Source organism: Gossypium raimondii, chromosome 11 (genome assembly GCF_025698545.1).
Source record: "Gossypium raimondii isolate GPD5lz chromosome 11, ASM2569854v1, whole genome shotgun sequence".
NCBI lineage: Eukaryota > Viridiplantae > Streptophyta > Magnoliopsida > Malvales > Malvaceae > Gossypium > Gossypium raimondii.
The window spans coordinates 30,612,963-30,685,051 of record NC_068575.1 but is presented as its reverse complement, the minus strand read 5'-3'; the positions used below and the strand labels follow the sequence as shown (position 1 = coordinate 30,685,051).

Here is a 72,089-nt window from a genome sequence, read left to right as displayed (position 1 = left end):
AGTTAAGCAATTGATTAAATTGGCTCAAATTTTAATTAGCTTTGTTAGTTAAAAGTTTGTTATCCAGCTTGTATATAGCTAGCTTCTAGATCGTTTTTATTCGGATCTTACATTGGTCAAATACTTGTATATAAGCTATTGTAAATGATTCAAATAATAACAGAAAATCATTTTACCAATATTTCCACATGGTATCAGATGTTCTCTCTTCCGCTTTTCAATTTTTTTTTGATATTTGAGTTTTAATCTCAGATCTCTCCTTTTATTTTTTGCCATTTTCATGGCTACTGTTGATCCAACTCAGGCTTCAAGCCCTTACTATCTCCATCCCAATGAAAATGCATCATTGGTTCTGGTATCTCCACCTCTTTCCAGCTCGAATTACCATCACTGGTCACGAGAAATGCGGATGGCTCTTCTCTCCAAAAACAAACTTCAATTTGTTGATGGCACTATTTCAGCTCCTACTACTACAGATCCTCTGTTTCCAGCTTGGGACCGTTGCAACAATATGGTAAAATCTTGGCTTAATCATTCTATAACACCTTCAATCTGTACTAGTGTTTTATGGATTGATAAAGCCTCTGACATTTGGATTGATCTTCGTGAGCGTTTTTCACAAGGCGATCTTTGTCGAATCTCTGATTTACAAGAAGAGATCTATGCTTTTAAACAAGATGACAAATCTATCACTGACTATTTTACTGAATTGAAAATCTTATGGGATGAGTTGTTGCAATTCCGGCCTCTGCCTTCTTGTTCCTGTACTACACCTTGCTCTTGTGGTGCTGTTACCACTGCTCGTTCTTATCATACGCAAGATTATGTGATTTGGTTTCTCAAAGGATTAAATGATTCTTATTCTGTTGTGCGATCTCAAATTCTTTTGATGGATCCTTTACCAACCATCAACAAGACTTTTTCCAAGGTGCTTCAACAGGAACGCCAATTATCTGTTGTTTCCTCTAAGGTGTTTGCTGGTAACACTATTAAATCTGGTACTTCTTATAAGAAATCACTATCTCCTTCTTCTGCTTCTTCCTCAGTTTCTGGTGATAAATGTTGGTGTACTTTTTGTCAAATGCCAAGGCATACTATTGACACTTGCTACAAGAAGAATGGTTACCCTGATGGCTCTCGTCCTCGCAGATCAGTCTCTCGTGCTCACAATGTTGTCTCAGATGATTGTGATGATTCTTTGGAGGAAACTAAATCTGTCACTGCTGTGCCAAGTGCTACTTTTAATGGTTCTAGTATTAATCTTACTCAGGAATAGTATGATCAGCTGTTTACCTTACTTCATTCAACTACTTCCCTTTCCAAACCACATGACACACCATATTCATCCCACCCACCTCATATTACCAATCATATCATGACCGATCCCTTCCAATCCTATACACTTGCTGCTACTGATGGTAATACTCTTTCCACTTCCTCTCATGCTAAATTTTCTTTTTGGATAGTTGATACTGGAGCTACTGACCACATTACACATTCATTATCCTCATTCACATTTTATAAACAAATTAAACCTATCCTTGTTAGTTTACCTAATGGTTCAAAAGTACCTGCACATTTTTCAGGGACTGTCATTTTCAATGATACTTTATGCTTAACTGATGTCTTATATATACCACAATTCTCTTCCAATCTTTTATCTGTCACTAAACTTACATCTAACCTCCCTTGTTGTTTCACCTTTTATACATCTCATTGTACTATACAGGCTATACCATCTTGGAGGATGATTGGTACAGCTAAAGCACAGCATGGACTTTATACAATGGATAATCCTATTCGCCAGTTCACTTTTCCACAACATAATGCTTTCATCACTCCCACCTCCACCACTGATCTTTGGCACCATCAAATGGGACATATCTCTGATTATAGGATCAAATTACTTGCTGGTTAGATTCCCTTCCTTACCTTTCATGATAATACTGCTTGTAAAACTTGCCATTTTGCTAAACACAAGAAACTTTCTTTTCCTGTAAGCCAATCTCATTCAAATAACATTTTTTATCTTATTCATATTGACATTTGGGGTCCCAATTCAATTATTTATCTTTATGGTCATCGTTATTTTCTCACAATTGTGGATGATTATTCTCGATTTACATGGATTATTTTGCTCAAAAATAAATCTGAAGTTCGTGGTCATTTACAAAATTTTTTTGCCTTGGTCAAAACACAATACTCTTGCTCCATCAAACTTGTAAGATCTGATAATGGCAGAGAATTTGACATGCCTTCTTTTTATGCCTCTCATGGCACAATTCATCAAACTTCTTGTATTGAAACTCCTCAACAAAATGGCTTAGTTGAGCGTAAACATCAACACATTCTTAATGTGGCTCGTGCTTTACTTTTTCAATCTCATTTACCACAAATTTTCTGGAGGCATGCTGTGCTACATTCTGTCTTCCTTATTAATCGAACCCCAACTCCCTTACTTTCTAATCAAACACCATTTGAAAAGTTGTATAATACCAAACCTGATTATTCCATGCTCAAGGATTTTGGATGTTTAAGCTATGCTTCCACTCTATCTTCCCACCGCCACAAATTTGATTCTCGGGCAAGGCAATGCATATTTCTTGGTTATAAACCTCATGTTAAAGGTTATATCCTCCTTGATACAAATTCTCGAGCCATATTTGTATCACGAAATGTTACTTTTCATGAAACCAACTTTCCTTTCTCCCACCAAAACACCTATGATTCCATCTCCCCCCTCAATTACTTGAACCTGACACTACATATGATGACCCTTCTCCACCACACTCACCACAAAGAACCCCACCCCCACCACCACCACCTTCTCCTCCTCCATATTCTCGTCCACAAAGAACCAGGCAGCAATCCACCCGTTTACAGGATTACCATTGTTATAATGTTACAGCTGCTGCCAATCATCCAGGTACACCACATCCTCTTACTTCCTTTATCTCTTATAAACACTTATCACCATCACACTTGCATTATACTCTTGCCATTTCTGCTTCTATTGAACCTAAAACCTATAAGCAAGCCATCCAACGGTCACAATGGATCAAGGCAATGCAAGCTGAGATTAGTGCTCTTGAAGAGAATAATACCTGGATCTTCACTACCTTACCAGAGGGTAAAACACCAATTGGGTGCAAATGGGTGTTTAGAATAAAACATCGAGCTGATGGATCAATTGAACATTACAAGGCTCAATTGGCTGCCAAGGGTTACACACAAACTGAAGGGGTTGATTATTTCGAAACATTTTCACCTGTTGCAAAGATCACAACTGTTAGACTTCTTCTAGCTTTGGTTGCTTGCAACAACTGGTACCTTCACCAACTAGATGTAAACAATGCTTTTCTACATGGTGATCTCCATGAAGAAGTTTACATGCTCCCTCCTCCTGGTTTTGCATCTTCTGCTTCTAATCAAGTTTGCAAATTACAAAAATCACTCTACGGATTGAAGCAAGCAAGCAGACAATGGTTCTCCAAGCTCACAACTGCCTTACTTACCCTTGGATACATTCAATCTTCTGCTGACTATTCTTTTTTTGTGAAACTACAGCAAGATACCTTCACAGTTCTTCTAGTATATGTTGATGATATCATCTTGACTGGTAATTCACTCTCTAAAATTACCAAAGTGAAGGCCTATCTAGATCAACAGTTTTGGATTAAAGATCTTGGAGAACTAAAGTACTTTCTTAGCCTGGAAGTTGCTCGAACTACTACTGGAATTCACCTCTCACAAAGGAAATATGCTTTGGAAATCTTACAGGATTCCGAATTTACGGATTGTACACCTGCCAAGACTCCATTAGCATCTAAATCAAAGCTTACTTCCGATTCTGGTGCCCTCCTTCATGATGTTACTTCATATCGACAACTTGTAGGGCTAATCTATTTGACATCAACACAGCCTGATCTTGCCTTTACCGTGCAACAATTGAGCCAATTCATGGACAAACCTACTGATCAACATTTGCAAGCTGCTCACCGTATTCTTCGATACTTGAAAGCTTGTCCTAGCAATGGTTTGTTTTATCCATCTTCCTCTCCTCTTGATCTTCGAGCATTCAGTGATTCAGATTGGGCTGGATGTCTCGAATCTCGGCGTTCCATCACCGGATTCTGCATCTTCTTGGGAAACTCACTAATCAGTTGGAAATCTAAGAAACAACCAACTGTCTCGCATTCATCATCTGAGGCTGAGTATAGAGATTTAGCTTCCACTGTTTGTGAAGTTCAATGGCTCCATTATCTTCTTCACGATCTTGGTACCACTCTTGGCCGTGCAACACCCTTGTTTTGTGACAACAATTCTACTATTCAGATTGCCAATAACCTCACTTTCCACGAACGCACCAAACACATAGAAATTGACTGTCACATCGTCCGGGAAAAGGTAACCACAGGCATTGTGCACCTGATGCCTTGCAAATCAAGTGATCAACTCGCTGACCTCTTCACCAAGTCACTTACTGCTCAACCATTTCATGACATTGTTAGCAAAATGGGAATGCTTAATATCCATTCTCCAATTTGAGGGGGACTATTAGCAGTTAAGCAATTGGTTAAATTAGCTTAAATTGTAATTAGCTTTGTTAGTTAAAAGTTTGTTATCCAGCCTGTATATAGCTAGCTTCTAGATCCTTTTTATTCGGATCTTAAATTGGTCAAATACTTGTATATAAGCTATTGTAAATGATTCAAATAATAACAGAAAATCATTTTACCAATATTTCCACACCTTTTGCTGCGTTTTACAAAAAACGCCACTACAATTTTGCATCAAAACGTATTTATTAGTTTACTTTAAGTAATATTTATAATAAATTAGATAAAATTAACATTTTTAGTGTTTTAATTTCATTTTTATTTTTCTATTTTTATTTTATTTATTAATTAATAAAATTAACTTATTTATTAATTTTATTTAAGGTAAATAGTCCATAATTTTGAGGGTTACAAAAACGACGGTGTCTTAATTACAACAGATTAAAAATTTGCGGCATTTTTACAGTAGCGCCACTAATGCCCGAAACAAAACGGTGTCGTTTTGCTTAAACCACAGCCCAACCTTGCGGTGTTTTCATCAACACACCGCTAATGCGCACCTTTAGTGGCGTTTTTCTCCTAGCACCGCTAAAGCAATTAAAATCGTAGCGGAAGGCTACGCCATTTTGTCTATAAAATTTGAAATTTTTTGTGGCATTTTTGTTCCAAACGCCGCTAATGTCTCGTTTATTACAGCGTTTTTAATGAAAACGCCACTATCAAATCAAATTTTCTATTGAAACGGTGTCGTTTTGGTATTCCATAGTTTTGTTAAGTAATATTTATAATATATAGTAGTAAAATTATAAATTTTAGAGTTTTAATTGATATTTATAAATTTTAGATAAAATTATAAATTTTAGTGTTTTTATTTCATTTTTCATTTTATTTTAATTTAATTCCATTTGTTAATTTGGTCCTCTCCTAAATTATCAATGTTATATATTAATTTTTAACTTATTTATTAGTTTCCTTTAAGTAATATTTATAATAAATTAAATAAAATTAATGCTTTTAGGGTTTTATTTCATTTTTATTTTCTATTTTCATTTTATTTATTAATTAATAAAATTAATTAATTTATTACTTCTATTTAAGCTAATATTTAAATATATCAAATTGTTTAGATTCAAATTTTTTAAAATATAAAAGCATTAATTAATTGTATAAAATTCCAATTCTCAATTAAACCTTAATCTTATTAAACCCGCCTAAATTAACCATTGAAGGGATATAAATATTTAAGTACTCTATCTATTATATATATCTCTCAAGGCATAATTTAAATCCTAAATTATACATCTTTTACAATTACATAAGAACATATTTAAAATATAAATAAAAAAATTAATCTAAACCCAAAACCTTAACCCGACCCTTGAAACCTTAAACCCTAAATACCTAACTCTTAACCACTAACATTTAACCCCTAAACACCTAACCCCTAAACCTTAAATCCCGACCAACCCTTAATTAAACCATAATCCCTAATCTATAATCCCTAAATCCATACTCCCTAAATCTTAAAATATGAACTCCTAAACCGGCCTTAAATCTTAAATTAATCATATACCCTAAACTAAAAACCCTAAACAAATTTATTATTATCTCTTTTACAATTATATAAGAACATATTTAAAATATAAATTAATAAATAATTAATCTAAACCCAAAACCCTAACTCGACCCTTGAATCCTTAACTTTAAACCCCTAAGACGTCTAACCCCTAAACCCCTAACCCTCTAACCCCTAAACCTTAAATCCCAACCCCTAATCCATAATCCCTAAACCCATACTCCCTAAACCTTAAAATATGAACTCCTAAACCGGCCTTAAATCTTGAATAAATCATATACCCTAAACCAAAAACCCTAAACAAATTTATTATTATCTATTTTACAATTATTTTAAATAATAGTATTTTAATTTTTTCATGTCTTTTATTTCAAATTATTTCTACGTGTCACTATTTTTTTCTGAAGATTTTAAATATTCAATTAGAAATAAATTGAATTTTATTTAATATGAATAAACCAATTCAGATAAAATATTTTTAGCGGCGCTTTTCAAAAAACGCCACAAAATCCCCCAGCATTAGCGGCGCTTTTTCAAAAACGCCGCCAAAGCCCCCAGCATTTTTGGCCGCTAAATCCCCGAAAGCTCACAAAATGGCGTCGTTGGGCTTATGTTTTTTTTGCGGCGCTTTGTCAAAAACGCCGCTAAAACCCTGAGCATTAGCGGCGCTTCCTTAAAAACGCCGCTAAATCCCCGAAATCTCACAAAACGGTGTCGTTGGGCTTATGTTTTTTTGGGGCGCTTTCCCAAAAACGCCGCTAAAGCCCTGAGCATTAGCGGCGCTTTCTTAAAAACGTTGCTAAATCCCCGAAAGCTCACAAAACGGCGTCGTTGGGCTTATGTTTTTTTTTGCGACACTTTCTCAAAAACGCCGCTAAAACCCTGAGCATTAGCAACGCTTCCTTAAAAACGCCGCTAAATCCCCGAAAGCTCACAAAACGACATCGTTGGGCTTATGTTTTTTTGCGGCGCTTTGCCAAAAACACCGCTAAATCCCTGAAAGCTCATAAAATGGCGTCATTGGGCTTATGTTTTTTGCGGCGATTTCTCAAAAAACGCCGCTAAAGCCCTGAGCATTAGTGTCGCTTTCTTAAAAACACCGTTAAATCCCCGAAATCTCAGAAAACGGCATCGTTGTGCTTAGGTTTTTTTGCGGCACTTTCTCAAAAACGTCGCTAAAACCCTAAGCATTAGCGGCGCTTTCTTAAAAACCCCGCTAAATCCCCGAAAGCTCACAAAACGGCGTCGTTGGGCTTATGTTTTTTTGCAGCGCTTTGCCAAAAACGCCGCTAAAGCCCTGAGCATTAGCGGCGCTTTCTTAAAAAAGCCGCAAAATCCCCGGAAGCTCACAAAACGGCGTCGTTGGGCTTATGTTTTTTTGCGGCGCTTTCTCAAAAACGCCGCCAAATCCCCGAAAGCTCGGAAAATGGTGTCGTTGTGCTTAGGTTTTTTGCGGTGCTTTCTGGAAACGCCGCTAATGCTTATTTTCAACGGCGTTTTCCATAAAGCGCCGCTAATGATCGATCTTTAGTGGCGTTTTTTGTCCAAACGCCGCTAAAAATGCCGCTAAAAGCTTGTTTTGGTGTAGTGGTGGCATGGCCTACACAAATTAGAGGTTGGCCACCGGAAGCTAATGACGAGTTGGGCTGGATGATAACATGCTCAGTAGAGGAGGTTAAAGTTTCAAAAATGAATGCTTACAATGTTCAGTTTCAAAAAATTTGATTTTGGGTTGGATTTATTAAATTGAGCTATTCCGGTAGTCAAATTGAGAGGATAGTGAATTTGAGGTTTATTAGCTACTAATTAGGCATTAATTAGAATTATTAAGAGGTTAATTTTGAAAACTTAGTACTGAAGACTTGTAAGATTAGTAAAATTAGAGGGGTCAATATGAGAAGATTAGAAAATATGATTTAGCATAGTAGAAGACCTTATATTGTAAATATCCCAAGCCCAGATTAGAAAATGGCCATTTTTCAAAATTGGTTGGAGAGAACGGTTAACCATCCTCATTTGCACGAATTGTTCTCCAAAAAAATTAGCAAAATTTCTCTTTAGCATTTTCCCCCCAAATTCCCGTCAATCTTGATTTTTCTTAAGATTTCAAATTTTGTAGGTTGATTTTCATTAAAACCCTTCATTTTGACAAGATTTCACGATCAAGATTTCAACATTTTTTCTTCTTACCAATCCACGTCAAAAATTTTGAAAGAGTAGAGGAGTTGAGTTTTCTTTGATTTCTTTGCTCAATCCATATTTGTCCAGTAAGGTAAAATTTTTTCTCACCTTAATTTATGATTTTAAACTATTGAAACATGACTTTTGATTTTATCTCTATTTTCTCCCATTTTGAGCATTTTTCAAGGGAGTGAGTGCTTTGATTCTTTATATATTTTTTTAACTTTGAATATGGTTGAAAATGAGTTTAGAATGGGGTGGGATGTAACACCGCTGTCAACCCATTTGACCAATGAACGACGATGTTACCACAAAACAGACAACATTTCGAATTGACAAAAACATTGGTTTTTGTAATTAAAACAATCAATACGATTTTGATAAATTAATCTTAAAATGATGTTTGGCGAAGTAGTATTTTTAAAAGAAAATCAAAAGTATACATTCCAAAATTTCACTCAACGGATTTAAAATAATTAAGGCATAGATCGGGAAAATAAGAATAAGTCGTAATTTGCATAATAAAGAACTTAGTAATTTGGCGAATAGTCATCATTCATTATGTACAGATAATTTTATAACATACGTTCAAATTTACTTTTATATAATTCAACACAAGAGACTGAAACCACAGGCCACCCTGATTCAATATAGATATTACGACAGAACAAAGATTGGCTCACAAAAGAGTCTTTTAGCTGGCCGAGTCCCTTCAAAAGTTTACTATTTCAACAGATCCTAAAATGATAAGGAAAAACTAGGTACGTTTATAATGTAATTAGTGAATTCCAAAGATAAACAATAAACATTCGAATAAGGTTTTCGAGAAGAGAAAATTTAGCTAGGCTTTTATCCCGCTTAGTAATAACAATTGACACATGGATACAAAAATATAATTGTTTACGATCTGTTGGCGGATTCATAACACCAAACATTTAAAGTTTGTTGGCGAACACTATCCACCGCTAAATGCAATCACCAATAACTTAAATTTTTATGCAAGTATTAGTTAAACCTAATCACAATACATACAATTTCACTACAATCGATGTTAGTTCACATGCGGACTGTAACACCTCGTCTGATGTAATCCCAGTTAGTGGTTTATGTGGGCAGATTGTTGGCTAAAGTATAAGCCAAGGAAGGCTGATTTACGCCTTATCCACCAGGTTAAGTTAGTGCTGGTTGTCACGCTATGATTGGCGGATTGTTTGGCCAATCAGGTAAGTCTGTAAAAACTTGGTTGAAGGTTCATCTTTTGGCGAAGTATAAGTTGCTGATCTATATGTCTTGACATGGTCATTGTGGAGAATCTACCAATAAGCGAATTCTCTTAGCAAGCCTTGTGTTGGGGGACCTTTCTGTTAGTATCCGCCAGTGGCGGATTGTTAGGTCATGGACTCAATAGTTTTCTTTATGAGCACGTGGGTATACTGTTTAGATTTAGTTGGTTTCTTGTTAAGATCTAGTTGGAAATTAACGAGAGTGTAAGGATGTTTAAGGTAGGATGTGTTTAGAAATTATCATGTTGGCTGTAACACCCTCAACCCGACTCGAATCACTGGGTCTAGATCTCAAGTATTACTTCACATATCACTTAGCAAAATTTCAAACAGTTGACGGTTACTCTTTACTTAAACATTTTTCTTATCAATTTATTTAAAAGTTCAATCTTAAAGAATTAATGAAAGGTATTTAAAGATAAATAATATAATACATCAGACTAATTATAACTTATGTAACACCTCTAACCCGTATCCGTCGCCGAAACAGGGTTACAGAGCATTACCAAAATTTACAGAAACAAAGAAACAAATATTTCATATCATATAGCATTCATATCAGAAACCAATCAAAATCAAGCATAATGTCCATTATATGAGCCCTCGAGGCCCAAAATACACATTAGATACAAGTCTGGACTAATTCGGGTACTCAATTTTTTTCGAAAAACATTAAAATTTTTGAAAGGTGTAGGGGACACACGTCCGTGTGGCCAGGCTGTGTGTCTCACACGGTCAAGAGACACGCCCGTGCCTCAGGCAGTGTGGGCATTCAAAATAGGGACACACGGTTGTGTCCCAACCCGTGTCCATACCTATGTAACTCTCTGACTTGGGTCACACGGCCAAGTCATATGCATGTGTGCTAGGTTGTGTTGAGCATACTGACTTGCGCAATTTAAAAGATACATGGGACATACGGTCGTAATACCTAGTCGTGTATCACACACGACTAAGACACACGCCCATGTCTTTGCCCGTGTGGAGAAAAATATGCCATTTCCGATCCACATTTCTCACCCCATTTATCATCAACCTAACACAACACTTTAGCACAATATCAAGCCATAACAAGGCATTCAAATCAAGCCAAAAACAAGTTTTATACATAACATATCACCACATATATCCAAGTATTCATACTTACCAAATTGACCAAATACACATATATGCATATTTTACCAAATATACTATCTCATACCAATCATCAATATGCTTATAAATTATCCCTCATTCAACCACCTCAAGCACACATCAAACATGATAAGGCCACAAGTATATATACATCAAAATATACCAAATACAAGCTATACAAATGGCTAATCTCAATGAAATATTTGTATGCCATCATTGGTCAAATTAACCTGTACATGCCATTACAACTAAAAATTAGTTTACTATATATGCCGAAAAGGCCGAAGGATAGTGTGAAGTAGCTCCGACCAACTTCCAACCAAATCGAGCTTTTGAATTACTATGAAACATGGTAAGCATTTAAGCTTAGTAAGTTTGTATAACATGTAATTTAACTTACCATTTATTCACATTTAAGGTAAGCATTCATAACATATCCAAACCAATTTGTCCAAAAGCCTATACACATAATCCTCAACATGTTAGCCATGTGAATTTCATGTAATATTCCATAAACATGGGTGAACATAATCACCAAGCAAGTTCCATATATATGTATCATCCTTCTCATATTTCAATATATCATGAAATATCATTTTCATGTAATTCAAGTATATACCCGTAATTGTTCATTTCGAACTCATATTGTTTTATATCAGAACTTTACTCATTGAACCATTTAAAATATCATTGGATACACGGGAAGTACATACAAAGTGTACAAAACTATAATCCATCAATTCATATTTAGGAATGCTCATATGAGCATGTAAACGAGAAGCTCTTTCGAGCCATATAACGGGAAGCTCATTTGATCTAAGTAACGGGAAGCTCTTGCGAGCCATTATCAGGAAGCTCAAGAGAGCCAATATCGAAAAACTCGTGAGAGCCAAATATCTGGATTCTCATAAGAGCTAAGTAACGGGAAGCTTGTGAGACCTGTGGTGTATCCGCAACACATGCAGGACAACAACCAATTGGGAACCCTTAATGACATGTCATTTGTATCCATCGAATTTCTAAGGTTCAAACGAGACTCGGTACTTGTCGGATATGTGATCAGTATTTTACATGGCAATTACACATTTAGTTACACGAACTTACCTCGACAAGTGTACGTAGATTTGTAAGCTACTAATCCGATACTTTTTCTTTTCCTCGATCCAATTCTATACTAGGTCTATCAGGATCTATACGAATGAATTTAACTCAATTTAATACAATTCATATTCAATTAAATCCAATACACATCTTTGGCAAAATTACTATTTTTCCTCTATACTTTTAATTAATTACGATTTAGTCCCTAGGCTCGGAAAATAAAATTCATACAATTTAATCCTTATTTCAAGACTAACCGATTTTCATACATATCAATAGCAGCCCATATTTTTCACAAAATTAAGAATTTTTCCACAAATTTTTCATCTTTTCAATTTAGTCCCTAAATCATAATTTCATCAAAATTCTCTTTACAAAAGTTGTGTATCTAACAACAACCTTTCATTTTCTACCATAAAACTTCAAAATTCAACTATACTCATTCATGACAAAACCCTAATACTTTAGCAGCTTTGCAAATTAATCCCCGAAATAGCTAGATTAAGCTGTTACGACATCGGAAACATAAAAATAATTAAAAACAAGACAAGAATACTCACCTAATTAAGCAAAATAAGCTTGCTTGACCTTAAGTTTCCATGGCTAGGGTTTCATATTTTATTTTAGGGTTTAACTGTCTGGAAGCATAAGCTATTACTTTACCTTCTTGCATCAAAACATAGCTTAAACAATTCAATGATGCATTACTGAAAATCACAAATTTTTTACCCAATTCAGGCTGAACTAGAACTGGTGCTTCGGTCAACAGGACTTTCAACGAGTCAAAACTTCGCTGACATTTATCAGGCCATTCAAATGTCACATCTTCTGTAATAGCTGTGTCATCGATAAAGCTATCATCGAAAACCCTATTACAAATCTCCGATAATAACCAGCTAATCCTAGAAAACTTCAGACTTCAAATACATTTTTCGGTGGTTTCCAGTTAACAATTGCTGAAATTTTATTCGGATCAATTCTGATGCCTTCAGCCGATACTATATGTCCCAGAAAACTAACTTCTCGAAGCCAAAATTCACATTTGCTAAATTTAGCATATAGTTGTTTATCTCACAAAGTTTGCAAAACATTTCTCAAATGCTCAGCATGTTCAGTCTCATCTCAGGAATATACCAAAATATCATTAATAAATACCACAACAAATCTATCCAGGTATGGTCTAAAAATTCTATTCATCAAATCCATAAACACTGTAGGTGCATTAGTTAAACCAAACGGCATCACAAGGAATTCATAATGTTTGTACCTAGTTCTCAATGCTATTTTCAGCACATCTGAGTCTTTCACATGTAACTGATAATAACTAGAATGAAGATCGATATTTGAAAATGCTGGGGCACCTTTCATTTGATTAAACAAATCATCTATATAGGGCAATGGATATTTATTCTTGATTGTAACTTTGTTAAGCTATCGGTAATCAATGCATAATCTCAATGATCCGTCTTTTTTCTTAACAAATAGAACCGGTGCACCCCAAGGTGAAAAACTAGGTCGAGCAAAACCCCTATCAGTCAAATCTTGCAACTGTGCTTTCAATTCTTTTAACTCTGTAGGAGTCATTCTTTATGGTGCTATCAATATCGGTGTTATTCTCGGTACAAGATTTATGGCAAATTTGACTTCTCTGACCTGCGGCAATCGAGGTAACTCCTTTGGAAACACATCAGGATATTCACAAACCACTGGCACTGATTTAATCTTCAACTCAGATTCTTTAGTATCCAACATATAAGCAAGATAAGCATTAGAACCTTTTCTCACATATTTCTGTGCTGATCTAGCTGATATTACATTTCTCGGTACAAGATTTATGGCAAATTTGACTTCTCTGACCTGCGGCAATCGAGGTAACTCCTTTGGAAACACATCAGGATATTCACAAACCACTGGCACTGATTTAATCTTCGACTCAGACACTTTAGTATCCAACATATAAGCAAGATAAGCATTACAACCTTTTCTCACATCTTTCTGTGCTGATCTAGCTGATATTACATTAGACAGCTCATTCAATTTAAACGATTCAATATGAAGCATTTCACCATTCTAACATTTCAATACAATATGCTTTTGTTTACAACTTACCACGACATCATGCAAAGTTAACCAATCCATACCCAATATCACATCAAATTCATTGAATGGTAATATCATTAAATCAGTCAGGAAACAATAACCCCGTATCATTAACGGACAATTCTTGTAAATTTTATCAACCATCACATACTGGCCTAGAAGGCTCGATAGTTTAACCATGAATTCAGTGGACTCGACAAGGAAATTTTTACTAGACACTAAATTCATGCAAATATATGAATGAGTTGAACCAGGATCAATTAAAGCAATTACATCAGTATCAATAAGAGAGAAAGTACCAGTAATAACATCTGGCGCAAAAGCATCTTCACGTGCACAAATAGCATTAGTTCTGGCTGGTGCTAGTGCTTCGGATCTTATAGTGGAGTCTTTTGTGACATCTCAGCTCCCACTCACATTTTTGGGATTACGAGATGGTCTACCTCTCGTAGCTATACTGCTCAGCCTTGAAGTTTGAATATTATCTTTTTTAGGTTTCTCTAGGCAATCTCTAAGATAGTGGTCAACAGAACCACATAAAAAACAAGCTCCACTCTTTATTTTACACTCACCAAAATGTAGCTTATTACAGTGCTTGCACTTGGATTTGGTGTTTCTAACACTACCCGCACTCGCTACTGATGTAGCCTGAGATCTAGGACTGGAGCGTCTAGCACCTCTATCTCTACCAGAGTATCCCCCAGAAGTAGTAGAACAGTCATGATATTTCTTTGATTTCTTTGATGTTGACTGGTATGACCTTCCTGTCAATCTTTTACTTGAAATTCTAGCTTCAATCTCAGATTGTCTTTTCTCTTTGCTCAGTTCTTCAGCTTTATATGCCCAATCAACAAGTACAACAAATTCTTTCAACTCAATAATCCTGACTAATAAATTTATGTCTTCTTTTAAACCATCTTCAAACTGCTTCCACATTGCAGTTTTAGTCTGAATACATTCTCGAGCATATTTACTCAATCAGACAAATTCCTGATCATATTCAGACATTGCCATATGACCCTGTTTAAGCTCTAAGAATTCTTTATGTTTCTGATCAAGAAACCTCTAACTGATGTATTTCTTTCGGAACTCAGTTTGAAAGAATTCCCAAGTAACCTTTTCTTTTGACACAACAAAAATTAATGTATTCCACCACTGATAAGTTGAATCTTTTAATAAAGGTAATGCACATTTAAGACATCCAGCCGGGGAACAAGATAATTTATCAAGAACTCTGATAGTATTTTTTAGCCAAAAATCAGCTCCTTCAGGATTATCCTCAACTGTAGCTCGAAATTCTTCAGCACCGTATTTACGGATTTTATCAACAGGAGGTTTACCAGCTTTGATAAGTTCTGTACTTTGAGGAATATCGGGAACCGATTAAGGATCAGAAGGGGGTGAAGGTTGTTGTGCAGTTAGATTTGTTCGTACAAATTTAGTAAACCATTCATTCATCATTTCGAATAAGGCTTCTTTTGCCTCTCCTTTCGGCCCTCGGATACGAGCCTTCTACTACTTGAGGCTGCTCTTTTCATTGAGGCTTGAGCATTACTTTCAGCTTCTTCGAAATCAGCTCGGTTGGATGACATTGCTATATAAAAACATATTTTAAAATGGTCAGGAGATATCACACCATCACAGGTTATATAATGGCATGTATAGCTAGACTCATATATGCTATGTTAGTCCGAGAATCGACTAAACCGTAACTCTAATACCAATAAATATAAAACCCCTAACCCGTATATGTCGCTGAAACAAGGTTACAGAGCATTACCAAAATTTATAGAAACAAATAAATAGATATTACATATCATATAGGACTCATATAAGAAACCAATCGAAATCAAGCATAATGTCCCTTATATGAGCCCTCAAGGCCCAAAATACACATTAGAAACAAGTTTGGACTAATTCGGGTACTCAAATTTTTTTCTAAAAAACATAAAAATTTTTGGAAGGTGCAAGGGACACACGCCTGTGTGGCTAGGCCGTGTGTCTCACACGGTCAAGAGACATGCTCGTGTCTCAACCCGTGTGGGAATTCAAAATAGGGACACACATCCGTGTCCCAGACCGTCTCCATACCCGTGTAACTCTCTGACTTGGGTCACACGACTAAGTCATATGCCAGTGTGCTAGGCCATGTTGAGCATACTGACTTGTGCAATTTAAAAGATACAGGGAACACACGACTGTGTCACCTAACCGTGTGTGACACACGACTGAGACACACGCCCGTGTCTCTACCCGTGTAGAGAAAGATAGGTCATTTCCAGGCTACATTTCTCAACCCATTTATCATCAACCTAACACAACACTTTAGCACAATATCAATCCATAACAAGGCAATTAAATCAAGCTAAAAACAAGTTTTATACATAACATATCACCACATATATCCAAGTATTCAAACTTACCAAATTGACCATATACTATCTCATACTAATCATCAATATTCTTATAAATTATCCCTCATTCAACCACCTCAAGCACACAACAAACATGATAAGACCACAAGTATATATACATCAAAATATACCAAATATAAGCTATACAAATGGCTAATCTAAATAAAATATTTGTATGCCATCATTGGTCAAATTAACCTATACATGTCATTACAACAAAAATTTAGTTTACTATATATACAAAAAAGGCTGATGGATAGTGTGAAGTACCTCCGACCAACTTCCAACCAAATCGAGCTTCTGAATTACTATAAAACATGGAAAATAAAATAGAGTAAGCATTTAAGCTTAGTAAGTTTGTATAACATGGAATTTAACTTACCATTTATTCACATTTAAAGTAAGCATTCATAACATATTCTAACCAATTTGGCCAAAAGCCGTAATATCCTCAACATGTTACCCATGTGAATTTCATGTAATATTCCATAAACATGGGTAAACATAATCACCAAGCAAGTTCCATATATATGTATCATCCTTCTCATATTTCAATATATCATGTAATATCATTTTCATGTAATTCAAGTAAATACCCGTAATTGTTCATTTCGAACTCATATTGTTTCATATCAAAACTTTGCCCGTTGAACCATTTAAAATATTGTTGGATACACAGGAAGTACATACAAAGTGTACAAAACTGTAATCTTTCAATTCATATTCTGGAATGCTTATACGAGCATGTAAACAGGAATCTCTTTCGAGCCATATAACGGGAAGCTCATGTGAGCGAAGTAACGGGAAGCTCTTGCTAGCCATTTATCAGGAAGCTCAATAGAGCCAAATATCGAGAAACGCATGAGAGCCAAATATCGGGATGTTCATAAGATCTAAATAATGGGAAGCTCGTAGGAGCTGTGGTGTATCTGCAACACATGCAGGACAACAACTGATTGGGAACCCTTAATGACATGTCATTTGTATCCATCAAATTTCTAAGGTTCAAAAGGGACTCGGTACTTGTCAGATATGTGATCAACATTTTTCATGGAAATTACACATTTCACACATAACAATATTCAATTCAAAACATACAAATATGCGATTTAGTTACACGAACTTACCTCGACAAGAATATGTAGATTTGTAAGCTACTAATCCGATACTTTTTCTTTTCCTCGATCCAATTCCGTACTAGGCCTATTTGGATCTATACGAATGAATTTAACTCAATTTAATACAATTCATATTCAATTCAATCCAATACACATCTTTGGAAAAATTACTATTTTTCCTCTATACTTTTAAGTAATTACGGTTTAGTCCCTAGGCTCAGAAAATGAAATTCATACAATTTAATCCTTATTTCAAGCCTAACCAATTTTCATAAATATCAATAGCAACCCATATTTTTCACAAAATTAGGAATTTTTCCACAAATTTTTCATCTTTTCAATTTAGTCCCTAGATCATAATTTCATCAAAATTCTCTTTACAAAAGTTGTGTATCTAACAACAACCTTTCATTTTCTACCATAAAACTTCAAAATTCAACTATACTCAACCATGACAAAACCCTAATACTTTAGCGACTTTGTAATTAATCCCCGAGATAGCTAGATTAAGCTATTACGATCTCGGAAACATAAAAATCATTAAAAACGAGACAAGAATACTCACCTAATTAAGCAAAATAAGCTTGCTTGAACTTAAGTTTCCATGGCTAGGGTTTCCATATTTTATTTTAGGAAAGATGATGAAAATGATGAAAATTTGTTTTATTTTATTTATTTATCATCATTTTATCATTTACTTTCCAAAATCAACCTTAATAATTTACTAAATTCCAATGATGAATATTCATCCTTATCTACGAACTCCTCTAAATGGTTTATTTTCCATATAAGGACCTCTAATTTTAAATTTCATAGCTATTTGATACATTTAGCTACTAGAATTCAACTTTTGCACTTTAAGCAATTTGGTCCTTTTTATCAAGCTAGGCATGTAAATGGTAAAATTTCTTAACGAAACTTTCATACGATATTTCTATCATACTATAGACCATAAAATAATCTTAAAATAAATTTTCTTCTTGCCTCAAATTTATGGTCCCGAAACCACTGTTTCGATTTCACTGAAAACGAGCTGTTACAACTTATAATAACACAAAAAGTTTGCTAAGGCCAGACTTTTAGAATATAATCCTACATTATGCCACTATATAAAGATTTCCACTGTATGCATAATATCCTAGATCGGCTCTTCCATGTAGTACTCTTGACGAACTCATTCATACAACATAATCTGAAACATAAACATAACACTTATAAGTTACACGAACTTAGTGAGTTTGAAATACAATTTACCTTTAAATCTTTCATGTTAAATTCTTCCTCTTGATTATTTAGATTTCCAAATCTATCTTTAGTTGATACCTTTAAATCATCAAACACATATATATACATATATATACCTATATGCCACTTACCATACATAATAAATCATCATTAACTTAATTCATTGGCTGACTTCAAATCTTACTAGACAATACTACCTATTCTTCTCTATTCAGACAACTTGTATCGTTTATCCTAGAACAATTGTTCACAAACACTGTTCACTGGCGGATGCTTACACTTTTGGCTGATACCTATGCTGAGTTGAATACCATCAGTGTACCAGTCAAACCATTTTCTATTTCAATACCCAACACAACTCATATGGACAATGAACTAACAGATTATTTAGAATTATTCCTCACAACTCTTGTTACAAAGCACAACAATACCCAAATTGATAGATGACACAAATAACAAATAATTCCATAGTCGAAACATGATGCTATTCAGATGTGGTGGATACCAGCAACTCAGATTTTCCAACCCTACATATCATAGATGAAATCAGACCGATGAACACTTATATATCTCTTATTACCGAGGATATAACTATATTCTAAACTAACATATGATCATGGTGGATAACCTTTTTGAACACACAGGTTCATTCAATTACATCACAAAAATATTCAAACCATAAAAACACCAAACATTTCATATCCTTATTAGAGTCTAATCGATTAGAGAATTTCTCAAAATTTATCCAGAACTTATCACAAGGGTGATACATAATTCACCACATAAGCTTAGCAGATTACGCCACAAAGGCAAACATAATGCACCACAAAGGCCAAACAGACTATGCCATATAGGCTTAGCAAATTATGCCACAAAGGCCAAACAGAATACGCCATATAGGCTTAGCAAATTATGCCATAAAGCCCAAACAGAATGCCACCCAGGCATTCCATGAACTACCATGTTTGCGATATAGATTTGCCTAAACTAACCTCGTATAAGGTTTTCCCATCATCGCATTGGGACACGCAGAAAAACCTAGTAGATAAAAGTGGCTCAAATGTGACATGGCCATGGACTTTCTTCAGAATTGTCATACCAAAATTTATCCATATAGATCCAGTTAGACCTCGTACGGAGTTAGATCGGGGAAAAGAGAAAGTCTCAGATTAATCACCTCCGTATCTCCGTATACTTATCGAGGTAAGTTCGTGTGATTAAATTGTGTTTATATGTTTTATATTGAATTATTTATGAATTGTAAATTGTTATAAATTTACATGGTTGCATATCCAATGAAGTTCGACGAATCCCAAGTCCCATTTGAACCTTAGAAATCTGTAGGATACAAATGACATGTCATTAGGGTTACATGATTCGGTTGAGGTCCTGAATATGTTGCAGATACTCCACAGTTAGTAAGAGCATACCGATTTATAGCTTGTGAGAGTATATCGATTTATAGCTCGTGAGAGCATACCGATTCATAGCTTGTATGAGCATACATGTACGTAAATTGACGGATTACAATTATATGAGCTAGCACACTATGTGTAAGCTATCTCAGGTATCCAACGGTATTCTAAATGGTTCAATGGGCAATGTTCTGTTACGAATGATAAGAGTTCGATACAAATTATTATAGGTATACATGTGAAATACATGAAAATGTGGTTATACGATATACGAAAAAATGAAATGGATGATACATGTATATAAAAATTGATCAATGGTTATATTCATCTATGGTTATTAGCTTATATATGTATTTACATGGCTAACATGGTTGATGTATATGCGCTTAGTCATTTGGCCAAATTGTGTTGGAATATGCTTATTTACTTACCTATTATATGACTAAATGGTAAGTTATATTCTATGTTACATGAACATACTAAGCTTAAATGCTTATTCTGTGTTATTTTCTATGTTTTATAGTGAATCGGATGATCGTTCAGGTGAGAATCTTGTCAGGGCTATATCACACTATCCACTGGCTCTTTTGGTACATTCGGTTGTTAAATTTTGGTTATAATGAAATGTATAGGTATTGTGGCTAATGTTGGCCTATATGTTTTGTTGTGAAAATGGCCAAGTGATTTGGCTTGTGTTTTGACATATTTTGGTATGTATATAAGTAGCCTTAAAATGGTTGATGAGTAACTTAATATGGTTGGATGATGGAAGATGAAATGATAGATGAATATGCATTATATATATGGCTTGTGACTTGTTGAGAATTGATACTTTGTTTGGATGGCTTATATGGTTATTGATATTATTTGTTAAGTGGTATATTTGGTACCATTTGGTATGCTTTGGTAAGGTAATTAAATAACATGTATTGATGCTAATCTGCCTATAAGTTAGTTGAGTATTTTGGACAAATAGAGTGCATGATTGAACATATTTACATGTTGTCATTTGAGGTGCCTAAGGGCATATTGGTTGTATGAAACTATACCATATGTATATATCTTGTTTATGCTTGATTTGGATGTCTTATTTTGGCTTGGTTATATATGCAAAGCTAGTTATACGTACATAACAAATTGGGTAAGAAAAATGACTTGTAAAATGGCCTATTTTCGTCCACACGGGTAGAGACACGGGCATTTTTCTCAGTCGTGTATGACACACAGCCAGGTGACACGGTCGTGTGTCCCTTGTAGCTTTCAAAGGGTTGCAAGTTAGGCTGTTAAATGGCCTAGCACACGGCCTGGCACACGGGCATGTGGGGTTACTTCGAATGGTACATGGCTTGGCACACGAGCGTGTGACTTGGCCATGTGACCCAAGTTAGAGAGTTACATGGGCGCGGACACGGGCTGGGACATGGCCTTGTGTCCCTATTTCGAATGTCCATATGGTCTGAGACATGGGTGTGTCACGGCTTAGCCACATGGCTGTGTGACCCCTGCAGTGTTAAAAATTCTCTAAGTTTCTGATTTAATCTCGACTTGTTTCTAGAACGTATTTAGGGCGTCGAAGGTTAGTATAAGGGAAAATATGTATGATTTGACTTGTTTTTAACATGCTTATTGATATGTTATGAAATGTTTGAATTTTTCTGTCCGTTTGTATTGTAAATTCCGGTAATGCTCTGTAACCCTATTCTGGTGCAGGATACGGGTTAAGAGTGCTGCAGTAACAAACTAAGGTTGTGTTTAACCAAAACCTTTTAAATCTTAAAGAGCACACGACCATGTCACTTGCCCATGTGTGGCAAACGACTGTGTGTGGCACATGACCGTGTGAGCAAATATGAACCTTAACAATCAAGCTACTTAAATCAATCTTTTAGTTAAACTATGTATATGCAATCACCAATTCATAAACCTATTTCAAATACACAAAATCATACCAAAGACATAATCAGATTCTAATTCTAACCAATATACCTCAAGGCACCTCAATCACACATCATAAACCAAGTCTAAAATGCATTACCATTAAATCCAAATTAGAAATGACCATACACATGCTTTTTACGCAATCAAAATACCAAAATTTCATTCATCCATTTGACCACAACTTACAAGATTGGTACCAAACATTTACACTTAATCAAATAATAACACAACCAATTCAATTATCAAATGTTAAACCTTAAACAAACATACCATACATTCAAGGTTACCATTTCAAGCCATAATCAATTTAACAACTTGCCAAAACAAACTTATACATATGCTTATATACATACCATCATCTTTCATTTAAACTCATTACTAATTAACCTATCATATAACAACAACAAAGTTAAACATCAACCATTCCTTAAAACATTCAAAACTACTTTCAACATTCATTAACCATCAAAATATTCAAAGTGACAACCCTAGATACATGCCAATTACATAACCAAAATAGAATACAAACTTTAGTGAATCTGGGGCCTTGATTGGATGCTAAAGTGAGTCTCAAAATGTAGCTACGAACTTAACCTGCACACAAAGAGTAAAACTTCACGATAAGTATGCAATGCCATGTATCTCTATATAATAAAATGTTATAGAATAGTCCATTCAATTATAAGCCTTTATAATAGAAATGTTTCCATTCAATTAGGTTTCAATAATCACAAACATCATCTTGCATTCTACTTCCAAACTGTCAGTCTAATAATAATTAATTAAATAATGAAAAATGTATCAAAATCACTAAAAAATTTAAAATAATAAAACTGGTTTAACCGTTAATTTTTTTTGTCTTGATTTCTTATTTTTATTGGTTCGAATAGTTTGCTATACAACCGCTATATTTAATTAGATATATTAAATAATTTTTTATCTAGCTTAATTTGATGACTAATCTGATCTTATTCGAATAATCATGGATAAAAACCTTTGACATTTATATTGTTACTAAAATAACTAATAATCAGGGACGGCGTCAAGGGGACAGACAAGAACCCAACTCCCCTTAAAATAGTAAATTATCATTTTAATCCCTTAAATTTTTAAATTATAAATTAGTTTAATGGTAAAAGATATACTTTGGACTTTAAGATGAAAACAAATCAGTTTAATCCTCTAAAATTTTAAAATGTTAAATATATACAAAAGTAAAATTATATTTTAATTCTATTAAAATTTTATACTCTAATTTTATTCAAATATAAACTTCTGAATTCATCCCTCCTAATCATGAGCAATTATATAAACTTGGATTGCCAAAAAAATTCCAACAATAAATCTTTATTTTCAAAAGTAATTAAAGGCATATTTGTTTGCCAACGTATGTCTGCTAGGACAGATATTGCAGAAGGCAAATTACATTTCTCTAATTAAATAATAAACCAGAAAAAGAAGAAGAAGAAGTAATAAACAAAATAAAGAGAGCTTTAGAATTTTCTCAGCCAAATCCAATCTTATTTGTGACAACAATTTTGTTCTTAATTTATTGCTATATATTTTTATGTTTTAGTGGCTGAGATTATGACTACAATAAATTTAATAATGCACTCCAAAAAAGAAAAAAGAAAAAAAAACCAAGGGATTAGTTAATTAATTATTCTTCCCCTCTTCACCGCCTTCTTCCAAGTAGGCTTTCTTTCTCCCATCATTTCTTGCACACAAACAAATCACAAGGAAACTCGTGGCATAAATCCCATGGACCTTCCAGTTAGTCTTGGGCGGTTGTCGCAAAACCACCCTATGGAACACCGCCACGTAATAATGCAGCCCGACGGTGAAGCCGACGAAGGTCTGGCCCAACCCCAACATCCTGGAACCCAGCCCGGACACGGTGGAGAAAACAAGCACAAGATGCATCAAAAGAAGCAACAAGTAAACCACGTATCCAAGTGTCTGAACCACCTGTAACCACACGTAGGTAGAGGGAGAAGTAGCGTAGAAAAACTTGAGCGGCTCGAGCCCAGTAACGAGGGAAGTGAGGCAAAGGATGGAGAAGTAAATGGAGAGGTAAACTTGGATAGAAATGAGGATTTTTTGGAGTGAAAAGTAGGCTTTGACACGGTTGAAAATGAGTGAAACTAAGAGCAATGGGATTAAAAGGACAGCGCAAGAGTATATAGTGGCAATGGTAGGGGCACATTTGTTGCCGACATATGGTTTGAATTGTTTGGTGATTTGTTTGTTGTATTTGGTGATGTAAGCTTTGGATGTTGTTGTGATTTTTTCAAGGTCTGGGAGAAGGGTTCCCTGGATCTTGGTTGGCAGATCTTTGAACTCGGCTACTAAATCAGGATCATATTCTTGGTGAATCGAGCTTGGTTGTTTTGGTTTCTGGCTTGTGGGGTTTTTTACATTGCTTAAGTTGTTTATGGGCTTCGATGGTTCATGGGCGTCAGTCATTTTTTTGCCTTGTAGAGTTTTAGTGGTAACATTGTTCTTGGGTGGACTTAGTTTAGACTTGGAAAGGGTACTAGAGAGTGTTGTTGCCTTTGTTGACTTGATTGGCTTGGAAAGCTTGGTTTGGTTCTTGGTGGACAATTTTGAAGTGATAAGTTTGGTTTGGTTCTTGGTCGATAGGGTGGATGATTTGATGAGCTTGGTTTGGTTGTTCTTAGTGGACAAACTTGGGGTTTTCTTCACCGACAAGTGCTGATCGTCTTGTTCTTTGAGCTCTAGCAATCTTCTTCTAGCACCAACCCCATTGGTTTGAAGCTCATGGTTCTCAATGGAGGCGCAAAGGAGCATAGAAATCAACATAAATAGAGCAAGACAAAACACATGTATCTTACCTAGACTGAAGTATATTGGTGGAGCCATTGGTGGAACTCTCAAGGATAATGCCCTGAGGATCTAATATTCGTGATCCAATGACCTTTTTTTGGCCAATAGGTGATCCAATGTCTTAAGATTCTTATTGGATCTAAAGTTCAAGTAATAAAAAAGAGGTGGAGAAGAGGTGGAAGAGAGAGGATTGGAAGCAAGTAAAAGAACAGTGTTATATAAATCATTTAAATGAAAGGCTGATGAATTTAATGGAAAAGTGGTGAAGAAGATGAGGCAAGTCACGTGGGGAATTTGGTTCATTTCGTGGGGATACTTTTCAATATATGATTTTGTTTATATATTTGAATGATGGTAATTAATAGATTTTCTTTTGGTTGGTAAATAATACAATGAATGTATAATACATCCTCAAATTATGATATTTATTTTAATTTATTCTTTAAACTTTAAAATGTTTTAATTACATATCAAAATTATTGATATTATATCAATCATATACTTTTATTTTAAAACCATTAATTTAATTATTAAATGATATGTTTAATCTCAAATAGCTAATTTTAAAATGAAAAATTAAAGAACAATAGAAAGAAATCGATTTATTAGTGGGAAACATTAAGGCTTCACTTGGTAGAGTAGAAAGAATATCGAAAAATGATTTTTTTTCCATAGGTGTTCTTAGTAGGAAAGAGGGAAAAGTTGAAAGAAAAAACAATTTTCTCTCGATCCATTGTTTGGTAAAGTTGAAAATAAAAGGAAAGAAAATAAAACATTAACAAAATGAATAATTTTGAACTAATGTACATATCTCTCTCATTTTCTCTCTTCTCATTATACCTGTAGTGGACAAACTTTATGTGAAAAAATGCCTCAAAAGAGGATAAAAAACCACGGGTGAAAGGAGATTTCGCTATAATAAAGAAGAGTACAAAAGATTGAGAAACTCTACTTTATAGGCTGAAATTCGTAGCATATATGACTACAATAACGCTACTTTAATTAGAGTTTAAGTGAGAAACTAAAAATAGAGTTTAATTAGGAGAAGAAAAACCAAAAATAAACTTTAGTCAAAATAAAAGGCATTCTCCCACAAATCTCCACATTGACTCGTATTTGGACTAATTGTATCAGCCTGCTTTCAGTGGTGTCGGAAATAGTGGTTTCGAGACCATGACTCCAATGAGTGAGTTAATATTTTAATGTTTATTTAATGTTTATAGAGTTATTTTAAGGTTGTATTAAATTTTCGATAAGAAATTTTAAAGTTTAAATGATTAAAAAGGACCAAATTGTGAAAGATGCAAAAGTTGGTTTCTCATAATTAAATGGATTAAACGGCTATGTGATAAATGATAAAACTAACATATTTCAATCCCGTTCTTAATGCATTTTTGGATGATTATTTATGTAAATTGGCGAATTTGATGCTCCTAATCCTTTGAATTTATGTTTGTATACTTGGTGAGCATTTGCGAGCTAAAAGAGCGAAAAATGAGCGAAAATCAAACAAAAATAGTAGATTTCAGGAGCCACATGGGCTGGGCTTTCCCACACGAGCTAGATACACGACCGTGTGAGCCACACGGCCTGGACACATTACCATGGGCCAGACTGTGTCAATTTCGCAACTTGCTTCCCAAACACATGAGAAAAACATAATTTTTAGGCTTTCTAAGCATTCTAAAGTTTATAAATACCAAATAGAAGAAGAGATATGGGAGCCATTAGAGAATATTGAAGAAAACAACTCGAAGAACACCATTGGAGCCAACTCTGAAGCAGATTTCCATCAAGATCGAAGATCTCCTTTTAATTTCTTTTGATGTTTTTATGAATTTCTTTATTTCTTATGGTTATTCTGAATTTGAGATGTTTTTATTTAGAATTATGAACTAATTCCCTAGATACCTAGGGAAGATGAACCCCATGTTGAATTCTATTATTTTATTTCTATTTTATACGATAAATATTTGATTCTTATTCTCAGTTATGTGTGCTTATTCCTTGTTTTAATTTTTTCTAGATATTAATTCATGTTTAATGTGCTTAACTCAGAGGAGGAAAAATCCCTATTTAAGAGTAGGTCTAGCATAATTGAGTGGAGTTGCATGTAATCCTAGAAATATGACGACATAAATCTACTGGATTAGAGTCAAATCTAATAAGGGAATTCATAGATTGGGTTAATGCAATAATAGGGGTTTTAATTAAAAAGAAATTTCAATTAATCAACCTAAAGTCAGTTGCTCTTACTCTTGAAAGAGATATTAACATAATTTAAGGATTTCTACGGATCAAGATACCAAGTGAATAAATCATTTAATTCAAATTCATAATAATAAATGATGTCCAGGTGGACTCTTTCCTGGGTATTGTCTCTCATATTGATTATTTTTTAACTATTTTTCTGATTTATTCTCTGTTGAGTTCTTAGTTAAATTAGTTTAGTAATTTTAGTTTAAAATCCATCACTCCAAATTGTCAGCTAAATAATAGAAAAATGGTAATTACTAATACTTTTAGTCTTTGTGGATACGATATCTCTACTCACCATAGCTATACTCTTTATCGATAGGTGCACTTGCCTTTGTCGTATTTTTAGTTAGTTTCGTGATACATCAAGTTTTTGGTGCCATTGTCAGGGAGTAAAATATTAGGAACACTTTATTTTTATTAATTTAGCCATTTTTATTTTATTTTATTTTTTGTTTTTAATTTAATTTTTACAGTCTAATTTTTCTTTTATTTTCTTCTAGTAGTTTCTTTTAGTTTATGACTAGAGGAAACCTGTCGGGACCATTGCTTCTTGACAGCGAGATTGAAAGTACTGCTCATAGAAATCGCAGAGAAGTAAGGCAGGGTCAACAAATTATAGTAGACAAAAAAGAGGACAACAATATTACTGAGGTGATGAATGATAATCAGAATATTCAACTACCTCCTACAGCAGCTCCTATTCCTCGTACTATGTACAATTATGCCAAGCCCACTCTGACTGGGATTGAATCGAGTATTGTGCGACCTACCATTGCTGCAAATAATTTCGAAACGAAGCCTAACACAATTTAGATGGTACAACAGTATGTTCAGTTCAATGGTTTGCAAGATGAAGACCCAAATACTCATTTGGCTAATTTTCTAGAAATTTATGATACTTTTAAGATTAATGGCGTCACTGATGATGCCATTTGCTTACGGTTGTTCCCATTCTCATTGAGGAACAAATCAAAACAATAGTTAAACTTTTTACCACGAGGTTTCATCATTATATAAGCTCAAATGACCGAGAAATTTCTGCTGAAGTACTTCCCACAGGCTAAAATAGCCAAGTTGAGGAATGATATCTCTTCCTTTGTTCAGATTGATTTAGAGACTTTATATGATGCATGAAAGAGATACAAAGATCTATTGAGATGGCGCCCTCACCATGGGTTACCTTTATGGTTACAAGTTCAAACCTTCTACAATGATTTGTATCCCTCGACTAGGCAGTTAATTGATGTTGCAGCCGGTGGAACACTAAATAATAAATCACCTGAGGAAGCTTATGAATTTATTGAGGAGATGACAATGAATAATTATCAGTGGCAAGTTATGAGGACAAAGCCGATGAAAGCAGCCTATGTTTTAATTCAGATGCAGTCACCATGTTATCAAACCAAGTAGAATTGCTAAATAAGAAAATTGATGGTTTATATCTTTCTATGCAGTAAATCTGGTGATGCAATGTGATACAAATGAAGGTGGAATGAATAATCTAGAATGTTTACCCTTCGACCCTAGCAAAGAGAATGAGGAAATCAATTATATGGGTAACAATTCTAGACTTCAAAATAACCCTTATAGTAATAAATATAATGTAGGTTGGAGGAACCATCATAATTTCTCTTGGGGTGGTCAAGGAAATAAAAAAGCATAACCACCTCTAGGCTTCCAGCAACCTTATCTGCAAGAGAAAAAGCCGATCCTTGATGAGATGTTGACAAATTTATCTTGGTGTCTAAAACGCAGTTTTAAAACACTAAAGCAACACTGAAAAATCAAAAATCATCGATTCAAGGACTCGAAAATCAAATAGGTCAGCTTGCTAAATTAATTTCGAAAAGACTACAAGGTAGCTTGCCTAGCAATACTAAAAATAACCCAGGAGAGCAACTTCACGCAATTACTGTTCGAGACATGGAAGGGTTAGTTGAACTTGGACAAGAACCTAGGCAAGAAGATGTGGTGAACAATGATGAGGTTGAGGAAGACAAGAAAGAACAAAAGCCGATTGTCAAAGAATACAAACCTCGAGTGCCATATCCTAACGTGTCGAAGAGATACCATACGAACGAACAATATGGTAAATTTCTTAAGCTTATTAAAAAATTACACATTAACTTATCATTTGGTGAAGCTCTTTCGCAGATGCCAAATTATGTCAAATTCTTAAAGAGGTTGTTAACAAACAAGAGGAAGATAGACGACTCGTCAACTGTGGAGCTCAACGCAATTTGCTCGGCCATTCTCCAAAATAAACTACTCAACAAACTAACAGATCCAAGGAGTTTTACTATTACTTGCCTTATTGGTAGTTTAAATATTGATAATGCTTTGGCTGATTTAGGGGACAATATTAATGACATGCGCTACAAAATGTTTAAACAAGTTGGTCTTGGGAAACCCAAACACATTAGGACAAGTATTCAACTAGCGGATAGAACCATTAGATATCGTAGGGGTATTATTGATGATGTACTCGTTAAAATCAATAAATTTATATTCCTTGTTGATTTTGTTGTTTTTGACATGGATAAGGATAGTGACGTACCTTTGATATTAGGGCAACCCTTTTTAGCCACTGCTAGGACTATTATCGATGTTAGTACGGGTGAACTTGTGTTTCGTGTAGGTGACGAAAATATTATTCTCCAAGCACGTGATTCTGTGAGAGTCTCTAAGGATCAGGATGATATTAAATATCTTTTGAATGTTAGTAACCATGTGGCTCAACCTTCTTTGCAGGAAATCCCTCCTTAAAATGTGTTGGAGCCATGTTCTAGTCAAGGCGACTGATAACGCTCTAGAATAACATATTTTATGTATTAATTATGTAATTATTCTGAGTATGATCCTGCTAATTTGAGCTATTTATGATCTTTTATCTCATAGAGACTAAATTTGAGGCGAAAGCAAAATTAAGGGCCAAAAGCGTGAGTTTAGAGAAAAAATGGGCCAATGTACGACATGAGAAAAAGTTGGTGCCAAAAGTACAAGCATGGAGGACACAAGGGTTGAAATGCAAAAAGAAGATATTTTATTAAACTCTATTTTAATTATATCATGATAATTAATATTTAGATAATTATTAAGGATTATTTTTAGGATTTTATTTTATCTTTATTTATCCTCAATTAAATGTATTTATCTTTTAGGAATTTAAGTAGGATTAGACTATCTCCCCTAGCACTATAAATAGGGGGTGAAGTAACTCAAAAAGGGATCTCATCTAATATTTTTCTGTAAACACTCTCTCCTCAAAAGTCTAGGCTTTTATTCTTCTCATATTTCTTTTGAATTAAATCTTTATTTTTATTTTATTTATTTTCTTTTCTACCAAAACCATGAGCCACTAAACCCATCTAGCCGAAGGTTGTCAAAAATCCCCAAAAGGGTTTATGAGGCTTAGAATTCGTGATTAGCCTCCTCACGAGTATTCATCGCTTTCTCCACACTACTGGCCGACGCTCATCCATGTCCCTAAAGAAGTAAGCTTTTCAACGTATGCAAAGGCGGCCACTTTGTATGTTTTGGGAAGGTTGCACAGTCGGTTCGTTAGCTTACTGCGTCAGAGGTTGGCGAGCCCAAGAGACAAAATGGCGTGGGATTCGCCATTGAGAAGCGTTGATCTAGCATAAGACAATCCCACAGAAGCGATTATTGGCTAGAGTTAGGTTCCACCACATCGTAAGTCTAAATCATTCGAGCTGGTGGTCATAGGCCTCCTCTTCCACTATAACTGGCTTATTCAGTTTGGGAAGGATCATCTAAAAGCCGAGGATTGAACCCAAGGTGGATCGAGACAACTGGGGGCTGGAATCTCCCATAAGAATTTCCTTTCTCTCAATTCTATTTTTAATTTCTCTAATTTTCGATTGAATATTCTTAAATTTGTTTTTATTTTATTTTTCGTTTTCAAATCAAAGCATTTCATTCTGTTATTTTATTTATTTTATTTTTTTCAGGCACGTAAATTTTCTTGGGAAAGATTCTGCCTAGGATTTCACGGAACAAGATATTTTGCAAGTCCAGTCCCTGAGGATTTGACCCTACTTCGCTTTTACTATTCTTTTTCATTATTTATTAGGGATAGGATATTTTTGGTTCTTTCAACGACCACATCAAATTTTGGCGCCGTTGCCGGGGACTGACAACATACTAATCTTGTTTTTTTGTTTCTTATGACCAAATCTGCTCCAGGTACTCTTGCATTCGATTCAGAAATTGAGAAGACTGCTAGAGCCAATCGCAAGGAGACAAAGTTACGGAAAAAGCAGTCAGCGGTGGTTGGAACTCAAAGTAACCCACTGCCAGAAATAGAAGTCGACGACGAAGCTGAGTCTAGGGTTAACGAAAACCCTACTCGAACACTTGAAAGCGAAAAAGTAGAAGTTGACTCACCAGAAGTGCTTAACGCTAGGGTTAATGAAAACCCAAATCTAGCACACCAACCAATGGCTCAAACGATTTGGCAACTGACTGAAGCTCCGACAGAACAACTGCCATTGTGTATCGCATTTCCTACTATAGATACTGATTTTGAGTTGAAGTCAGGTTTAATCCAATTACTGCCAACTTATCGTGGGTTGCAAAATGAAAATCCCCACAAGCATCTGAAAGAATTTCATATGGTTTTTCTTAGCATGAAACTTTAGGGGGTAACTGAGGATTAGATTAAATTACGTGCTTTCCCTTTCTCCCTAGCAGATTCCGTTAAGGAATGATTATTTTATTTACCCCCTGGATCTATTACAACTTGGGCTGATCTATCTCGTTTATTTCTGAACAGATTTTTTCTAGCGTCTCGAGCAGCTGAGGTAAGAAGAGAGATCGTTAGAATAAGGCAAAAAGAAGCTGAGTCCCTCTACGATTATTGGGAGCGGTTTAAGAAGTTGTGTGCAAGCTGCCCACAACATGGTATGACGGAGCAATCTCTCCTCCAATACTTTTACGAAGGTTTGAAGCCCATGGAGATGAATATGGTAGACGCTGCTAGTGGAGGAGCATTGGTCAACATGACTCCCCAACAAGCGAGAGACTTGATCTCCACGATGGCTGCAAATTCTCAGCAGTTCCAAGCCAATATTGAACCCCCTAGAAGGGTTCACCAGCTAAGTAATTCAACCTTAGAGGATAAATTTGATAAACTTACTAATATGATGAACTCTCTTATTGCAGAAAAAGCGAAGACAACTCGATTATGCGGAATATGTGCTACACCTGATCACGTAACTGATGCATGTCCCAGTTTATATGAGATACCACGGCCCATCTGGATGCTGTGGGAAATTTTCCTGGGCCGCCACAAAGGCAGTATGACCCCTACGCTAATACCTACAACCCAGGGTGGAGGGACCATCCTAACTTAAGTTATGGCGCAAATCTACGAAATAACCAGCCATACCAAAATCGATTTCCGCAACAATCGCAAGGTTCAGGTAATTTTCTAGAAACCATGGTCAATAAGTTAGCAGCTAATGTTCTTGATTTTCAGCAGCAAAATCTTAATTTCCAAAAAGAGATGAAGGATTTCCAACAGAAAACCGAGGCATCCATCAAAGAGTTGACCACATCGATTGAGAAATTAACCTCTCAAGGGAAGCTTCCGTCACAAACAGAACTAAACCCTAGGAAAAATGCAAATGCAGTGACGTTGCGAAGCGGAAAGGTAATGGAACCAATTCCTGACAGGAATCTTGCCCAATAAATCACCCAGGAAAAACCTGAAAAAGACGAACATGTCCGACTGAAGCCTCAATTGCCTAAAATTCAACCTCCATTTCCAGAACAATTCAACCAATGTCGAAGAGGTAAAGAGGACAAGGAAATTCTTGAAACATTTAGGAATGTCGAGATCAATATTCCGCTGTTGGACGCCATCAAGCAAATACCGAGGTATGCCAAATTTCTTAAAGAACTTTGCACCAACAAGCGAAAATTAACAGGTAATGAAAGGGTGAATGTTGGTGAGAATGTATCTGCAGTGTTACAATGAAAAATGCCGACAAAATGTAAGGATAAGGGCATGTTTGCAATACCATGCAAAATAGGCCATCTGGGAATTAAGAAGGCTATGTGTGATCTAGGGGCTTCTATAAATGTAATGCCATATTCTATTTATGAATCACTTAACGCAGGTTTTTTGACAAAAACATGTGTTATAATTCAATTGGCGGACAGGTCTGTTGTGCATCCAGAAGGAGTCCTTGAAGATGTTCTGGTAAAAGTTATCGAGCTTATTTTCCCTGCAGATTTTTATGTGATCAAAATGGAGGAGGATAGCACTCTTGGATCTTCAGATCTCCTGTTGGGTCGACCGTTCCTTAGTACAACTAGTATTAAAATTGATGTTCGAAGTGGAACTCTCACGATGGAGTTTGATGGGGAGATCGTAAAGTTTAATGTCTACAACGCCATTAGCCATCTAAGCGAAATCTTGAGTGTAAATCGTATCGACATAATTGACTCTTTGGTGGAAGAGAATTTTGAGTCAATTTATGGAGATAATTCTGAACTTAATGAATTTGAATTTGTTAGTGAGTTATTATCTTCAAATACTAAACTGCTACCTTCTGTCATACAGGCACCAGAGTTGGAGTTAGAACCCCCAGGAAAGGCTAGGAAATTAGACATCCAAGAGTTAGAAGAAATTCGCCATGATGCCTACGAGAATGAGCACATTTATAAAGACAAAACAGAGTTGTTTCACGATAAGAGAATAGCTCAGAAGCATTTTTCGGTAGGACAAAAAGTTTTACTTTATAACTCCGTGTTAAAGTTATTCCCAGGCAAGCTTCGATCACGATGGCAAGGACCTTTTATTGTTACTATAGTGTTCACACATGGAGGAGTTGAAATAGAGAGTGAAGAATCTGGAAAGCGGTTCGTAGTCAATGGTCAGCAGTTGAAGCCATTTTATGAGAATTTTCAAGCCCACACAGTTAAGAAAATCCGTTTGGAACCACCATTGAACCAATAACGGCGTCGAGCTAACGACGTTAAACAAGCGCTTGTTGGGAGGCAACCCAATTTTTATTTTCATTTTTTTACTTTATTTTATTTTACTTATTTTATTTTATTTTACTTATTTGGATATTAATAATTTTTTCTTCTTTTGCTTAGATAAAATAGAGCGAAAATACGAAGAAAACCGTTGAGCAACGCTTAGAGCACATTAAGGCCTGACTTGAAACCTTTGGCCAGCAACTAACCAAGCTCATTGCCATCATTTGCGATCGACAGTAACAACACAGAGAGTTTTTCTAAACTTTTCTACCTATTTATTTCTTTTCGTCCACATTGAGGACAATGTGGTTTCAGTAGGGGGAGGTAATCTTCGTTATTACTATCATTTTCTGCTGTGATTTTGGTTATTGTTGCTGGTGTTGCTACTTGAGGCTTTATTTTGTCCATATTTATTTTTTTGGAATCTCCTGCCTCTTTTCATGCCCAAGATTTTTACCAAGAATTGTCTACTATTTGACCTACAAGCATGATTCTTGTTTTCTGATAAAATTACGAATTTTCCATAGTTGATGCCATCTCCACTGTTTTATTCTTATTAGACTAAAAATAATTGTGATTCATAAAGTTAACTTTATCTTGCTTTTCGTAAAATTGAATAAGTTTAAATACAAAGTGGACACTTAATATGTTTGCATGCTAAAATATGTTGATGACTATTAAGGTAATTACTGAAACTTATTTTTGACACTTGATTATTATTATTATTATTTATCTAAAGTCCTCATAAAAAAAGTTATTATTAAAATGTTGTTTAATGTTTCCGTGGTTATGAGTGCAGCTTAAAAACGTGACTGACTGGGTAACCAGGGTAGGTTGCTTAGGTTGTCATCCTATTTCATGTCAAAAGGTTGTGTGACGTGTTAGGTAAAACTCCGCTAACCGAAATTAATTTTTAAGAACATGTTAATGAAATAACGGGTGGGGTGCTTATCATCATCTCTCTTTGCGTCAAAAGGTTTGATGTGTTCTTAAGAAAAATTATAATAAATTAGGAGTTTGCTGGGCTGATTAACCGGGGTGGGGTGCTTGGCTGTCATCTCTCTTCGCGTCAAAAGGTTCAGTATATTCCTAAAGCATAATGAAGAAAAAAAGAAAAAATAGATAAATTGGGGACTAAAAAAGGAAACAAATAGGGTGTCTTGGTAGGTTTGGTAATTTACCTAATTTTCATTAAATAATTCAAGTCGATTCTAATTTTTGTGTGTATTAATTGGAAAACTTTTTCGGTTTTACTTAAAGCAAGCTTAGGGTTCTCTTTATTTTTCATATGCATTTTTGACTGATTTTTATAAAACTTTAGAGTTGTATTTTTTATGGCAGAATCTAACTTTCACAGTAGATAGGAACCATACTTGAGGGCAAGCATGGGCTAAGTAGGGGGATTTGATAACACTCTAGAATAACATATTTTTATGTATTAATTATGTATTTATTCTGAGTATGATCCTGCTAATTTGAGCTATTTATGATCTTTTATATCATAGGGACTAAATTTGAGGCAAAAGTAAAATTAAGGGCCAAAAGCGTGAATTTAGAGATAAAATGGGCCAATGTGCGACACAAGGAAAAGTTTGTGCCAAAAGTGCAAGCATGGAAGACACAAGGGTTGAAATGCAAAAAGAAGATATTTTATTAAACTCTATTTTAATTATATTAGGATAATTAATATTGAGATAATTATTAAGGATTATTTTTAGGATTTTATTTTATCTTTATTTATTTTCAATTAAATGTATTTATCTTTTAGGAATTTAAGTAGGATTAGACTATCTCCCCTAGCACTATAAATAGGGGGTGAAGTAACTCAAAAGGGGATCTCATCTGATATTTTTCTGTAAACACTCTCTCCCCAAAAGTGTAGGCTTTTGTTCTTTCATATTTCTTTTCAATAAAATCTTTATTTTTATTTTATTTATTTTCTTTTCTACCACAACCATGAGCCACTAAACCCATCTAGCCGAAGGTTGTCAAAATCCCCAAAAGGGTTTATGAGGCTTAGAATCCGTACTTAGCCTCCTTGCTGAGTATTCATCGTTTCTCCGCACTACAGGGCTGACGCTTCCGTCCATGTCCCTAAAGAAGTAAGCTTTTCAACGTATGCAAAGGCGGCCGCTTTGTATGTTTTGGGAAGGTTGAACAGTCGGTTCGTTAGCTTACTGCATCAGAGGTTGGCGAGCCCAAGAGACAAAATGGCGTGGGATTCGCCATTGAGAAGAGTTGATCTAGCATAAGACGATCCCACAAAAGCGATTGTTGGCTAGAGTCAGGTTCCACCACATCGTAAGTCTAAATCATTGGAGCTGGTGGTCGTAGGCGTCCTCTTTCACTATAACTGGCTTATTCGGTTTGGGAAGGATCATCTAAAAGTCGAGGATTGAACCCATGGCGGAACGAGACAACTGGAGGCTGGAATCTCCCATAAGAATTTCCTTTCTCTCAATTCTATTTTTAATTTCTCTAATTTTGGATTCAATATTCTTAAATTTGTTTTTATTTTATTTTTCATTTTCAAATCCAAACATTTAATTCTTTTATTTTTTTATTTTATTTTTTTCAGGCATGCAAATTTTCTTGGGAAAGATTCTGCCTAGGATTTCATGGAACAAGATATTTTGCAAGTTCAGTCCCTGAGGATTTGACCCTACTTCGCTTTTACTATTCTTTTTCATTATTTATTAGGGATAGGATATTTTTGGTGCTTTCAATGACTGCATCAGCGAAAGAAAACAACATATGAAGAGCGAATGGAGCCACTCGATAAACTAGATGAATGACGAACACATGTCAAACAGGAACTGAAAAAGCACGATGAAGAGCCAAAGTGATTCCAGGATGAGCATGTGAATGGAACGAACTAATTTAAGGCTGGGGACAAAGTATTTCTAGACAAAACGGATCCACAAATCTCCCCTTCGGAGCTCGAATCAAACGGATCAAACCCATTTACGGTACTGAACGTTTTCCCATGTGGTGCAGTCGAGGTAACTCATTTTGAGTTCAGCACATTTAAGGTAAACAGTACTCGAATTATACCTTATCTTGGTAAAATAATTGATAATGAGAAAGATGAGCGTCAACTTCGGAAACCACCATGACCGTACACATACAAGGTAAGTCGAGCTTAGACTCTAAATAAGCGTTTCTCGGGAGGTAACTTGAGTTTTTAATTTTTGTTAACTCTTTTAATTTTATTTCATGGTAATTTAAAATTACTTAAATTAAATCCTTATTTAAAATTTTAAAAAATGTGTTTTTCACCTCACCTAATCCAGAAACCCTTTCCCCATTTCGTTCGTCTTTCCCCTTTTCTTCCCTCCCATCACAGCCTTCCCCTTCTGACGAGACAAACCCAAACCCCAACCACCATCCCCGATTTCTCCCCCTTTTCTCTTCTTCTCATTTTCCACTGCCTCGCGACTCTCCCCTTCTCTCCTTTTCCTTTTCCCTCCAAACTAGTTGACGCTCACACCCCTTTCGCCCCCATGATGAGCCGCGCACTATTGCTCTCTGACTCGGCGATATGGCACATCATATAAGCGTCCTTGAATTTGGAGCTGCTTTAGGACTCTATACCACGGAGTTCATGAGTGTCGAGGGGTTCCTTTTTTTTATTGGCACATCAACTATTCGTCGTCTCTGTGCTGGATAGAGCTTATGGCTAGGACGATGCCCTATGACTCGATTCGATCAAAGGCGACTTCACTTCCTCCAGCCTTGCGATTTATTTATGCCATATTTTTTTGTGGAGCATGGCCACGGGGCACACCTTCGATCTTGCCTACTTCATCGCCCTAGCTTTTCGGCATTGTACAGAATGTAGTAGGAAGGTTCCTATCTGTTTAGGCCCTTACATGACTCAAATCACACGACACTTCGGTCCTCGACACTCTAGAGCAGTCCTCCTCCTTTACACTAGTTGGACAGATGTCCTCACAGGGATTATTGAGCATGAGTCACATGAGGATGATCAAGCAACTGCGTGGAATGGATCCTCCTTGATACTGATTATTTCATTCTGACCCTAAGGATGAGCATGAGGACTTCATTGATGATGTCCCTTTGCACCAAAATGATCCACCTCTGAGTCACCGCACTACTACTTTTGCTGCTACCCTCGCAAACCTCTCCAAGCAATTCACTCATTTCGAGCAGCATTGTTTTGAAAGTATTGATGCGACCTTGCAGCAGATCTGGCAACACCTCCACATATCTTCTTCAACGTCAGCACCTCACGACCCCGATGCCTTTGACGATGAAGATCACTGATTTTATTTATTTTCTCTTTATTTTTATTTTTATTCTTATTTTTTACTTTTTACTTTTAGTTGTTTTCTTTTTATTTTCTTAGACTTCTTTCGTTTATTATCTTTTGAACTATGATTTTATTTTTGTGGTTGTTTTTAATTGAGTTTGTAACCTTTTAATCTTCTTTATTATTTGTGTTTATTTTCTTATTAGTTTGCTGGGAACCATGCACTTCATTTTCATTTGCCACAATTCTGGTTTTCACTATTTTGACGATGTCATCCATATTTAGGGAAGTTTTAGTTTTCTCCCTCTCTTATATTATTATACTTATTCTATGGTTATATCTATTTTTGCATTGAGGATAATGTACATCTTAAGTGTGGGAGGTTATTTATTTAATTATTATAAAATCATTGAATTATTTCTTGTGTTTAAGTAATTTTCTCATAATTCCATTAGAATGAATTTTTATCGATTTGTGATTTTTGTTGATGCTTTTTTTGGATTAATTTGTAGATACTTGTATATTGGTTGATCTAAACTTTAATACATGAAAGAATCAAGGATGATAAGTTATTTTCAAGAATAAAAAATTTAGGTCAAGCTTCCTAATTAAGGTATTATCTTGAATTTTTAAATTTACAAGTTTGACATAAAAATCATGATTTTTTGTGAGATTTTAAGCCTATAGAGCATACAATTTTCATGCACATTCTATTATTGGTTATGAGTGTGTCAACTTGATTTGTTATTCTAGAACTTGCTTCAATTATGCATGTCAAGACCACACCTCTGATTTGATATACTGAGATGATAAAGGCACTTAGGTTTTAACCCACTTAACCTTTAAAAAGCCTGCCTACTAAATTAACTCTCAGTAAACCTCGCTGAGCCTAACATCCTGTTTCTTGATTAACCCGTGAATTTTAACCCGTAACCCGTTTTTTCATTGTGACTCTTTCTTGAGATTTGATTTGGTTAGTTGCCTAACTATGCTCTTTTGTTTGAATTACTGAATTTTCTTTCTTGATTTTTATTATTCTAGATAAAAAAAGATCAAAAAATATTGATTATTAATTATTTATTTGTTGATTGAGCTTGAATAGTTAAATTCATATTTTGAGAAGAAGGTCGTTTTTGTTCTTGAATTGTTTTGATTGATGCACTTTCTTTTGATTTAGCGTTTGCTTTTTTTTTCTAGTTTGGTAATTTATCAAATTGATCTCGATTATAACCAACTTTTTTGGCCTTTTTTTGCACCCTTAACCTAAGCCCCATTACACCCTCTTAAGGACCTTTTGATTGGTGTGTCATATCATTTTATAGCGGTGAAGATTTGATTTTCAAGCAAGCCTATTGTAATGACATTTCTTGTTCGACTGTTGAGTGCATTTTTATTGAACCTTAAACACTTTAAGTGCTTTGAGTGAATCTTTAGTGAGGACGTCAATTCTTGTTGATTTTAAATTAAAGGTAATTACTTAAATAAGGGGAGATACATATGTTTTCGTGTTTTAAAAATTTCGACTTTGATTGTTTGAATTTTTAGTGCCCTTTTAGTTAAATTGCCAATGTATGATTTTTTGCGAATTATTTTGAGACATTATTGATGAGAGTTATAAGTCGTGATATATTAACTCGCATCCCAAACACGCAGAATAACATAATTTTTAGTCTTTCTGGGCATTCCAATCACTATAAATACCAAATAGAAGAAGAGAATAGGGAGCCATCAGAGAATATTGAAGAAAATAACTCGAAGAACACCATTGGAGTGAACTTTAAAGTATATTTCCATCAAGATAGAAGACCTCCTTTTAATTTCTTTTGAAGTTTTTACGAGTATCTTTATTTCTTGTGGTTATTCTGACTTTGAGATATTTTTATTCAGAATTATGAACTAATTCCCTAGATACCTAGGGAAGATAAACCTTATGATGAATTCTATTATTTGATTTCTATTTTATATGATAAATACTTGATTCTTGTTCTCAGTTATGTGTGCTTATTCCTTGTTTTAATATTTTCGAGATATTAATTCATTTTTAATGTGCTTAAATAAGAGGAGGAAAAGTCCCTGTTTAAGAGTAGAATTAGCATAATTGAGTGGAGTTGCATGCAATCCTAGAAATAGGACGACATAAATCTACCTGATTAGATTCAAATTTAATAAGGGAATCAATAGATCGAGTTAATGAGATAATAGGGGTTTTAATTAGAAAGAAATTTTAATTAATCAACCTAAAGTCAGTTGCTCTTACTCTCGAAAGAGATATGTAACACCCATTTTTTATTGGTGTCGGAAACAGTGGTTTTGGGGCCACAAAACCAATGAGTAAGTTTGTAAATGTTATTATTTAATATTTATGAGTTAATTATGATTTTTAAAATGTTTTTGATATGGTAATTTATGCTATTCGAATGATTAATTAAGTTTAAGTAGTAAGACCCTAAAGTTAAGTGGTTTTAAAAAATGAGGTATTGGGACCTCGGTTTTATAAACTGAGCAGTAAATATTTTTATAAATATTTACAGAGTGTTATAAAGGCGTATTTAAATTTTTGTTGAAAAATTTTAATGTTTTGATAGTTAATTAAGCAAAAAGGACTAAATCGTAAAAGTTGAAAAAGTCAATCGCTATTAGTTTAAATGTGTTATTTGGTTAAAGAATTATAATTGGAGTGCCTTAATGGGTAAATTACCCATTCTTAAGTTGGTGGATGGTTAAAGCTTTATTTTCTTTTAATTTTATATGTATTTTATATGTTATAATAATATTATTAAAAGATAAAGATAAAATAATGAATAAAAAGGTTAATAAAATAAAACAAAAGGGCGTCATCTTATTTGATGTGAAATTATTACAAAGGTGGGCTGTATTGGGTGCCATGAACATTTGGCTCAGCTTAAATTTGGGTAAAAATGCTTAAATTGCATGTTCTAGGTTTAGGGACTAAATTGAACAAAAGTAAAATGTTAGGGGAAACTTTATAAAAATGTCAAAAATGACTAAAGACTAAATTGCATAAAATAAATTTTTTTTGCTATCTAAATTAATAAATTGAGTGAAATTATTAATTTAGATCAAGATCGAGTGGAAAATCGAGGAGAATAGAAAATTACCAAAAAACCCATGTTCTTTGATATTTCTGCATTTTAGCCAGGTAAGTTCGTATGAACTATAATTACTTAAATGTTGGTTAAATTGAATATTTGATGTGTTATTCTAATGTAAAAGAATCAATATATATGTTATTATGAAATATATCATGCCATGAGATGATGGAAATCCAACAACGTACGACGACAATCGAGCCCCGTTTGAACCTTAGGAATTCATAGGATACAAATGACATGTTATTAGGGTTTACATGTTTCGGGTGCTGGTCTTGAATGTCCCATTGGTGGCTGAGTTCCGGCATTTGTTGCGGATACTCAACAGCTTGTGGAGCAGCACCGTGTAGCTACATTCTGACCTACAGCTCATGTGAGCAGACCCATTTCACAGCTCGTGTGAGCATACTCATTTCACAGCTCGTGTGAGAAAATATGTAAATGAAAGGAAAGATTACGATTATATGTTTAACACACTTCGAGTGAGCTATCTCACGTATCCAATGATATTCTATACAGTTCAACGGGCATGAGTTTACAAGGAAATGGTAAGTGTTCTATATGAACCAAAACATGTATGTATGAAATACATTAAAACAGTGAGCTACATGGAAAACATGTTATGTTATGATAGGTGATAAATTCAATTGAATTAAGCTCCGGTATAAAGGCTATCCATGTTAAACTCATACAAATTATGTTTAAATGAACTAACATGTGTTGTTGATGTGCTTAGGCTTGTGCGAAGCTTATGAATGGATTATATCATGCTTAGCCTTAATGAAATACATTGAAATGGTAAGTGTTCAATGCATAATATGCTTATGTACATAAAAAGGTGGTATAAATGAAAGTATATAATTTCTCATGAAATGGTTTATCATGTAGTTGATTCCAAAAGAGCTATGTTTAAATGCACTAGCTTGTAGTCATGGTTGATGTTATGCTTATATCTTGTGTGTTATGTATAGGAAACAAGTCAGGAAAGATAATGAAATGTTAAATTCATAGTTGAAATGAAATATGATGAAAAGGGAATAATGTGTTGAAAGATGTACTTATATGTGAGAAACTTTTGTATGCAATGGATGAATATACCTATATCATGGATAAATACACTAAGTTGGGAATTGATAATGTCGTTAAGGCTTATGATAAACATTGGAAATGGAATGGATAGTTAGTAAATTGAAACGTGAATAATTTTATAGAAGAAAGGTTGAAGATTATACAGTACATCCCATAAAATCCTATCATGTTATGAATGATAAATATATGCGACTTTAGTGAATTTACTCATTTGTGATGTAACACCCTTAGCCCGTATCCGTCGCCGGGTTAAGGCTACGGAGCATTACCGAAGCGTAACGTCATAAAATGAACAATTTATTACCATAAACAAATTACAAGTTAAATCATGGAAACATCAATAAAAAAACATTTATATGGTCCCTTATACGAGCCCTTGATGCCCTAAAAAGACATTGGAAATGATTCGAGACTAAATCAGAAACATACGAAATATTTTGAAAATAGACAATTTTTCAAACTGTAGGAGTCACATGGCCGTGTGGGCAGGCAGTGTGACTCACACGGCCAAGAGACACGCCTGTGTCTTAGGCCGTGTGGACATTTGAAATTGGGACACACGGCCGTGTCCAAGCCTGTGTCCATACCCGTGTAACTCACTGGTTTGGGTCACATAGCCAAGCCACAGGCCTGTGTGCCAGGCTGTGTGCTAGGTCGTGTAACAGCCTGACTTGTAACCATTTGAAAGCTACAAGGGATACACGGTCATGTCGTCTGGCCATGTGTCATACAAGGCTAGGACACACGCCCGTGTCTCTGCCCTTGTGGACGAAAAATAGGACATTTCCAAGCCATTTTTCTCACCTAAACTCACACCTCCTGCACAAGCCATTTGAACCTAAAATCAAGCTTTCAAAGCACACTTTACGTATGCATATTCAAGCTTACACAACATAGAAACTATCCATTCAACTACTATGGTACCTTAATTTCAACAACCAAACTTACCTAACACTTAACCATTTCATTCACTAAAATTACCAATTGAACAATTTGTAAGCAACATTTAACCATATGTTCATATACTAAAAATGCATACACACCCAATACTAAATGACCATTTTCACAACTAAAATGTACCATACCAATTTGACCAAAAGATGATCACTTCCAAATTACCAAAGCTTGTCATTTTCAACATCATGCTACATTCATTCCACACCAATTATTCATTATTACCATACCATCATCTTAACCACCACAACATCAAATTAACAACCACACAAAATACCATATAATCTTAATACCATACCAAGTAATTCATCAACCAAAATAACATATATACAAGCCACACATAATGACAAAATTCATTAAACAAAACACCTATACATGCCATTATAACCATGACTCAAAATCATCAAAATCTATCGATTTAGCTGATGGATAGTGTGATGGATCTCTGACAGCCTTCCAACTCGAACGAGCTTCTGATGAACAAGAAACACAAAGAAATTAACATGAAGTAAGCATGTAATGCTTAGTAAGTTTGTAATTCATAAACAAAGCTTACCATTTCAATTGATAAACATAAAAACAATTTGAGATAATCCAATTTGACTTGGCATTAACCTAAGCAACATCAACCTTTCAAGTTAGATAATCTCATAGCTTAGCGAATCATCTCAATAACATCATAGTTTTTATATACACTACTTATAAACATTCATACTTTCAAGCATTTGGCTAAACATAGCTCAAACATCATCAACTCATACCTTCTCATACTTTCATAGAATCATTTATTGAAGCATTTGTTGAACCTTTCCTTTTTCACACCCGTTGAACCAATAGAATAATATTAGATATGCAGGAATCTCGCACACTATGTGCCAACATGTGGTCAAAACCACTACTATCTCATATCTTATATCAATGCTCTCTCTCGAGCCATAAATGGGTCCGCTCACACAAGCTGTCAGTCAGGACGTAGCTAGACGGTGCTGCATGCACAAGCTGTCAAGTAACCGCAGCACATGCTGAAAACTCAGCCACCGGTAGGACGTACAAGACCAGTACCTAAAATAAGATAACCCCTGATGACATGTCATTTGTATCCTATATATTCCTAAGGTTCAAACGGGATCCGAAAGTCGTCGAAACTTCGTTTGATATTTCTGTGGAGTCATAGTATCAAAATATATAACACAAAAGTATCTAATTCGAACACAATTCAATGCTAATTAAATATACGAACTTACCTAAAACACAAATGAAGAATTACGATCGATTAATCCAATACTTTTTCTTTTCTCCGATCTAATTCAGTAAATTTTTTCTTCATCTATATAATCAAATTTAACTCATTTAAACTTCATTCTATTCAATTTAATCCATATTTTGGAAGAAATTACACTTTTTCCCTATAATTTTAAATTCATTTCAATTTAGTCTTTAGGTCATAAAATTAAAATTCATGCAATTTAACCCACACCTATGCTAGTTGAATATTAATTTAGTCCCAAGCATTCTCCATATTTCATTTATTTCACATTTTACCATGAACATTTTTCTAATTTTCAATTAAATACTTAAATGACAAATTCATAAAAATTCATTTACAAAAGTTGCTCAACAATCATCAAATATTCATTTTCATCCTCAAAATAAAAAACAACCAATATACATTCACGAAAAACCTTAAAAATTTAACAATTTTTCTAATTAGTCTCTAGGCTAGCTAGATTAAGCTACAACGACTTCAAAAACATAGAAATCATTTGAAACAGAACCAAAAATCACTTAATGCACAAGGATAAGCTTGTCGAATGCTCAAACCCTAGAAATGGTGTTGTTTTCCCTTTTGAAATCTGACTAGGTGAAGAAGATGGACAGAAACCTTGATTTTGTTTTACTTATTTTAGTTTTTATTTAGTAATTTACTAATATAACCTTTACTAATCACATTAATGGTGTCCATAATTGTCTATTACCTTTATTAATGGTTTAATTACCATTTAAAGCCACTCTCATTCAAGTTTCATAACAATTGAAAACTTTTACTAATAGAACACAAGTTTTGCACTTTATCCAATTTAGTCCTTTTTATCAAATTAAGCATGCAAACGAAAAAATTTCTTCACTAAATTTTTATATGATGCTACTATCATGCTGCAGACACTAAAATAATAATAAAATAAATTTCTGACATCGTATTTGTGGTTCCAAAACCACTATTCCAATTTCACTGAAAATGGGCTGTTACAACCCCTCCCTAAGAAATTTTCGTCCACAAAAATCTTTCTAGAAAATATATTCAAATATTGCTTTATCATAGCTTCCTCAGGCTCCCAGGTGGCTTCCTCTATCTCGTGATGTTGCCAAAGAACCTTTACTAAAGCTATTCTTTTATTTCTTAACTCTTTAACCTCTCGTGCCAAAATTTTGATCGGTTCTTCACTATACGACATATCAGGTTGAATTTCAACATCTGGCAGTGAAATGATATGCGAAGGATCTAATCAGTACCGTCGCAACATGGATGCATGAAATACATTATGAATCTTTTCTAACTCTAACAGTAAAGCTAGCTGATATGCCACTGGCCCTATTCTTTTAATAATCTCATACGACCCGATAAATCGCAGACTAAGCTTCCCTTTGCGACCAAAATGAGGAACTCTCTTCCAAGGTGATACTTTCAAAAATACTCTATCACCGATTTGAATTTCAATATCTTTACGCTTTAAATCTGCATACGACTTCTGCCGATCTAGAGCTGTTTTCAAACTGTTATGGATTACTTTCACTTTTTCTATAGTTTCACGAATCAAATCGACCTAGTGTATCTTTTTCTTATTAAGCTCGGTCCAATACAAAGGAGTTTGATATTTACGACCATACAAAGCTTCGTACGGTGCCATCTTTATACTTGATTGATAACTGTTATTGTATGCGAATTCAACCAACGACAAATATTTCTCCCAGTTGCCTTCAAACTATAATACACAATAACGAAACATATCTTTGAGTATCTGAATTACTCGTTAGGACTGAACGTTTGTCTAGGGATGAAATCCGGTACTAAAATGTAACCGCGAACCTAGAGCTTCCTGCAACTTACTCCAAAATCGTGATGTAAATCGTGGATCTCTATCTGAAATAATAGAATCTGGCACCCCGTGCAATCTGATAATCTCAGAGACGTATAACTCGGTTAATCTCTCAAGGGAGTAATTTGTACGTATCGGAATAAAATGTGCTAACTTCATTAAATGATCAATGACAACCCAAATAACATCTTTCTTTCTCGGAGATAGGCGTAAACCCGATTCAAAATCCGTAGTAACTCACTCCCATTTCCACTACGGTAGCATCACTGGTTGCAGCAAACCAGAAGGTTCTTGATGTTCAGCCTTTACTTGCTGACATACTAAACATCTCGATACGAAACCTGAAATCTCACGCTTCATTCCCGGTCACTAGTACACCTGTTTGAATTCATTATACATTTTAGTGTTACCAGGATGAATGGACAATCTACCACAATGAGCTTCATACAAAATCTTCTGAATTAACTTTGAATCCCTTGGTACACAAAATCTGCCTCTAAAAAGTAAGCAATCATCGGACCCAATCTAAAAATCTGAATCAAGAGTCGACTCACATAATTTCTATTTAGCTATCAACGCATCGTCGCATTTCTAAGCTTTGCAAATCTATTGTAAGAACAACAATTTAGCTTTTAACTTAACTAAAATTGAACCATCAACGAACAATGACAACCGTGTATTCAATGCTCGTAAAGCAAATAGAGATTTTCTACTCAGAGCATCAGCTACTACATTTGCTTTACCCGGATGATAATCAATAACCTTTTAGCAACTCGAGTCATTTGCGTTGTCTTAGATTCAAGTCTTTCTGCGACATTAAATACTTCAAACTCTTATGATCGGTATAAATTTGATATTTATCGCCATATAGATAGTGTAGCTAAATCTTCAATGTAAACACAATTGCCGCCAACTCTAAATCATGTGTTGGATAATTCTTTTTATGCGGCTTTAACTGTCTGGAAGCATAAGCTACCACTTTACCTTCCTGCATCAAAACGCAGCCTAAACCATTCAGAGATGCATCATTAAAAATTACAAATTCTTTACCCGATTCACGTTGAACTAAAACTGGTGCCTTGATCAACAGTGCTTTCAACTGATTGAAACTTTGTTGACATTTCTCGAACCACTCAAAATTCACATCTTTCTATAATAATCGCATCATAGTAGCTATCATTGAGAATCCTTTCACGAATCTTCTGTAATAACCAGCTAATCCTAGAAAACTTCTAACTTTCAATACGTTTCTTGGAGGTTTCTAATCAACAACTACTGAAATTTTACTTGGATCAACTCTGATGCCTTCAGTTGATACTATATGTCCCAGAAAATCGACTTCCTGAAGTCGAAATTCACATTTACAAAATTTGGAAAATAAATGCTTCCCACGTAGGGTCTGCAATACAATTCTCAAATGCTCGGCATGCTCAGACTCATCTCGAGAATAAATCAAAGTATCATCTATAGAAACCATGACGAATCGTTCTAAATACGGTATAAAAATTCTATTCATCAAATCCATAAATACTGCAGGTGCATTAGTTAAACCAAACGGCATCATAAGAAATTCATTGTGTCCGTACTTGGTCCTGAACGCAGTTTTCGGCACATCCGAATCTTTAACCTGCAACTGATATAACTAAAACGTAAATCAATCTTCGAAAATATTGTTACACCTTTCAACTGATCAAACAAATCATCAATTCGCGACAATGGATACTTATTCTTTATCGTAAATTTGTTGAGCTGATGGTAATCAATGCACAATCTCATTGAGTCGTCCTTTTCCATAATGAACTGAACCGATGCACCCTAAGGCGAGAAACTAGGTCGTGCAAAACCGCTATCTATTAATTCTTGCAACTAAGTTTTCAACTCTTTCAACTCTGTAGGAGCCATTCTATACAGAGCTATCGATATCGGTGATATTCCCGGTACTAACTCAATAGGAAATTCAACCTCTCTGATCACTGGTAACACAGGTAACTCTTTTGGAAACACATCTAGATATTCACAAACCATAAGCACTAATTCAAGTTTCAACTTAGACACTTTAGAATCCAGAACATAAGCAAGGTATGCATCGTAACCTTTTCTCACATATTTCTACACTGTCATAGCTGAAATAATAATAGGCAACTCACTCCGCTCCTCTGATTTAATCTAAAGTGTTTCACCATTCTAACATTTCAGTATAATAAGCTTTCATCTACAATTCACTATAACGTCATGCAGAGCCAGCCAGTCCATACCCAGAATCACATCAAACTCATCAAATGGTAATAACATCAACTTGGCTAGAAAGTTGTAACCCCGAGTCATCAAAGGACAGTTTTTGCAGACTTTATCAACTAACACATACTGACCTAAAGGGTTCGATACTTTAACCACAATTTCAATGGACTTAACAAGTAAATTTTTACTTGATACTAGATTCATGCATACATATGAATGAGTTGATCCAGGATCAATCAAAGCAGTAGCTTTAGTGTCAAAGATAGAAAATATACCAGTAATAACATTTGGAGCAGAAGCTTCTTCACGTGCACATATCACATAGGCTCTAGCTGGTGCTCGTGCCTCGAAACTTACAGTTAAGTCCTTAATCGCATTTTGACTATTATTTATATTTCTAGGGTTCCTCGGTGGTCTCCCTCTTGCAACTGTATTGCTCGGTCGAACAATTTAAATCTTGTCTATTTCAGGTTACTGAGGACAATCTCAAATAAAATGCTCCTACAAACCACATCTGAAATAGGCTCAGTCATTCATCCGACATTCACCAAAGTGTCGTCGTCTGCATCATTGACAATCACGTTTGTTGGCTTTAACACTACCAACGCTTGCTACCGATGTAGCTTGAGCTTTAGAACTTGCGTGTTGCTTACGACGATCTCTGTTAGGATATCCTACTGAAGCGGTCGAATGATTATGGTAATCCTTCGATCTCTTAGATGATGAATGATATGATTTCCCAGTTGATCTTTTTCTTGAATCTCTAGCTTCCGAATCAGCTTTTCTTTTATCTTTACTAAGCTCCTCGACTTTGTGTGCTCTATCAACCAAAACAAAAAATTCTTTTAACTCGATAATTCTGACCTTTATATCTTCATTCAACTCGTCTTCAAACCATTTACACAGAGTAACTTCGATTGGAATGCAATCTCGGGTGTACTTACTCAATCTGGTGAACTCTCTTTCATATTCAGATACTATCATGCGACCCTGTTTAAGCTCAAGAAATTCTTTGCGCTTTTGATCGAGGAATCTTTGACTTATATGTTTTTTTCTGAACTCGGTTTGAAAGAATTCCCACGTGATCTGCTCTCTTAGTACTACAGAAATCAACGTGTTCCACCATTGATATGTTGAATCTTTCAATAGAGATGCAACACATTTGACACATTCTGTTAGTGAACATGATAACTCATCAAAGACTCTGATCGTATTCTCTAACCAAAACTCAGCTCTCTCAGGACCATCATCAACTACAGCTTTGAATTCTTCGGCCCCATATTTGTAGATATTATCAACAGCTGGCTTATTCACTTGTAAAGGTTCCAAACCTTGAGGAACAACAGGGAACAACTGGGGAACAGGTGGGGAACAGGTCTTGAGCAGCTGAATTTGTTCGAACGAACTCTATGAACCACTTGTTCAACATTTGGAAGAAGCTTCCTTAGCGTCTCCTCCCCGGCCCTTAGATCCAGGCGACGCTGCTCTGTGAATGGAGGCTTGCGCGTTACTTTCTACATCATCATAGTCTGCTCAGTTGGAATCTATTACTATATGAAAATATAATTCAAAATGTGTCAGAAGTTATCGCACTATCATAGGTTATATAATGACCTGTATATCTAGACTCACATACACTACGTTTAGTCCGAGAATCAAGAATTCTTACAGCATAATTATAAGTACAATCTAGCAGAGGTCCATTGGTTGATGCGTCGACAAGATTCATTGTATATGAATTTAGCCTATTATAAAAATCTCAATTTGTGTTTCTTGTTGAATGTCGTGCATAGGATAATGTTGAAGCAATGATTTATAACGTTCCCATGTGGTGTGAAGATTTTCATCATCCAACTAATGATAAGAAATAATGTCATTTCGAAGACGAGCATTCATTGTCGGTGGGTTGAATCGCAAAACAAACTGTGTTGCTAGTGCATCCCAAGAAGAAATTTATCTGGCAGGCAGTCCAAAAAACCAAGTACAGGCTCTTCCTTATAGGGAATAAGGAAATAATTACATCTTCAAGGCATCATTAGGAAGACCTTGTTTACTAAAGGAAGCACAGATTAATAAAAAGGATTTAAGATGTTCTCTCGTACCTTTATGTGGCAGTCCAACATATTGTCCATTAGAATTCAGCATTTGAAACATTTTTGGCTTGAGTTCAAAATTCCCAGCTTAGATTGTTGGCCTAACAACTCTTGGTTGTAAATCATCGAAGACAGGTACTACAAAATCTTGTATAGTCCTATTTTGTATGCAAGCATCTTAAGGTAACAATGGGTTATTAACATTTTGCTGTTGCATCGGGGGTATGGCTGTATTGTTTCCTGATAAAGCCATATTTCTTTGTTCTCGAAGTCTACTTCAAATAGTCCTTTCAATTTCTGGGTCAAAAGCGACAATAAATTTTGAATTACTTCGGGTTATAAAACACCTAAATTGAAGTTAAAAATTTAGCAACAAAGAAAAACCAGCTAGTGAATACTAAATATTATATAAGGAAAATAAAGTGAAAAAAACACACAAAAACAAAAATAAACATCAAACAAATGCCATCCCCGGCAATGATGCCAAACCTTGAGGAACAACGGGGACCGATTGGGGAACAGGTAAGGGTTGAATGTAACACCCCTAACCCGAATCTGTCATTAGAATAAGGTTACAGAGCATTACCGAAGTTTACAAAATTAATTATCAAACATTTCATTTCATCTAGCATTCATATTAGAAACTAATCAAAATTATACATATTGTCCCTTAACCCTTGAGGCCCAAATTGTGCTTTAAAAAAAAATAGGGACTAAGTCGAAAACTCAAAAAAAAATTCAGAAATATTTAAAATTTTCAACACTGTAGGAGTCACAAAGCTGTGTGGTTAGGCCGTGTGAGCATTCTGTTTTGTGTAGATTCAAGATACAAGGGACACACGGTTGTGTCACCTGGCCATGTGTCACACACGGTTGAGACACATGCCCGTGTCTCTGCCCGTGTGGACGAAATAGGCCATTTTACAAGCCATATTTCTCACCCAATTTGTTACTAACCTAGCCCTACCAATTCGCAAATATACAAAATATAACATGGCATTCAACATAAGCTAAAATAAGTGACTAATCTTAATAATTTACATATAGACCAACATTAAACAAAATACCTACACATGCCATTATGACCAAATTAAAACATTCAAAATTACCGATAGAACCAATGCATAGTGTGGTATATCTCCGACAAGCTTCCAACCTAATCGAGCTTCTAATAATCTGAAAAGTAAAGGAAAACAATTACGTAAGCAATGAATGCTTAGTAGGCTCGTATAAACTTTAATCATATCAATTCATTTTAAATAAGAAGTTTATACATAACCAGAATAATCCAATATTGATACCACAATATTCATAAAGTATATTCAACAACTTTAACTATTCCAAATTTCTAAATTTTCATTTGCATTTCTTTACTTTCCTCACTCATTCCATATGAATAACTCATAAACATACCATACCACCATAACCACAAGCTAATACATTTGAACATAGCCCTTTTTAAAATTACATAACTTAAAACTTACCACTCTTTCATGAGCACAAGTATATTTTCATTTGAGCACTTACCCTTTCAACGCATCATATAAATAAACATATTACCATTTAACCAGTAGCTTGACACTTGTCTAAGCATCACCAGCAACACTTGTTAGCAAACTTGAACATGTTTCATATAAATTCAACATTGATAAACTTGTTTTATCAACATATGAAGCTTGAATTTATTACTCATCACAATTTCAACCGATGAATACACTTATTTTAGATCAACACCAATAATAACATTAAGTTTTCAAACATTAATTTCATATGTCACTTATCAGATCTTACCGAATTGGGGAACGGCTTACGAATATGAGTACATCATATTCAGAAGCTCGAAGGCTGCACAGAAGCACATAAGTGCTAAACAGAAACCCATAAGGGTTGAACAAAAGCTCGTAAGAGTTGAACAAAAACCCATAAGGGTTAAACTGAAGCTCAAAAGAGCTGAACGGAAACCCATAAAGGGTTAAACAAAAACTCATATGAGTTAACAGAAGCTCGTGAGAGCTAAACGGAAAGTAAACACGAAAGTTCGCAACAAATGCTAAACCTCGTTTTACTTGGGTAATTTGCTTTCATTTTCCTCCAATGCCGTCAATTCGCCGAATGTCAAATGTACTCAAATCTCGTGTTCCATTTAATCCGAATATTCAATTCAAAATTATAAATTTAACAATATTTTATTTTCAACAATATAAAAAATACATAATACCATTCATCAATTCAATATAAATATTAAATTTTAACCGTACGAACTTACCTAAATTAAATTGTAATAATTGCAGAAGTTTAGAGATTATTATGCTATTTTTCCTTTTTCATGAGTATCTACGAATCTTGATCTAAAATATAAAATTTCTCATTCATTAGCAAGTATTTCAGTTCCAATTCATTTCACAATTTATACCCTTCAAATTTTCAAATTTACACAATTACCCTAGCTTTTACAACTTTTACAATTTAGTCCCTTAACTAGTTAATCAAATCAACTAATTTTTCTCAATTCATACTTTATCCAAATATTCTAGGCTATTATATAGCCCTTAATAAAACAAAAATTTAATATCAAACCCTAATATTTTAACTATTTTCACAATTTGATACTAACATTAATATTACTTTATAATATCATCATACAACAAAATTAAAGCGCTAAACCCACTTGAAATTAATAATTTCTTTCAATATATTAATTTAGACAATAAAACGATTCATTTCATGTAATTTGGTCTTTTTGACATTTTTACAAAATTGCCCTAAAATTTTACTTTTATTCAATTTAGTCCTTGAGCCCAAAACATGATTTATTCAATTTATTCAATTTAATTTCATAATTTATTCAACCTCTAATTCAATTTCCAAAATTTTGGTGATTTTTCAAAGTTGAACTATTGTTGCTTTAGAAACTATTTTAATGCTAATTTTACTCTTTCATGGTTTTTTGCATTAACTTTCATTTAGACATACATAATCATTATACTTTTAATTATTGTCTAATTTAATCCTTAAAACTCATTTATCACCAACTTTTATTATAACTTCTCTTATTTCAATTATAAATTTAACAAGTTTACAATTTAATTCCTAATATATTGAAAATTCATTATTTACTATAATTTCACTTTAACTTCACTTTGTAACTAATTCATTAACACTTAACATTCCATTTAAAATTCCTAGCACAATAATTTATTTCACACATAAACTTTTGTACACTTTACAATTTAGTCCTTATTATAAAAAATTTAATATAACTTGAAATTTTCCCACACATTCACTTTTTATGTCATCACCCTTCATTTGTATTCTCTTTAAACATTCAAATTCACATAACCTATTTTGTTTACTTTACAATTTATTCTCTTTTATACTACTTCAATATACCATTTTAATTTTCATATACAATATTAGCACATTCATAATCAATTCAACTAATTTAGCATACTCTATACTTGATTAAAATTAAATAAAGTAAATTTCTTGAAGTACTTAATTTCCTCACCTTTTCTACCATTTCCTCCACTTTCACTTCAAATTTCTCTCTTCCAAGATGATATTTTAACTCTCTAATGTCTCTAATTCATTTCTTATTTTGGGTGGTTATGAAAATTTCCAAAGAATTTGAAAGAAAAGTGGAATTCATACTAAAGGACCAAATCAGTAAAGAAAAGAAAATTTATTTTCTTTCTCTTCTTCTCACGTTGTAACATGGAAAGATGAAGAGAATTCTTCATCTTTCTTTGCTTATTTACTAAATATAATAATATAAAAATCAAGTCAAAATATTAATAAACTATTATTTATTGATTTGATTTTAATCTAAAATATCACCAATATCATCATTACTCTTCACAATTATCTTCCTTACTACATGACCATTTTGCCCTTTATGATCTTTTAAAATTTTATCCTTGAGTCATCACTTAATTTGGTAAAATTACAATTTAGTCCCTCATATTTCTTCACCTATTCAATTTGGTCCTAATTCATCCATTTTCCTTAGTTTCTAGATCATTCCACCCTTAAAATATTTACACTATTGGTGCTTCAACTTTTCCATATTTACACTTTAACCCCTCAAATTTTGAGAATTTACTCTTGGGCCACAAAACTTTTCTCACTTTTGTGATTTAGTCCTTTCTTAGAATTAATATATCATAATATACTTTCCAATCTTGTCATAACTCAAAATTTCCCTTTTTGTCACTTTATTTCTTTATTTTACTATTTCAAGGATAATACCTTAATTTCTTACTGTAGTAATTTTTGGGGTAATACATTAAAGTCATTGAGCAGCCGGATTTGTTCAAACAAACTCTGTGAACCACTCGTTCATCATTTGGAAGAAGGATTTGCTACCCTCTCCTCCCCGGCCCTCAGATACGGGCCTAGAACCAGACAACGCTGCTCCGTGAATGGAGGCTTGTGCGTTACTTTCTACATCATTGGAGTCTGCTCAGTTGGAATCCATTACTATATGAAAATATAATTCAATACGTGTTAGGAGTTATCACACTATCACAAGTTATATAATGTCATGTATATCTTGACTCGCATATGCTACGTTCAATCCAAGAATCGACTAAACCGTAGCTCTGATACTGAAAAATGTAACACCCCTAGCCCGTATCCATCGTCAGATTAGGGCTACAGAGCATTACCGAAGCATAACGTCATACAATGAAAAATTTATTACCATAAAAAAATCACAAGTTAAATCATGACAACATCAATCAAAAACATTCATATGGTCCCTTATACAAGCCCTTGAGACCCTAAAAGGACATTGGAAATGATTTGGGACTAATTAAAAAACATATGAAATTTTTCGAAAATAAACAAAATTTTTCAAACTGCAGGGGTCACACGGCCAAGAGACGCGTCCGTGTCTTAGGCCGTGTGGACATTTGAAATAGGGACACACGGCTGTGTCCTAGCCTGTGTCGATATTTGTGTAACTCACTGGCTTGGGTCACACAGCCAAGCCATACGCCTGCGTGCCAGGCCATGTGCTAGGTCGTGTAACAGCCTAAATTGCAGCCCTTTGAAAGCTACATGGGACATACGACCATGTCGCTTGGCTGTGTGCCACACACAGCTCAGACACACGCCCATGTCTCTACCCGTGTGGATGAAAAATAGGCCATTTCCAAGCCATTTTTCTCACCTAAACTCACACCTCCTGCACAAGCCATTTGAACCTAAAATCAAGCTTTCAAAGCACACTTTACATATGCATATTCAAGCTTACACAACATGGAAACTATCCATTCAACCACTATGGCAGCTCAATTTCAACAATCAAACTTACCTAACACTTAACCATTTCATTCACTAAAATTACTAGTTGAACAATTTGTAAGCAACATTTAACCATATGTTCATATACTAAAAATGCATACACACCCAATACTAAATGACCATTTTCACAACTAAAATGTACCATACCAATTTGACCAAACGATGATCACTTCCAAATTACCAAAACTTGTCATTTTCAACATCATGCTACATTCATTCCACACTAACCATTCATTATTACCATACCATCATCTTAACCACCACAACATCAAATTAACAACCACACAAAATACCATATAATCTTAATATCATACCAGGTAATTCATCAACCAAAATAAAATATATACAAGCCACACATAATGACAAAATTCATTAAACAAAGAACCTATACATGCCATTATAACCATGACTCAAAATCATCAAAACCTACCGATTTAGCTGATGGATAGTGTAATGGATCTCTGACAGCCTTCTAACCCGAACGAGCTTTCGATTAACTAGAAGCACAAAGAAATTAACATGAAGTAAGCATGTAATGTTTAGTAAGTTCGTAATTCATAAACAAAGCTTACCATTTCAATTGATAAACATAAAAGCAAATTGAGATAATCCAATATGACTTGGCATTAACCTAAGCAACATTAACCTTTCAAGTTAGATAATCTCATAGCTTAGCGAATCATCTCAATAACATCATAGTTTTTCTATACACTACTTATAAACATTCATACTTACAAGCATTTGGCTAAACATATCTCAAACATCATCAACTCATACTTTTATAGCATCACTTATTGAAGCATTTGTCAAACCTTCCTTTTTTTATACCCGTTAACCACTAGAATAATATCGGATACGCGAGAATCCCACGCACTATGTGCAAACATGTGGTTGAAACCACTACTATCTCATATCTCATATCAATGCTCTCTCTCGAGCCATAAATGGGTTTGCTCACATAAGCTGCCAGTCAGGACATAGCTACATGGTGCCGTTCACACAAGCTGTCAAATAACCACAACACATGCCGAAAACTCAGCCACCGGTGGGACGTACAAGACTAGCACCCAAAACACGATAACCCCTAATGACATGTAATTTGTATCCTATATTGTAACACCCTAAACTCGGCCTAGACGTTATGGCCAAATCTGGCATGTCACATTGAAGTGTCGTTTGCAAATTTGTCTTGTTGGAAAAAAAACATTTCTAAGCTTAAAACCTCTTTAGTATTATTTACCAATCATCTAGTTAAAATGTTTGCCTGATTATCTGCTACTGTTATTATAGTTGTTTTTAAAATGCGAAAGCATTTGAAAACTCCAATCGTTTAAAATTTGTGACTTTGAAAACAATTATTATTTTGAAAATTCGTCTTCCCTAAACTAACAGTTTAAAATAAGTAAGCAAAAGCCCAATTAAAAACTTAAACAAACTTAAAAGTCCCTTATTACATGGACAAACCCAACACAAACTTTAAATTTAAATAAAAAACTAGTAATAAACAGCTGCAGTAGTGTGACCACCTCTGAGTCCCTAATAGCACCAAATCACTTATGGCCGAGGATTTCCTGTAAGTAAATAAAAGAAAGGGTGAGTTTACGAAAACTCGGTCGTAATCCCTATCACCATTTAGTAAACAAAGATGCAAGAATGATGCGGGCCTAAGCCCTATTCAGTGAAAGTAATAGTCTGGTGCAATAATGCAACCCATCCCAATCCAGCCAACACACCACTCCGTACCACCAACACATCATGTGGGGATAAAATCGACCCACCCAGCCAACACACCAATATCGCAGCAGAGCTGCCAGTAATAGCATCGCAACAGAGCTGCCAGTATCAGTATTGCAGCAAAGCTGCCAGTAACGATATATATGGCGAAGCCATCAGTAGGTCCACAGTCGTCTTAGGCGACCCATGCGACCTTAACAGTACAGTACACTTCCTCCGAATATAACAACCCAACCCCATTCAACATGTCGAGACATAATAACATACGTGTATGCAAAATGTCATGCTCAATCATAGTAATACATAACATAAGGCCATAACAGTCATTTTATCTCCTAGGGGTATAATAGTCATTTTACCCTCTAGGGGTATTTTGGTTATTTTACCCTATAAGGGTATTTCAGTTACTCTATCTTATGGGGGTATTCCGGTCATTCTACCCTATGGGGATATTTTTGTCATTTTACCCTAAGGGGGTATTTCAGTCATTTTACCCTATAGGGGTATTTCAGTCATTTTACCCTACGGGGGTATTTTGGTCATTTTACCCTTGGGGGGTATTTCAATCATTTTACCCTACGGGGGTATTTCGGTCATTTTGCCCTACCAGGATATTTCGATCATTTTACCCTACGGGGGTATTTCGATCATTTTACCTTACGGGGTATTTCGATCATTTTACCCTATGAGAGTATTTTGATCATTCTACCCTATGGGGGTATTTCGGTTATTTTACCTTATGGGGGTATTTCGATCATTTTACCGTATGGGGGTATTTCAGAGATATTTTGGTCATTTTACCTATTTTGGGGTCTCGATGCAGATATTGACCTTTCGAAAGGTCTGCAGTTGCCTCGAGCGACTAAGGTAAGCTAAATGGTCATAATAGTGTAAATGGGCCCAAGACCTTTTACTCGGCCCAAGTGGGCCTACACTCTCGTGCGGCCCGTTTAGCCCAGATTTCGCCATGGCTATGAGATCTACATAGCCCAGTCCAGTATTTGCCACAAATCATGGATTTCATCTGTGTGGGGCCAACGAGCCTATTGAGCCCACATGGCCAATCTCGGCCCAACATGGCCCAAGCCCATGATTCGCATGTTTGGCTTTCCACACGAGCGATCGCACATTTGTGTGGTCTCAACGCCGTATTTTGGCTTTTCAGCTTTTGCCGTTCTACAGTTACAGTGGGGTGGTGACACACCTGATGCAATTTGCAGATTCCCTTTGTTCCGAACACTCTTTATTCCGAAAATCAATGATCATCGCACCCTTGGTTCCCAGGCAATGAGCCAATCAACCTCGACCACCACCAGTTACGAATGGAAGCAATGCAGGTTGGAGAAAGCGACAAAAACCTTGAAAACCTCGTCAATCTCCCCATCGAGAACAAGGAACAAATAAGATGATATATAGCTAAAAATATGCTAGTATCCAGATTCATTTAAGAGGAAAACCTAAAAATTCTGCAAAAGCCAAGACTTGAACCCCTGACTTCTCAAACACTCCCAAACACTCATAAATCACTTAACCGCTGAAGCAAACATTCATTTATGTCACTTCTTTGCACAACTAAATATTTATGTGAAGTCTCCTAACTGTTCCCTTGTTCAAAACCTATTTCTTCTAGGCCCAAAATTCAAGGTGTTACATATATATTCATAAGGTTCAAATGGGATCCGAAAGTCACCAAAATTTTGTTGGATATTTCCGTAGAGTCATAATATAAAAGTGTATAACACAAAAGTATTTAATTTGAACATAATTCAATGGTAATTAAATATACGAACTTACCTCAAACACGAACTAAGAATTACAATCAATTAATCCAATACTTTTCTTTTCCTCGATCTAATTTAGTACTTTGTTTTTTTTATCTATATAATCAAATTTAACTCATTTAAGCTTTATTCTATTTAATTTAATCTAAAATCATATTTTGGAAAAATTACACTTTTGCCTTTATAATTTTAAATTCATTTCAATTTAGTCTTTAGGTCATAAAATGAAAATTCATGCAATTTAGCCCACACCCATGCTAGCCGAATATTAATTTAGTCCCTAGCAATCCTAATATTTCATTTATTTCAAATTTTTACCATGAACATTTTTCTATTTTTTAATTAAATACTTAAATGACAAATTCATCAAAGATTCCTTTAAAAAAGTTGTTCAACTATCATCACATATTCATTTTCATCCCTCAAACATAAAAAACAACCAATATATATTCATGGTAAAACCGTAGACTTTTAACAATTTTGCAAATTAGTCCCTGGGCTAGCTAGATTAAGCTACAACGACTTCAAAAACATAGAAATAATTAAAAACGAAACCAAAAATCACTTACATGCAAAAGGATAAGCTTTTCGAATGCTCAAACCCTAAAAATGGTGTTGTTTTCCCCTTTGAAATTCGACTAGGTGAAGAAGATGGACAAAAACCTTGATTTTGTTTTACTTATTTTAGTTTTTATTTACTAATTTACTTATATAACCTTTACTAATCACATTAATTGTGTCCATAATTGTTCATTACCTTTATTATTGGTTTAATTACCATTTAAAGGCACTCACATTCAAGTTTCACAACAATTGACACCTTTTACTAATAGAAAACAAGTTTTGCACTTTATGTAATTTAGTCCTTTTTATCAAATTAAGAATGCAAACGATAAAATTTCTTCACTAAATTTTCATACAAAGCTACTATCATGCTGCAGACTTTAAAATAGTAATAAAAGAAATTTTTTGACGTCAGATTTGTGGTCTCAAAACACTATTCTAATTTCACTAAAAACGGGCGTTACATGTAAGTTTATGATCATATAGATTTATGAATCTTATGGCATTGGCATAGGTCTATGTTTATTCTAAAAATTTTATACGAGCTTACTAAGCATTCATTGCTTACGTAGTTATCTTCCTCTTACTTTACAGATTATCGGAAGCTCGATCGGGTTGGAAGCTAGTTGGAGATCTATCACACTATCCAATGATTATATTGATAGATTTTGATTTCTTAATCAATTTTATAATGGCATGTATAGGGGGACTTGTGTTTTATGTTAGTTGATGAGTTTGACATGTATATGCCATTTTGGTTGATGTAACCTTGGTACCTTTGATGCCTATTTGGTGTGTGTTATTTTGACAAGGTGTTAATGCATGTTTGAATGGTTGAAATGGTAGGTGATGAATTCATCTCAATATGGTCAAGTTATGGTATGCCTTGGAAAGGGTTTGAATAGATGTGCATTATTGAAATATGGTTTGTATATATGTTGGTTGTTGATTCCATTTGGAAATGGCTAGACTTGTGTTATTTAGATTGTTTTGATGCATATAAGAAATGGTCCATATGGTAAGGTTATTTTGATATGGCATGATTCTAATATGGTATGCTTAAATATGCACATGTTTAGGTATGTTTGGAATGACCATATTTGGTATGTTTATATGAGACTAAGTGGAGTTACGCTTTGAGGTAGATATGAACTATTTGTAATGATATAAATGTGGTCAATTTATGATGAGTTTTGAGATGGAAAATGAATTAAGGGTTGATGAATGAAATATGTTAAGTACATGTATATGTTTAGGTAAATTGTATGTTTGCATTTGAGGTGCCTATATGGTATATTTGTTTAATGGAATTTGATCATCTTAAATTGCTCATTTTATGCATGTTTAAACATGTTTTGATGCATTGGTCAAGTGTGCAAATAGCTTGAAGGTGTCTGCTTGAATTGGGTGAAAGAAATGGCTTGAATTTGGCTTATTTCTTGTCCACACGACCTAGGACACAAGCATGTGTCTCAGCAGTGTATGACACATGGCCATGCGACTCGGCCATGTGTCTTTTGTAGGTTTTAAAGGTGGTATTTTGAGAGTTACATGGCCTGGCACACGAGCGTGTGGCTTGGCCGTGTGACCCAAGTTAGAGAGTTACATTGGCATGGACACGGGGCCGTATGTCCCTATTTCGAATGTTACACGGCCTGAGACGCGGGAGTGTGTCTCAGTGGTATGAGTCACATGGCCTGGCCACATGGCTATGTGACCCTTACCGTGTGAATTTTTCTATCTTTTTCCATGAAGTTATAAATGTTTCTGATTTAGTCCAAAATCATTCCTAAAGTGATTCTAAGGCCTCGAGGGATCGAATAAGGGACAATATGCTTGTGTTTGATTGAGCTTTGATATGATTTGTAAAATGTTTGTTATCAAATGATTTAAGTTACGTTTTTACAGTAATGCTCCATAACACTATTCTGTCGACGGATATGGGTTAGGAGTGTTACAGGATATTAGGATAATTTAAGGATTTCTACAGATCAAGATACTAAGTGAATAAATTGTTTAATTCAAATTCATAATAATAGATGAAGTCTAGGTGGATTCTTTCCTGGGTATTGTCTCTCTCATTTGCTATTGTTTAATTATTTTCCTGATTTATTCTTTGTTGAGTTCTTAGTTAAATTAGTTTAGTAATTTTAGTTTAAAACCCATCACTCCAAATTGGCGGCTAAATAATAGAAAAACGGTAATTACTAATACTTTTAGTCCTCGTGGATACAATATCTCTACTCACCATTGCTATATTATTTATTGAGATGTGCACTTGCCTTTGTCATATTTTTAGTTAATCTTGTGAGACATCACTATGAAATTTTAAACTAATGGACTTAAGTGGTAATTATACCATATTACATGTTAGTGGATGTTTATGGATAGGTTTTAGTGTAATTTCAATAGTTTTTAAAGGTTAATTTTGTAATTTGCAAAATTTTTAAAGGTTGAGGGGCTTGCCATGATTGAGTTTGAATGTGTTTGGATGTTAATTGATAGAATATTACATTTGGTTGTTAAATAAATGTGTTTTGTTAAGTGATTTTGATGAATTTAGGGTTAATTGTTAATTTGTTGAAAGTGTAAATTTCCATGTATATTTCGTGAAATGAGGAAAAATGTGGCTTAATATAAGTTTAGGGGAAAACGGTTAATATGAGTTTCAATTTAAAAATGGTGAATTTGCAAGTTAAAAGTTTAGGGACTAAATTGTAAGAAAGTTAAAGTATCGAGGGTAAATTTGTAAATTTATGATGGAATGGTTTAATTGCATAAAATTACTTGTTAGAATGCTAGAATTATAATAATTGGGTTAAAATATTATTTAGATCAAGAAAAGAATCAACCAGAATTGAATTAAGGAAAGGCTAAAGTCTCAGATTAGCTTTCAACTTAGTTGTAACAACCGTGGTGATTGTGGTAAGTTCGTATAGAGAATAAAATTTCCATTTGATGTTTTGAATGAGTTATTATAAATAATTATGTGATTTTCATCTTGATTTCAGTTTATTCGGGAATTGATATTATGGATTAATTTGTAACATTAGTATACTTAAAGTTGGTATTTGAGAAATGTATATTTTATGAAGCATGTGTGGAATGGTACTGTATAATGAAATTAAAGAATTAAGATATATGAAAAGGTCATGTTTGAACCTTAAGAATTCTTAGGATACAAATGACATGTCATTAGGGAATATTTGGTTTCGGGTGCTAGTCCTGGATGTCCTACCGATGGCTGAGGTCCTACATTTGTTGTGGATTTTTCACAGCTCTTGTGAGAAGCATCGTGTAGCTAACATCCCGACCCACAGATCATGTGAGCAGACCCATTTCACAGATCATGTGAGCACCATTGGAAAGGAAATGTTATAGTTACATGAAAAGGCACACTATGTGTGAGCATTCCCAAGTATCTGACGTAATTCTAGATGGTTCAACAGATAAGTAAAGGCTAAAGGAAAGGCATGAATTCAAATTGATTGTTGTTCATGATCTTATGAAAAGGTAAATTTGGTAATTGCAAATGGATGAATAGGTATTAATCAATCATGTAAGCAAGATGAATGGATGTAGTTCAATTCATGATTTATGCCATATTTCTTTGATGTTATATGTTTAAGTTTTCTACTAATGATGTGGATTGTTGGGAATAGGAAAGTCAAGTACTTATATAACTTAATGAGTATTATTAAGTAATTAAATGTTTAGAAACGGTAAGTTTGAGTTTCTCTTATACGAGCATACTAAACATTAGTTGGTTACGTAATTGTTTTCTTCTGTTTTGTAGATCATCGGAAGTTAGATCAGTTGGAATCTTGTCGGAGTGTTATCACACTATCCAGCATTCACTTTAGTAGTTTTTTGTTATTTTCAGTTATGATTATAAATGACATGTATAAGATTTGATGCCAATGAAGTCTTTTGATATGTTTTGATTTCTATTTTAAATGATTTTATGTATATATGGTTTAGTTTGGCTTCTATATGCTATAACTCTTATGACCATGGTCATTTTGGTATGCCTATCTAAAATGGTATGTTGTGATGATAATGGTTGACAATAAGTAGCTCTTTTATATCTATGTTATGTGCTTGAGATATGACATTATAGTTTTGTTCTAGAATGATTTTGAATTGGCATGAATTGAGGTGTCTTTGAATGACATATTGGTTAGAATTCAGAGGTTTATTGATTTGGTATGTTTTGAGTATGTTTAGAGAATGTTTTGGTAAATTGAATGTGTGTGTAAATGGTGTATCTTGTTAGGCAAGGTTTGGTATTGAATTGGCTTGTTTTAAGGGTTAAATTGGAAGAACAAGACCTGAGACACGGGCTGTAACACGGTCGTGTGCCACACACGGCCAGTTCACATGGCCTTGTGTCATTTATATTTTAGGTGCAAGTTTTACACGGTCAACAACATGCCTGTGTGACTTAAAACAGTTTGTTACATGGTCTGGCACATGGCCTGCGACACGGCTATGTGATCCAGCAACGAATATATACACAGTTTGGTACATGATCCGCGGTACGACCATGTAGCCCTAGTTTGAATACCCACACGATTGACAAACGAGCTGGAACACGACCGTGTGTCACTAGTTCGAATCTCCACACGGTCCAGGCTATCTTAAACAGTTGTGTGACCCCTGTTTTCCCAAATTTTTCATATTTTTCCAAAAATTTTCTAATGTATTCAAATTGATCCCTGATTGCTTTTAAATTATTTTTAGGGCCCTGAAAGGTCGATTAAAGGCCCAAACATGTATATTTGCTATGATTGGAATTAATTATTGGAAATTATATTTAAGTTGAATTATTTGTTCTGTTTTGAAATTATGGTTCTATTTTGTGCAGTAACGCATTGTAACCTTAATCCAATGACAGAGACGGGTTAAGGGTGTTAAACCAACTCCCTTGCTGAGCCCTATAATGGGCTTCATTGATTCTTTGTCGGATAATTACCAAGTCCAAGTGTAATGCCACTAACCCGTCTCCGTTGCCATATAAAGGTTACGGGGCATTACACTACAATTCAGGACACTTAACTTTAGTTAGAAATTATTACTTAATTTAAATGTTAACATTGAAATACATATTACAATTATAGCACAAATATACTTATGGGCCTTAAAATCGAGTTCACGAGGCCTTAAAAATAGTTTGGGAGCAATTCAGGATCAATTTGAAACAACCAGATAATTTTGGAAAAACATGAAAATGTTGGAAACAACGGTCACACGGCCGTGTGGCCAGGCCATGTGACATAGACCAGACCATGTGGAATTTCAAAGTCTGAACACATGGTCGTGTCCCATCTCGTGTGTCCACCCGCGTGTATACTCGAAATAGGGCCACACAATTGCATGCCAAACCGTGTGTGTATTCAATGTTGAACCACACGACCATGTCGTAGGCCGTGTTCTAGACTGTGCTTGAAACTGTTTTGAGACACACGGTCGTGTCACGGACCATGCAAAATCTACACTTCAAATAATAATGACACATGACTGTGTGGGGTGGCCATGTGACAGCCTGTGTCCCAAGCTATGTGCACCAAAATATACCTTCAAATTCAAGTTTACCAAAACATGCTTACTTGGACATCAAGCAACCCAATTTCCATCAATTAAACTCACTCAAAATATGATTAAATGAGCTCAAAGCATGTCAAAACATCCATCTTAAGTGCTTCACCAATGTGCCATCATTGACACCACAATTCAATAATCATATCAATATCACATTTCAAACCAAAGTATTTACATTCAAAAAACACAACCATCATTAACAATTCATTCCAAAACACTACTCTTTTCAACCCATAAATCACATTCTAATATTCACACACTTTTATAAGGCTTAATCCACATATACCAAACAAGTTTCATACTTACATATATACCAAACCAAACACATATTCACAAGTACACAAAAACTATTTAAGACAAGTATCATTCAAGTTTTACAACTTCACATATAATCAACATAATTTCAATTCACCTATTACATGCCATAAAACTAAACGTGAACATTAAAAAACTACCAAAAGATTTTCGGATAGTGTGATCTTTTGAGTCAATCCGATCACCTGATCCCTCAAAACACATATCTATAAGGGAATAAGAGGAAACTTACAAGTAAGCATAATTGAGCTTAGTAATTTCAACAGTTAAAACAATAAACTTATTGAAATAAACACATCTCTTAAAGAATTTAGATAATAAACAACATTCCTATCAATCATAATAAAATCCTAGGTGATCTTTATGTTTAAACATAAATGTACAACCTTATCAAATACATTATACCATTGAAAAACATGTTCTATGAACGTTATAACGGATTGGATTCATGGTTAACCATCCTAACACACCAAATCGCTCAAATGAGCTAACCATCCGACAACACACCTGGGCACCAAGTGCCAACTCGTAGGCTAACATCCCTCCGAAACACACCTCGGCACTGAGTGCCAATCCTGAAGGCTTTACATTCACCCTTTGAACACACTTGAATCACTGTAATACAACACAATAGTTCGCAACAAATGCTAAACTTCGGTATATTCAGTAAACAATAATAAATCAGAAATCTTCATCTCAACACCAATCAATCTCGAACAGCGCAAGATATAACATATTGACATGCCAATTGTATCCTATCCTACGTTCATCAGTTCAATAATTTATCGAATAACAACACTTACTATAATTACATTTCTCAAATCAATCCACTTAATACAATTCAACATTTTCAATACACTTAACAATTTCAATTCAAAAATGATATAATATTTAAATTATACAAAATTAAACCATACGAACTTACCAGGGCTAGATTACAGAAACAACAAAAGTTTAAAGATTATTCTGTAACTTTCCCTTTTCATCGGTTATCTACTTGATCTTGATCTATAATATAATTTATTTGAATTATTAGCCTCAATTTCATATACTATTCAATTTAAAACATATAACTTCTTATTTAAAATTTTACACGTTTCCCCCGAACCTTTTCACATTATTCAATGTAGTCCCTAAAATCGAAACAAGCTTATTTCCACAATTAAATTCTATACCCATGTAGCCTAATTTTAAGTCATCTTATTACAACCCTTAAATTTCAAAAGTTCACAATAAAACCAAACTAACTTCAACATTTTACCTATTTAGTCCCTAAACTCAAAATTACTAAAAGTCACTTTACAAATTAATCACATATAACAAACAAGCTTCCAACATAACCAAAAAACATAAAAAAGTCAAAATCATTAATGACATATACTCTATGTAACAACCCGATTTTGGGTCTAGTTGGAACAGTGGTTTCGGGACCACAAATCCGACGTAGAAAAATTTATTTTAAAATTATGACATGGGCTGCATTATGATAGGAAGGTTGCATGAAAATATTGATATGAAAATTTTATCGATTTAGTGATTAATTAAGGAAATGACCTATTTGTATAAAATGTAGAATTTGAATTCTAGAAGCTAGAAAGGTTAACTAGCTATGAAATTGTAATACCCCAAAAATTACTACAGTAAAAAAAAAGTAAGGTAATATCCCTGATATGGTAAAATAAGGAAATAAAGTGATAAAAAGGGAAATTGAGTTATGTCAACAATGGAAGGTATATTATGACATATTAATTCAAGAAATGATTAAATCGCAAAAGTGAGAAAAGTTTTGTTGCCCAAGAGTAAATACTCAAAACTTGAAGGGTTAAAGTGTAAATATGAAAAATTTGAAGGACCAATAGTGTAAATATTTTAAGGGTGGAATAATCTAGAAATAAGGAAAATGGATGGATTAGGACCAAATTGAAAAGGTGAAGAATTTTGAGGGACTAAATTGCAATTTTACCAAATTAAGTGATGACTCAAGGATGGAATTTCAAAAGATTATGAAGGGCAAAATGGTCAATTAGAAGGAGAGAAAATTCTAGAAGGTAATGATGATGTTGGTGATATTTTAATTAATTAGATAAATGTTATTTAATTATTATTTTATTAAGATTTTTAGTATTATTTTATTAATAAATGATTAATATAAAAGGAAGGAAAGATGATGAGAAATCATCTCTTCTCCATGAAACTAATGTGAGAAGAGAGGAAAAAGAAAGAAGTTTTTCTTTCTTTACATTTTGGTCCTCCTACAAAAAATTCACCATTTTCACTTAGAAATCAAAGAAATTTTCATAGCCACCAAGAGAGAAAATTGATAAGGAGACTAGGGGGAGCTAGAATATCAAGTTAGATTGAAGAAATAGAAGCTGGAGGAGGGAGAAAATCAAGTTAAAGATTGAAATCAATGGCATAAGGTAAGAACATCAAGATTTTTATATGCTTTTGAGTTTGATATTATTGAAAAAGTAGGAAATTGATGTTAAGGTAGAGTTTCATTATATAAGGTTCCATATTCTTGTTATGCTAAAAAAATGGAAATAAGAGAAAGTAATGGAAAATATTGCAAAGAAAGGAAAGGAAAGTGTTATAAATTTAGTTATCAACATTTTACACTAAAATAGTTTCGAGACAGCAGCAGTAGTCTGACTTTGAAAATCTACCAAAAATCGTATAAATTGAATTACAGGATGAAAAAAATATGACATTAAATATTATTGGGTCTAGTTTCTCATAGAAGAAACGGTGTAAGCAATGGAATAGTAAATTAAGAGGTACAGTAGGTTTTGTGAGATAAGGTCAGAATGATTTTGGATTCCCCTGTACTGACTTTGGAAAATCATAAAAAAATTGAGAAAAATAATTAGAGGCTTAAATTTATATTTTTAAATCCTTAAGGAGTATATTTTCAATAGAAACAAACAGAAACATCATTCGCATTCTGTACGAGGAGATAATTAATTTTTAGTGAAGAAGGGTTGGAACTATTAGATAGCAAAATAAGGATGGATTTAAAGAATAAAATGTACTTATTGGCTAAACTAAAATTCTAAAAATTTTATGGTAAGAACATATGTGAGTCTGGTTTCAGATAAAAGTTATAGATCTTAATTTGGAGTTCTGTATCTCAAGATATAAATAATTTAGTGACTATGACTCAAGTGGACACTTTGAATGAATATATATAAGTAAATGGTGAAATTATAGATAATGTTACCTATAAGCATGTTATATACATTAAGGATGTGGAATGGATAGGAGGAGGAGGAGGAAAATATATGATTATTTAACTAGCATGAGTTTTCATTAAAATGACCAATTTACATGTTTTAGGTTCAGGACTAAATTCAACAAATGTGAAACTTTAAGGGTAAATTTGTAAAAATGTCAAAAGTGACCAAATTGCATGAAATGGATTGGTTATTTATCTAAATTACAAAATTGAATTAAATTTAGAACAATATTGGGTAGAAATTTGAGAAAATAGAAAATTTCTAAAATGTCTCTAATTTTGGTATTTCGCAATTTAGTCTGGTGAGCTCGTATGAGCTATATTCTATATAATTTTAATTGAAGTGAATGCTATTTGGTAATGAATATTATATATATATGTGTGTTTTATTATGGGGATCGAATTATTATTCGTAATATGTATAATTATTTGATGCATTTAAATGATTATCGGAAGCTCGATTGAGTTGGAAGCTTGTTGGAGATATATCACAGTATCCATTTGTTCTATCGGTAATTTTGGATGATTTGATTCTTGTTATAATGGCGTGTATAAGTTAAATTGGTTATGAATATGAATGTTAGATAAAAATGGAATGTCTGAAAATTAATTAGTAAACTCCGGTAATACCTCATACCCTATTTCGGTGTCGAATACGGGTAAGGGGTGTTACACTCTATACTTTGATAATTTCACAAATTAGCCCCCTTACTAGCTATATTTTGTCACAATTAGCTTAAATATTAAAAATTATGAAGAATGAACTAAGAAATACTTACATGCACCATGAAATAGCAAAACAAAAGTCCCTAGGCTTAGAAATGGAGTTTTCAATTGTAGATAGAGGAAAATGAAGAAGATGAGTGACTTATTTCTTTTGTTTTTAAATCCTTAAGGATTCTATTTCCAATAGAAACAAACAGAAACATCATTCGCATCCTGTACGAGGAGATAATTAATTTTTAGTGAAGAAGGGTTGGAACTGTTAGATAGCAGAATAAGGATGACTTTAAAGAATAAAATGTACTTATTGGCTAAACTAAAAATTCTGAAAATTTTATGGTAAGAACATATGTGAGTCTCGTTTCAGATAAAAGTTATAGATCTTAATTTGGAGTTCTGTATCTCAAGATATAAATAATTTAGTGACTATGACTCAAGTGGACAGCTTTGAATGAATATATATAAGTAAATGGTGAAATTATAGATAATGTTACCTATAAGCATGTTATATACATTAAGGATGTGGAATGGAGAGGAGGAGGAGGAGGAAAATAGATGATTATTTAACTAGCATGAGTTTTCATTAAAAATGACCAATTTACATGTTTTAGGTTCAGGGACTAAATTCAACAAATGTGAAACTTTAAGGGTAAATTTGTAAAAATGTCAAAAAGTGACCAAATTGCATGAAATGGATTGGTTATTTATCTAAATTACAAAATTGAATTAAATTTAGAACAATATTGGGTAGAAATTTGAGAAAAATAGAAAATTTCTAAAATGTCTCTGAATTTTGGTATTTCTGCAATTTAGTCTGGTGAGCTCGTATGAGCTATACTCTATATAATTTTAATTGATGTGAATGCTATTTGGTAATGAATATTATGTATATGTGTGTTTTATTATGGGGATCGAATTATTATTGGTAATATGTATAATTATTTGATGCATTTAAATGATTATCGGAAGCTCGATTGAGTCGGAAGCTTGTTGGAGATATATCACAGTATCCATTTGTTCTATCGGTAATTTTGGATGATTTGATTCTTGTTATAATGGCGTGTATAAGTTAAATTGGTTATGAATATGAATGTTAGATAAAAATGGAATGTCTGAAAATTAATTAGTAAACTCCGGTAATGCCTCATACCCTATTTTGGTGTCGAATACGGGTAAGGGGTGTTACACTCTATACTTTGATAATTTCACAAATTAGCCCCCTTACTAGCTATATTTCGTCACAATTAGCTTAAATATTAAAAATTATGAAGAATGAACTAAGAAATACTTACATGCACCATGAAATAGCAAAACAAAAGTCCTTAGGCTTAGAAATGGAGTTTTCAATTGTAGATAGAGGAAAATGAAGAAGATGAGTGCCTTATTTCTTTTGTTTTAATTATAATATTAACTTTATTAATTAATTTAACTTATATAACATATAAAATAAAAATAAAATGTATACTTACAGTCCACTATATCCCAAAATGGCCAAATTACCATTTAAAGCCATACAAGAATATTTTCTTAACCATTTGACCAAAAATAACATTATAAATTGACATTTGTACTTTTTTATAATTTATTCCTTTTAATTAATTAACTATCTAAATGATAAAATTTCTTAACAAAGTTTAATACGACACTACTGGCCTCGTAAATATTAATTATTTAATATTTACGGAATGACACATTGTATTCGTGGTCTTGAAACCACTATTTCTGAAACCACTAGAAATTGGATTGTTACACCAAGCAATGCTCGAACATTGAAACTAGAAGGCTCTTTGTCAGCA

At 34.2% G+C, this 72,089-nt stretch overlaps 2 protein-coding genes and 1 non-coding gene across 3 annotated transcripts; 1 reads left to right on the top strand and 2 right to left on the bottom strand.

Annotated features, from left to right (window-relative positions):
* Positions 1 to 23,401: 23,401 nt before the first annotated feature.
* On the bottom strand, positions 23,402 to 25,176 carry LOC105804223 (uncharacterized). The gene has a single exon (XM_012636728.2). It carries the CDS (start codon positions 24,945 to 24,947, stop codon positions 23,721 to 23,723), a length of 1,227 nt encoding a protein of 408 aa, XP_012492182.1. The 5' UTR covers positions 24,948 to 25,176; the 3' UTR covers positions 23,402 to 23,720.
* A 3,065-nt stretch (positions 25,177 to 28,241) lies between these two features.
* Positions 28,242 to 28,348, bottom strand: LOC128035073 (small nucleolar RNA R71). The gene has a single exon (XR_008191476.1). It is a non-coding gene; the product is annotated as a small nucleolar RNA R71 (small nucleolar RNA).
* A 745-nt stretch (positions 28,349 to 29,093) lies between these two features.
* Positions 29,094 to 29,936, top strand: LOC105801119 (uncharacterized). Its single transcript, XM_012632450.1, has one exon. The coding sequence runs from the start codon at positions 29,094 to 29,096 to the stop codon at positions 29,934 to 29,936; it is 843 nt and encodes a 280-aa protein (XP_012487904.1).
* Positions 29,937 to 72,089: the final 42,153 nt, after the last annotated feature.

Excerpts from the sequence above, each read along its gene's own strand:
- LOC105804223 (XM_012636728.2), bottom strand. The coding sequence starts at position 24,947 with ATGGCTCCACCAATATACTTCAGTCTAGGTAAGATACATGTGTTTTGT.
- LOC105801119 (XM_012632450.1), top strand. The coding sequence starts at position 29,094 with ATGGAAGGGTTAGTTGAACTTGGACAAGAACCTAGGCAAGAAGATGTG.